Source organism: Ipomoea nil, unplaced genomic scaffold (genome assembly GCF_001879475.1).
Source record: "Ipomoea nil cultivar Tokyo-kokei standard unplaced genomic scaffold, Asagao_1.1 scaffold0117, whole genome shotgun sequence".
Lineage (NCBI taxonomy): Eukaryota > Viridiplantae > Streptophyta > Magnoliopsida > Solanales > Convolvulaceae > Ipomoea > Ipomoea nil.
Window position 1 is genome coordinate 108,426 of NW_017616545.1, and position 72,089 is coordinate 180,514.

Genomic DNA, 72,089 nt, shown 5'->3' on the forward strand with positions numbered 1-72,089 from the left:
TCTTGCTCATAATTGCCTAAGATTTCTTCTAGCCATTTAGGGGTTACCCCAGAGATTCCATTCATAATGGCTTCATTATAAGTCAGCTTTCTAGACAGTGCATCAGCAACACTATTTTAAGAATCTTTCTTGTACTGGATTGAAAAATCTAGACCCATCAATTTAGTGAGTCCTTTCTGCTGAATTGCAGTGGTTATCTTCTCTTCTAGCAAGAATTTCAAGCTTTGGTGATCAGTTCTAATGATGAAGTGTCTCCCCAACAGGTAAGATCTCCACTTATCTACTGCATTTATGATAGATAGATACTCTTTTTCATAAATTGACATTCCCAAATGTTTTTCACTAAAAGCCTTGCTAAAATAGGGTATAGCTGTAACACCCCTAGCTAATTTTTAAAATATTTAAAGCCTATGAAATAAAGGCAAATCTATCATTATTCATCCAAGCAAAGCGGAACTAACAACATAAGTATCGGGTTGCTATGCTACATCTAGGTTTGAGAACCTAGATGCACAGGCTACACTAACTAAACAAGCATAAACTATAATTAATACCCATGATACAATCCAAGGCTCACAGGCCATCTAACCAATACTAAACTATCTAAGCTAGATTCTTGTGTGCATCTAGCGCACTCTGAAACTACTGATCTGTACCTGAAAAATATGCGGTGTAACAACCGTCAGCGAATAATGCTGGTAACCCACTCCAACGCGTTAAGTACAATATAAGTAGATATAAGAAAATCATTTTGAAACTGGAATACATATATAATCCTAAGCAACTCTAGCTTTAAAACCAAGATCAAGACTCAAGACACAATCAACATGTTTAACATTACGAATCAACATAAAGAATATAACATGCATCCTACGTTTGCAAGGCATAATAAACGGGCTAGCAGACAAATGGAAATTAAAGGCAAACAACGGGGTCCAATAACAATCAATTATCAAGTAATCATCAGAACACACAATTCATCTTCTAACCTTATACCAAGTTCCAACCTTTTTACTCCTCTCCATCCTTATATCAGTTCCAACATGTACCTCCAGGTCACCCTTATTCCTCCGGAGCAACTACATGCCCCAATCCGTAACCACCAACAAGTCCACCAACAAGGTAGCACCGAAATGTCATTCGCATGGTCAGTGCCTCTAGTACCAATACCAAGGGGTCCGCGCATATAGCTCTAACATGACACCGCGGAGCTTATACCCTAACTCCAGCCTTTAGCCAGCAAGTCTAAGAGGTGGTCAGTGCCTTTAGCACGATAACCGAGCACTCGTTGTGCTTTCCGCCAACAATTCATCTCCACCAATCACAATCTCATCATCATCAGTCACATCGATCATTGCGCAATGATCACAACACTCATCATCATTCAATCAATCATGTAATCAACAATAACAACCAAGGCACATTAACAAACGACGCGCACACTACACACAAATTCCTAGAACGGTACTCAAAACATAATACAAGACTCATAAACATCAAACGGGGTACAACGGGACATGGGGAAACAAAAAATGGGGAAAAACATCCCGCCACACCACGCTATTCCAGCGGGTGGGCGGTGGGTGATGGACTACCCGACGGTGGGCGTCCGTATTCCAGCGGGTGCCCGGCGGGCAGTTGACTGCTCGCCAGCTGCCCGCTAGCTGCCCGCTAGAATCGTGCAGCATGGGCAGTGGGTAGGTGGTGGGGACTCATCCCCCCTCACACCCCCCATTGGTACGAATGTAGATTTCACGGTTCAGGGTTCGTTCGTGGAACCCAAAACTGTAACAACCCAAAATTTAATTTCATAAATCCAATTTTAAAAAATTCTGAAATAGTCATTTTTCACTCTGTAAAAATTTTTGCGATGAAATCAGTGTTGAATAAATTATTTTGAGCCACTTCCAAGTAAATTCAACACCGGGATTTATTTTAAATCTAAAATCCTAAATTTTCGGGTACTTCGCATATCAAGTTTTAAATTGAGAAATCAATCTGAGTGAGACCGGGAGAAATCTGAACCAAGTCTTTGTTTGGAAATTTTTTGGAAAAATACATTTTGACCCCAAGTTATTCAAAAATCATCTTTCTAGACTATGGTTCATGATGCAAGGTGAACCCTACAAGTTTATTTTACATTTCTACCCCCAAAACCCTAACTATAAGAGATAGCATTTTCCCTTGTGGCACTATTCACTCTAAAGAAATCAGCAGCACTCATCTCTCATCTCTCTCATGAAGCTCTCTCTCTTTGATATATTTTCCTCCTTCATCTTTGAAGCTTCATCTTACAAAAACCTAGGTCCAAGATTTGGTAAGCTTCCTCCTCTCTTCTTCCATTCCAGTCTCTAGTTTAAGTTGATAAGATGATGTATTTATGTGGGTTTGTTTGTGTGCTTGTGAGTGGAAATGATGAAGTTGTTGCTATGTTTTGGTTTGGAGAAGGAAGATGAAGGGTGAAGAAGAAGAGCTTAGTAATGGTGTTGGCTAGATCAAGGGTGCTCAAGGTATAACCCATGGATTCCCAAACTTATTATTTTGCCCTAAATACATGATTTAGTTGTTCAAGTGTGTATATTTGTATTTTGGGTGTTTAGAATGATGAAAAGTAAGCTTGTTGTTGCTGATATGCTGTGAACTTTTGTGGAGTTTGAGTATCTAATCTGTGTTGTTTAAGCGAAGGGAAGCAGAAAGTAGCAGAACCAACCAACGGACTTAGTAGCGGATCTACAAGAGATCCGCTACCAAGGCCCGCCAAGCTGCAGGGCTTAGTAACGGATCTCTACAAAATTTGTTACTAAGAGCCATTGTAACACACTGGTTAGAGAACTAATGTGCTATTTGTTATGCCTAGGATTGAATCCTAGGGTAGTAATCTTTGTGTGATTTTATTCTATGCCATGTTATACTCTAGAAAATTGTTTAAAGAGGGATTTGAACCCCTAACCTCTTGATTATTAATTAAAATTCCTTCCACTTGAGCTACTTCAACCTTTAAATAATTATCCTGAAGTATATATTATATTATTTGGAGTTGAAGGATTATTTATTTATAAAAGTATTTTCCTAAGAAAATCATAAATATGTTGAGAAGGATTTTGATCTACCAAAAGCTATGATTTGCCAAGAAAGCTCTATTTCAAGAATTATATATATGAGTATATATGTCTTGGGGAATGTTATAATTGATTTTGAGAATATATACATATATAACTATGTATGAGATATATATTTGATCACAAAGATATTTGGAACTTATTATACTATTTTCCTAAAAATACTTATTTAGTAACATCGTATATTTTGGGAAATACCATGTATCCCTATAAAGATTTTACCAAGAACTTTTGATCTATAAAGTGTATAACCCCATGGATTCCTTCTTGAAATTTGGCTCTGTGAAGCCTTAATATTGAGTAGAAATGAGTAGAAACTATGAGATTTTGTTGTGTTTATGCTTAGAAGTGATCTAGTATTTGTTTGTGAGTTGTTGAGAATATTTTGGACTTGTTTGGATTGAGATTGCAGGTGAAAATGTCATCTGGTGCACACACAGGGTGCACCAGATCAGACCAGCGGCCTTAGCCGCGACCCATCAGGAGGGTCGTCGGCTAGAGCCGTGGTTACACGGGACTAGGGCACGGCCCTAGAGGAGGGCCACCGCATAGTCCCAATGGTTTAACGGGGCTCATGGGGCGGACCATGAGGAGTCCCGCCCCAGGTCCCTGAGTTTGTTCTGAGAAGGTTTTTGTGCAGTGGCCGGGCCCTTGTGGCTCAGCTACATGTCGTTTCGGGCCGAGTGTTACAGACCCTTGTTCTGAGAAGGTTTCGGGATCGTCTCGACGCACGTTTTGGCTTTGATTTCGTTGAATTTGGATAAAAAATGAGTATGATATGAAGGAATTATTGAGGAATTACTACATAGAGTATATATTTGCTAGATTACTGTGTATGAAGAATTATTTAACTATGTGATCTGATGATGTTTTTATTGAGTATAGAAGCATGATTTTTTGAGAATATGATTTATTATGAAAGCATGATTAAATTGCGTTATTTGATAAATGAGAATAGAAGCATATTTGTTGAGTGAAATGTATAGAATTTGCTATGTTGCAAACCGAGCATGATGATATATTCTTGAGTACTTCATGATATTTTATACATGGTTTCGAAGCATGTTATAGAGCATTTTGGCATTTTACATATGTCATATTTCAAAAATGCATAAAGGGCCAACGTGAGCCCAAGTAATACTTTCAAAAATCATAAGCATGTGGTATATCATTATTTGATGCATTGAGAAGTTGATGAGTTGTTTCATGCATGAGAGATATATTTATGTATTATCTATATCGGTGAAGTTTTGGAGGATCCCGTTTGGACTATGTCCTCTCGCATGATTTTATGGACATTGCGGTCCCAGTATATGTAACGCGGCGTATTCCCACGTTACGAGGTTGGAAACTACCCGCCGGGCTTGGAATCCTGGTAGGGAGTGTGCACACTGAAAGTTCGATACCTGATTCCACAGCGCATGAACCACGAGATTGGTTCGTAGACAGTAGAAGATATTGGGTCGGACTTACGCCGTTCCCGATGGGGCAATTCACGCTACGGTGAAATCTTGAGCCGTCTACAAGGGAAATGAAAAGAAAGCGAGTCAATAGAGACTCAAGAGAAAAGAAAGCGAGTCAAGAGAGACTCAAGAGAAAGAAAGCGAGTCAAGAGAGACTCAAGAGAAAAGAAAGCGAGTCAAGAGAGACTCAAGAGAAAGAAAGCGAGTCAAGAGAGACTCAAGAGAAAAGAAAGCGAGTCAAGAGAGACTCAAGAGAAAGTAAGTGAGTCAAGAGAGACTCAAAGAAAGAAAGAAAGAGACCTCCACAGAAAGTACTCTATTTTTACAACGAGTGTACATGAGTATATATTTATAGTATTGCACGAGATTGCATATGAGTATGATTATAGTATTGCACGAGATTGCATATGAGTATGATTGTAGTATTGCACGAGATTGCATATGAGTATGATTGTAGTATTGCACGAGATTGCATATGAGTATGATTGTAGTATTGCACGAGATTGCATATGAGTATGATTGTAGTATTGCACGAGATTGCATATGAGTATGATTGTAGTATTGCACGAGATTGCATATGAGTATGATTGTAGTATTGCACGAGATTGCATATGAGTATGATTATAGTATTGCACGAGATTGCATATGAGTATGATTATAGTATTGCACGAGATTGCATATGAGTATGATGATTAATGTTGCACGAGATTGCATTTGAGTAAAACCTTGCATGAGATTACATGACAAAAATGTTGATTTAAGACTGTTAACCGAGCATGATTATTTTGTTATATTTGAAGCCTTGTATTTCAAGCTTATGTGATGAGAATGTGAGAGCATGAGAATGTCTGTTATATGGTTTATTAGCATGATCCTATCTACAAGCATGAGTTATTTGTTAAGTTAATTGAAGTGTTTATATGTTGAAGTATCTAAGTGTTCAGTCTTATATATATAAGCATGCCAGTGGATATTATAGGTTGCAAGCATCTAGAAAGTATGTTATATATTTAAAGATGATACAAGAGAAACCAAATGTTTTCAAAGTATATCTATAGTACTTTACAGGGTTGAGTGTGGTTATACTTAGCTTCGTGCTAACGGGTGTTTTCCTATTTGTCTATGTGTTGCTTGCAAAACCCCTTTCAGGTGGGCCCAGTAGTGAGAAGAGATCGAGTTAGATTAGTCTCGTAGTTTGAGATGTCTAAACTCCAGTTATTTATGACTTTGTTATGGATTTTAGACTCATGATTGATGTTATGTTTTGAGGATGATGTAGACTTTTGGGGTGACGTTATTCCCCCTTATGTTTTCAGTATTTATTATGGATGTTAGATATTTATGTTATTTCTAGTTTCACCCCTTAGCCTGTGCAATCACCACGGAGTGATGATTGTGGCGGTGGCATTCCCACTAGTTATCGTTTTAGTATTAATTCCGCTGCTTAGTTTATGTTAATGTCTAAATTAGAGTTGTGATTAAGAGATAGAAAAAGTGGGGTGTTACAAAAACCATGTCCAAACACATTCTCACACGCAACAACAATATCACGGATTCAATTAACGAAGATTAAACCACGAATCATTCCAATTACGTTTTAACACGATCCCTAAACATGCCAAGACTCGACATCAATCACATAATGGTTCAGGAGCATCCGGAACCACAAGAACATCAAGAAATCTATATGCAAAGCCCTAAAAACAAGTCCTAGACTAGAATCAACACCCGAGCATGCATAAACCCACCCAAGAATACCAAGAACATTACAACACGAGATTCACGATATAAACCCTAGGGACAAGCTCTAGACATAATTAAATACAAGATTACACATATAATCAATCACAACATCAAGGTCATCAAGATTATCAACAAACACAACATAAACCCTAGGCAAGGCTCTATCAAGACTCAATCACAGAATCACACACACAATTATCAAAGGAGCCAATAAATAAGATATAGCAAGGAAAATAGGTTTTGTAAGACATGGGTTACCTCTTAGCCTTAATTAATCCTCCCTTGGCTATTAAGGTTCTCCTCTAAGATTTCCCTCCGATTGATCTCCCTAGGCTTGGTGGTGGAGAATCTCTTGGGAATAATTTCATGTAATAAAACTATGGGTGGTAAGGGTTCTAATTGCTTTCTAATCCCCTATTTATAGAGTTAGGAATCCTAATTAGAGTCTGAATAGTACAGACCTACTTTCTATTCCTAACAGGTATATACGTCTAGGATTCCTAATTAGAATCTGAGTAGTAAAGGCCCACTTTCTTTATTCTTTATAGACTTAAAGTCCTATTATAAAAAGGTGGACCACATTAATTAATTAAGGGATCCTGACCAGATTAAATCCTTTTTAACTATTCTTTAACGTAATTAATTAAATAATTAATCTGAGATTAAAGGACGTAACACGGGGTGTTACAATAGCTCTCCCTTCTTGCATCAACATTGCCCCCATTCCCTTATAGCAAGCATTAGCTTCAACTATAAACTCTTTAGTGAAATCTGGTAATGCTAGAACTGGGGCTAAACACAGTGCTTCCTTTAGGACCTCAAAGGCTATTTCAGTTTCCTCATTCCAAGAAAATGAATTTTTCTTGAGCATATTGGTCAAAGGTTTACTAATCAGTCCATAACCCTTGATGAATCTCCTGTAGTATCCAGTGAGTCATAGAAACCCCCTCAATCCTTTTATTGTCTTTATTTGAGGCCAAGACCTAACAACTTATATCTTAGAGGGGTCGGATTGAATACCTTCTCCTAACATAATGTGCCCTAGATAATCCACTTGTTGCTTAGCAAAAGAACACATACTGGCTTTTGCATATAACTGGTTTGCTCTCATAGCCAACATATACTCCTTAACATGTTGGGTGTGACTTCCCATACATGGACTGTAAACTAGGATGTCATCAAAGAACACAAGTATTGTTTTTCTGAGAAGAGGTTGAAACACTTGGTTCATCAATGCTTGGAAGGTAGCCGGTGCATTGGTGAGCCCAAATGGCATCACCCTAAACTCGTATAGTCCTTGGTGTGTTCTAAAAGCAGTCTTGTACTCCTCCCCAACCTTCATTCTCACTTGATGATATCCAGCCCTGAGATCAATCTTAGTAAAGAAACTTTCCCTAGCTAGTTTTGAAAATAAATCCTCCACAATGGGTATGGGGAATTTATTTTTTATGGTAATGGAGTTGAGAGCCCTGTAATCCACACAAAACCTCCAGGTGGAATCCTTTTTTGGCACTAAGAGCACATGAGAGGCAAAGGGAGAGGTGTCTGGAGTTATGATTCCAGATCTCATCATTTCTGATACCATTTGCTCAATTATATTTTTCTGATCATAAGAATACCTGTAAGGGCCTGAATTCACTTGCTTAGCTTGGGGTATGAGTGGTATTTGATGGTCACAATCTCTGCTTGGGAGCAAGGACTTAGGTTCTTCAAACACATCAGAAAACTCTTGTAACATGCTCTGAAATTCCTTCATTCCTGGAAGTTCTAGCTGCTCAACAGCCTCACATCTACTTAATTCAGCATATCCCCCATCTTCCCTTTCTGTCTTGTGAATGCAATGGGCTAAAAATCCTTTAACCCCTTCTTTTGCAACGTAGAAATCTCCTTATCTCTTGCTTTTTTGAGCTTATACCTTTTGGGCAGTCCTTGCAAGGTAATTCTCTTGCCTTCCTTATGAAATGAAATAGCATGAGGTCTTGTATGTAGTTGAATTGGTGCATATTTGTCAATCTAATCCATACCAAGAACAATATCACACCCCCCAAGCCTCAACAACCTAAAGTCTTTCTCAAATAATTCCTTCTGCATTTCCCATATAAATCCTTTACACATGGTATCACATTGTAAGGTTTGCCCATTTGCTGCTGTCACTACTAGAGTTTTGACCTTCTCAGGTTCCTTCCTCAACTCACATAAGAGATTTGGATCTAAGAAACTGTGTGTGCTTCCACTGTCAACCAATACCACAATCTTTCTTTTGTTGATGATGCATTCCAACTTGATGGTGTTCATTCCTTCACCTCCCACAACTGCACACAAGGATACCTCTACATCTTCTTCCTTTCTTCTTCTACTGTTTCCCCAATATTTGGAGTTTGGAAATTATTAGGAACTTCCTGGCCCATCTCCTCAGCCTCAATTACATTCAAAACCTTAGGTTTGCACTTATGGCTTGGCTGCCAACTATCATGGCAGAAATAACACAACCTTTGTTCCCTCAGTTTGGCTCTTTCATCCTGCCTCCCATTGTTGCTCTTAATCCCTCCTTGATTATTGTTTTGCCATCTGGGTTGTTCATTAGTCTTGCCCATGGGAGGTTTGAATTGACTAGACCCCTTAGGAAAGAACTCTGGTGACTTCATACCTTGCTCAAAGTGCCTAGCTAGCCAAATTGCCTCCTCAAGTGTACTAGGCCTAGAACTTCTCACAAAACATCTAATAGCTTGTTTGAGCCTACATACATAATGATTCAAGAAATAATTCTCAGTGAGGTATGGATGTTCTTGTAATACAAATCCTTTTATTTCCTCATACTTTTCAGTAAAATCTTCTACAGCTCCAACATGTTTAAGAGCAGTAAATTCCTCTTCCACAGACACTGATTTCACCCCAAACCTCCTGTACGAAGCTTGGGTGAATTCTCTCCTTAGAAACCTATGTCTTAAGCTGTTTATGTAGCCTTCAAACCAAATTCCTACTTTCCCAGTCAAATACAAGGTCAAGTAATCCAAATAGAGTTGCTCCGGAATTTGGGAAATCATAAAGAACTTTTCACAATGCCTCACCCACAGTCTAGGATATTCATAGTCAAATTCGGGAAATTCAGCCCTTGGTCTCATTACCTGTGGCACGCATCCCGTGGTGTGTTGTGGATGGCAATTGGATTTGCAGCAGCTCCCATAGCCTAATTCATTTGCATCAGAGCAGGTTGTTGTCTTCGCTCATTACTAGTGCTGCACTCACCAACCTCAGGTATACTCATGTGTGTGGGATTTGGAGTTGCGTTACCCCCTCCATAGATGGAAGAAGCTCCGAGATTGCTCTCCAACACTGGTGGAGCTGGCTGGTTCAGTCTTAGTATGTCCAATAGCTCATTCCTTAAGTTTCCCATGGAAGCAGTAATGGGGTCTGAGAAATCCTGAACTTCTTGCCTCAGAGTTTCCAGTTGTCCTTCAATCTCGACTTGACGATCCTCCATCCGATGGGCTCTATCATCTCCCATAACCGAGCTCGACATGGCCGTGAGCTAAGGGCTCTGATACCAAATAGGGAGAAGAAGACGAAGAACCTAAAGAGAAAAGAGAGAAATTTAATAGCCAAAAGTCACGCCCCTGCCTTCTACAATCTGCTTCCTATATTACATTATTTTCCAAGCAAAATTAAAGGAAAATAAAACAATAATAAAAGTTACTGATGATGCACGATGCACGATATTCTCTCAACGGCTTCTGGAATATACTGCCAACGACCTGCTGCCAGCAGCTTCTTCATACGACACCGTTTTGGCTTGTGAGGTGGCTCCCAACTACTGCTTCAATATTTCCCTCCAATGCTTGGTCTGTGACAGAGATTCAAGAAACCGACTAGTTTTTGGATGTGTTCTATAGCACCGACGTCGCTGCCGCTCTGTCCAACAGGAAATATTCTGCATCACCTTCCACAACTACACTGTCACAGTTGCGGCGGACTTGGTGTCCAACAATCGCATCACGCGAATGTTTTTGTTTCATGAAATCACAAAATTTTAAAATTCAATTTCTTTAACCGTGACTAAGATCCGCCAACAATAGATTTATCCCCGGGCGAGATATCTTTTTCGTTTATTGCTTCTAATCGTAATACCAGTGGGCCGTGTTCGAAATAATTATTTCCTAACACTGATTTATATAATAAAGATTGTAATTCTATAAGGTACTCACAATCATGATTAGTGATGTGTAAAGGAGGAATTACTGGGTGAAATTTTCTTTCTCTCATTCTGTTAAAATTTAAGTTTATAAGAATTAAAAGATGTATAATAGAAAAAGGTTATGGGTTGGGTCAAAAGATGTATAATGGAAAAGGTTATGGGTTTCCTAAAAGAGTTTCTATTCCTAAAAGGAAGTTACACATTCCTCTTGAAAGTGGGTTTCTCATCATATAAATACCTAGGAAAACTCTAGAGATCTTAACGGTTTATATCATCAGTGATTAAGGCGATTAAGGCATACAGATCAGAGAGGTGAAACATAATTGATTTATTCAATTTAAAGATTACATATCCCACAGAACAAGTAAGTTTTGTATTTATTTTTGTTTTATTAAAAATCTATGATTCGTTGTTTAGTTGATTAATTTAATTTTCTTGTGAACCATTGTTAATTGTGCTTCCGCATTCAAGTTATAGCGCATTAACATTTATTTAATATTTGGTATCAGAGTATGCCTGTAAATTGATTAATCATTAAAATTACGGTTCAAGATATTTGGAGATTTTTAATCAATTATGAATTTGTTGGTTGAATTGATCAATTATACGAAATTATAAGGTTTCATTGATTTCGTACAGTATGTAGGTATCACGTCGCATATACATACAGTATTGTCATATGCACACAATAAACATACATATATAATTGATTCTGTATGTGCTAAATGTTTGTGTTTAATTTATTTATATAGTATATGAATGAGTTAATACCATCTGAGGTCCTTCCAATATAGTGGGTTTGTCACGTTTAGTCCTAAACTTTCTAATTGACTATCTGTGGTCCTTTGACTTTCAAATTTAACTATTTGTGGTCTAAGTTAACCACCCATGGTCTTTTAAGTTTCGAAATTTAACCAGTGGTGGTCCTGTTGAAAAATCATGGTTGGTTAAATTTTAATAGTTGAAGGACCATGGGTGGTTAACTTGGGCAACGAATGGTTAAATTTGAAAGTCGAATGACCACATATGATCAATTTGAAAATTTAAGATTAAACGTGCCAAAATCACTATACTCGAAGGACCTCAAATGGTATTAACTCTATATGAATGTTTGCATGTTTTACTGGAATCAACATATGTAACCTCGAATATATATAACTGTTGAAATTGACTCCGCCTTGAATATGCAATACAATGCTTTGCTATTTTTGTATACGTATACATGTATATGTATTTGGTTTTTATACTGTGTATATATATACTATACCTACTGGATTCAAATCCAAACCATCATACTGCTCAAATCTCGGCGACGGAGAGAGGCGGCGGACGGCAGAGCTAGGATCGGCGACGATGGTGCTACTCTGATTTACGCTCGGCTCCTCACTAATGGATGGCTTCGGTTGTGGCGAGAAAGAAGACGAAGGATGGTGGCATCGGCTGCTCCATCTGATCGCTGCAGACCTGTAGGCGACCTTATTGATGGCGATGGTCACTGGCGACGACGAACTGAGAGGGAAAGACGAGGGATGGGATGGTGGGTCTCGGGCGATGGCGGTAAGCGGCGCTGCCTCCCGCCGTCGGCTCGACCGGCATCCCTTCAGGCGACCTCTCTCTCTGCAAGTGGTTGGCGCCCCCCCCCCCCCGCCCCCCTTCCCCCCCTCTCTCGGAAAATTATGCTATAGACCCGTGTCCACCATAGACATACTGTACGTTCATAATTTCTATACTACAGATTCATAATTTTTAAATTATAAATTCATAATTTCTATACTGTAGATTTATAAAATTTATACTGTAGATTCATAATTTCTATACTGCACATTCTTAATTTCTGTACTGTATGAATTTACAGTATAGAAATTATGAATCTACAGTACAGAAATTATAAATGTGCAGTATAAAAACATGAATCTATAGTACAGAAATTATGAATGTGCAGTATAAAAATTTATAAATCTATATTATATATTTTATAAATCTACAGTATAGAAATTATGAAGATATAGTGTGTTAACTATGCACATGATGAACATGGGTCCAGAGCATAACGCTCCTTCTCTCTCTCCCTTGCGTTTGCTGCTGGTGTAGATGGCTGCAAGGGCTCATGGAGAACGTGATTAAAGGGAAAAAGCATGGGCCGGGTCTGGCTGAAAACAATTGGGTCTATTAGTGTTGTTGGGTTCAAATAATATAACAAAGTCATGGATTATTTAATTGGGCCCTTCTTGACCCAATTTGACCAACTAAATTAATTTGATCCTATTTGATTTATTTAAGGCATTAAGAACTTGCTTTAAATTATAGGCTTATTTAGGATCAATTATTGTTGGAGGTTATATCCACTATTAATTTATATGTATGTTTATAAATGAATTATTAGCATAAAGGGAGTGTGTTAGTCGTCAAAACAGTCCAATCAAGGTAATAGCTAAATAATCATTTATGATTATGTTTACAACATATATATATATATATATATATATATATATATATATATATATATATATATATATATATATATATATATATATATATATATATATCAGTGTTGCAAAAATCGCGCCTAGGAACCAATTAATTGGCGCCTAGGCGCTAGGCGGTGGGAGGCCGCCGCGAGGAATGGCCTCGGCGGCCTCCTCCGCGGCCGGCCGGTTCGGGATTTTTTTTTTTTTTTTTGAAAATGTGTGAAAAGTTTTGGAAAACATAACTTTTGACTCGGTTGTCCGATTTGGACAAATTTTGTTTTCAAAAAAATGCTTCTTTAGCTCTTAATTTTAGTTTTTTATGTATTTAGATGATTTAAACAATCTTTTGAACAATTTTACAACCAATTTCGTAAATAATTTCTAAGAAATAACTATGGAAACCTTATGTTTTATTACTAAATTTTCAAAATTTTTAATTTTTAATTTTATTTTTAATTAAAAAAAAAAATCGACGCCTAGGAGCCGATTAATCGGTGCCCTAGGCGCCCCCTTGGCGCCTAACGTTTTTTGCAACATTGATATAAATTATGGTTTACTTACATAAACGATTTATTAGCATAAGACGAGTGTGTTAGTCGCCAAAGCGGCCCGCTCATGGTAATAGCTAAATAATCATTGATGTTTATGTTTACAACATAAATTGAAGTTTATTCACATAAATAAATTATTAGCATATGGCAAGTGTGTTAGTCACCAAAGTGGCCCACTCAAGGAAATAGCTAAATAATTATTTATGTTTACAAATGTTTATCGTACATAGGTATTTTGCATCATTGAATGACACTAAAGGATTGATAAACATTTGTGATCATTATCACATGGTTCTAGTGGTTGCCCAAAGGTAGATAAAACATGTGATTAATGAAAATTTAGGATATGATTCTGGTTTTGTTAATATGTAGTGCATGTCCAAAGTGGCCTATATATTAAATTGAAACTTGATGAATAGTCTCATTCAAGTATGTGTAAATGGCCAAGCACCTTGTGCTCAGATGGCATGTAGTGGCCTCTCCCATGTGGGAAGTCATGAGATCGAGCCTAAGTGGAGGCGTTGTTGACTCTTTGTGCTTTATTAGGTTGAGAAAGTATATTTGAACAGATACTACAATGTAATAGAGTCAGTAGCATTCAAAAAAAGGGGGTGAATAGACTTTTTAAATTTTTTCACAATAAATAACACTTTGGTAATTTCAACTTCAAGTAATAAATAAATAACAAGATATTCAACTTGGGTGCACAGCGGAATGATTCAACAGTAATGTGTTACTTAAAACATAGAGATATATATCACATGCAATACGATGAATATGCTTGAAATAGTTCAAGTGATATATATGCACAATTTAACTTCGCATGCGAAAGTGGAAAGTACTAAACCCAGATGATTGATTTAGCATAAAGTGGGGTTTTAAACAATCATGCAAGAATAATGGATATTATATAAGAAATAGACTTCCATGGATACATACGAAAATGATTAGTACAATAAATTATGCCAAATTAAATACAATGTTATGCATGCATATTTTACATATGGAAATGCTAACTAGATAATATATATTTTAATAGTTAACTTTAGCATAAACTTGTAGGAAATAATAAATGCAAATAAAAGAGATTATATTAGATATGAAGTATAATGTATGAATACGTAGAAGTACTAAACCCAGATAGTGAATAGCAAATATAAGAATGGGTTAGTTCACAATAATATATGAGCGGTAAATAAATGAGAGCTGTAAGTAAAATGCACGAGGAAATTTATAGTGGTTCGGAGGTGGCGTAATCCTCCTAGTCCACTCTTCTCTTTTCACTCCAAGGAGGAAATTCACTATCTCGTTCACCCAGATACAAATAGTGAATCAAGCGCTACACAAGCACTTCCCCGACTGTCTTGCACACAGCTACACTCAACCCCGAGTACTTTGCACACAGTTGTACTCATACGCCAACTAAGTGTCTTGCACACAGCTACACTTAGCAACTCTGAGTGTCTCGCACACAGCTACACTCAACAGGGTAGTATTTTGCACACAGCTACACTCAACCCTATTTCTACACACTATAGAAAATTGTTTTATAGAGAAAACAAATTTCTCTTCTGGACTTGAAGATTTCTACGTGAAAAGCTCAAATGAATGCACTGGATATTTCACAAATATTGCTCTTTGATTGTATTTCCTCTGCTTCAAGTCTTCAATCCTTGCCCATATTTATAGTTGAGAATTTTTAAAGTTGCCCATGGGAGATAGATAATTTCAAATTTTGAAATCTTGTACTAAGAGTTTGCCTTGCAAAGATGTTCAAAATAATTTCAACTTTTATCAAATGTCAGAATGATTTTTGACTTTGTGAGATTTTCCTGATCTTGCAAGTAATCTCCATACTTTGTGATTAAAGTTCTGTCAGAAATTTGTCTTGATCTTCCTTGGCCCCTTCTTCTAAAAATATGACCGTAGCTCATCTTTCTTCTAAAAATCTGCCATTGTTATTGCTTTTTGTTCTTGTTAATCTCAACAAACTGATACCAATTTGTTGAGATTAACAAAAACAAGAAAAATAATAATGGCTGAAAGTAAAGAAGACAAGATTTATGTGGTTCGGCAATGTGCCTACATCCACGGGAGTGAAAGTATTCTTATATTCATAGTGATGGTGATAGTGGTGACACAACCCCTTAGGGATAAAACCAATATATTTATAGGCATCTAATCCCTGTACAAAGGGTCTATCCGTTTCACTCCTATTTAGGATCATAGCTCATCCATTTAATAAATATACCTTAGCTCATCCTTCTTCTAAAAATCTGACCGGATACAACCAATATATTTATAGGCATCTAATCCCTGTACAAAGGGTCTATCCGTTTCACTCCTATTTAGGATCATAGCTCATCCATTTAATAAATAGACCTTAGCTCATTCTTCTTCTAAAAATCTAACCGTAGCTCATCTCCATGAATTAATTTAGGACTGTAGCTCTTTTTTAATAAATTAGAGCGTGGCTCATTCTTTAGAAAATAAAGATCATAGCTCACCGTAGCTGACATGCATTTATTGTAGCCAATCTTCACTTCCACGTGGTAAGCATAAAGCAGCATGCATACACCAAAAATTACTTAAGGTGAGTGTTAAACCCAAATCCATTCACAATATCACCCTCACCTTTCACCAATGCTCCATTACAACTTCTTAGTTATGTAGTGATCTGAAATTCTTATCAACCAAGATTACCAGAAGTAGCCTGTAGTTCTCGCACTTCAAGTCTTCAACCTTCCGCTCCAAGCGAAATAGTTACTAGGGATTCGAACACAACTTCTCTACCAAGTAAAACAATGCCTTGTCCATTGACTTACTAAGACCTTTTGACATAGATTCTCCAAACATATCTTAAGTACCAATATTCTGAGAGGACTTCTTTTTCCTTTGAACCGTGTAGAATATTTGGTTCAAGTCTATTTTGAAGTTGGTACGCTAGACTCAAAATAAAATGTGGGGAATTCTAAAAATACAATTTTGGCTCATCAAAACTATATTACAATTATTCCTAACAACATTGTATTTAAATTTGAGCCAAAGGCAGATTTAAATGCGAATTTAAGGTCTATAAATTATAGTCTGAATAAAGGTTTGTTACTCAAAGCAATTGATATATGAGATAAATGTTTGTAGTGAACACTATCGTATCGCGCTATAATAGTGACAGTTCTGATGTCAGTAGTAATAACAGCAAGTCTAAAAGTAAAAAGAAGGCCAAGCACCTATAAAGGTGCAAGGTGCTGATCAGAAAGTGCATAAATGCTATTTTTGTTACAAACCTGGGCACAAAAATGTTGAATGCCTGAAGAGGATAGCTTGGACGGAAACGAAAGGTATACATTTAGTTTTCGTATGCTTTGAATCCAATCTTATTAAGGTTCCTTCTAATACTTGGTGGTTAGACACTAGTGCTAAAACACATGTTTCTAACATTATGCAAGGTTTCTGATGTTTCAATCTCAAAGTGAGAATAAAAAATTTCTTTTCATGGGAAATGATGGGGTATGGACCCCAGTGGGTTAGAGGCCCAAAGGAAAAGTAAATGAGGAAGTTGTGCTTCAAGAATTGGGACAAAAATAAAGATCCATTAATTCAGAGAAGGAACGGGCTAGGTCGAGGACTCGGCTTGGAGATGGCCGAGTCTAGACAGTCGGCCTCAATAGGAGTCGGCAGGTCTTAGTGATCATTGCCTCCTTAAAAGCGCATCATAAATGTTAGTCAACCTTACTGTTGGAGAGAATGAGTAACGAGGAGGACAAAGGCTATTCAGCATTAATTCTCATTCACTAGCATTGATTACACATTTAGAGCCTTTGTAAGCTCAACACCTATAAATAGGACTCCAAAGACATTTGGAGGACATTCAAGATTCTAAATATACAAGAACATCATTTCTTGAGCACTCTTAACATTTTTCTTCTAAACATTGTATTTTCTTCTCGTTTTCTACTTTATTTTTCGGTGAATCCACCAACTTATTGGTTGTGTTGGACCCCCGCGGGCTTTCCAAAAGTCCTAAAACCAATACTAACGCCGTCTGTGGGAACGTGACAAAAGGTTGTGTCTTGTGTTTTTCCACGAGTGATTCAGAGGTATCAGGCTAAAGGTAAATGGCTCACAGGGGGAATATAGTGAGAAAATGGTAGGAGGAGAACGAAACCGTGCCTCTAGAAGTAGCAACACCTGGAATACAAACAGAGACCTACGCGAGCAGTTGAGTCGGCCAAACTCAGAAGAGCATGGAGGTGGCCCGTCGTCGCAAGAGGCACGGCTACCACCGCCTACGGTGCCTACCGAGGTCCCTTTGGTCGCGTTCACACCCGCCTTAGTTGAGGTAATTGCTCAAGCTGTGGAGGATCGTGCACGAAAACAAAGGGCCCGCCAACACCCTATGCACCCTGGAATAATCGAGCCCGGCCCTCTGGGCAAGAAGCATGAAACTGGGTCAGTCGAAGTTAAGGGAGTCAGCGGACTCAATCCATACACTCGAGATTGGGCCCTGAAGCCACTCGGCGTTCTGTGCGAGAACGGTTGGGTGAAAAGGCCCCTGGCCAAGTCCCGCCCGCTCCGCAAGATGTGGGAGTCGGGGAAGAAAACGTCTCCGCACGACCGGCTAAAACTCAGATTCGACGAAAGAGGAAGAAGGAGGTGACCAAAAAACGTAGGGCTGAGTCTTAGAGGGAAGAAAGCACCGAGTCCACAGGGAATCAAGTCGGAAATTCAGATGAAGTGGCCAATCTGGCGCGTGAGATATGGAGTTTGAGGGATTGGATGGAGGAAAAGTCTAAGTCTCCCGGTCGAGCTTTGCTCACCGCTCTACCGTTCTCGACTGAAATTATGACATTCAAAATACCAGGGGATTTCAAGTTCCCGGAGCAAGCCACTTTTGACGGGACAGGCGACCCACGAGAACACCTCATGAGCTATCAGGCAAAAATGCAGGTATTGGGGGTCAAGGACCCGGTCATGTGTCGTGCCTTTTTGCCGACCTTGAAGGGGCCCGCCCAGAGGTGGCTCGTCTCTCTGCCACCTAGATCGTTTCGCAATTTCGAAGACTTCGCCGACCGATTCATGAGTCATTATGCGGCAAACGTTAAACCTTAGAGGGATCTAGTGCACCTCTTAGACATTCATCAAGAAGAGGGCGAGTTACTCAAAGTCTACCTCGTACGATGACAGAAGGAGGTTCAGGTCATAGAAGGAGTCAAGGAGCAAACCGCGCTCACATTCTTCATTGAGTCGCTACAATCTGGAAAACTTTACACTGATCTTTGTGACAACCAGCCGGCAACCTATGCGAAAGCCATAAATATGGCCAGTAAACGAGCCAATACGGAGGAGGCGGTCAAGTACAAAAGGCAACGTGAAGCGGGCAGCCCCTCTGACTCCAAGCGAACGAAGAATGAGGTAAGAGAAAAATATCCCAATGACCGACCTAGTCGCACGGAAGGGTAGCGGACTTTTGAGAGATCGCATATCCCCTCTTACCAACCGACCCCTACTCAAAAGGGTATGCCGAGAGCCCATTACTTTTACTGACAAAGATTTGCCATCCGGTCAAACACCGCATCGCGACACACGTGACACACTCATCTACTAACCATAATTATTTTTCCATCCACCTTTATATCATTAAATAAGAATTTGTAGTCAAGTTATCTTCTGCTTTTTCCTTGTTCTTTGGCCGAAAATCATCATCAGAATATTCTTCTTACCTCCGTTTTCTTCATTCGACTTCAGTATTTAGAAAAAAAAAATTCTTCTCCTATTCGTTTCAAGAGTTGAAACAATCAATTCAAGCCTAGTAAGTCTTATTTCGATTATTTATTTTTATTTTACGGGTAGAATAGAAATAAGGTTATAATTATTCACTTTTATGTGCTTATGTGGATTTTGTTGTGTTGTTGTTGATGATGGTTGGTGATAAAGAAGAGGATTTGAATATTGAGGCCTAGAAAAAGTATTGGAAGGAAATTTACACGTAAGTGGTTGTTCTTCCTTTTACTTTGCCCAAATTATTTTCCAAAGTGATGGATATTGTTAGGAATAAAGTGTAATAGTTTTGATATGCCAAATATGTATTTGTAGAACCCCCAATTTTATTTTTATAGGTTTAGTAGAGTCTTAGACCATGATCGGGAAATTATTTAATTTGCAAAAGAGAAAAACATAGGAAGATGCATGAAAATAGAATAAGAAGATATCAAGCCGAAAATCAAGAATTTGTTTGGAGAAAATGACAAATTGAAGAAGAAGATGAATAATATGAAATTCACGTCAATGCTACTAAAAAGGAATTCCTAGGAGAATTTTCTTTGAAGTAAATTAAGATTGGAAGATTGCATGAATTTGACTTGGAGATCAATCATCTATGGAAAGAAAGGAGTACACCAAAGAAGATTGGAGATGTAACTAATAAATCGTACGGATAAGTTGGAAGGTGCCTGATGCATTATGCGAAATGGCTCAAGTTCAAATCTCACCATTTATTTGAGAAGGCAAAATTAATTAAGCCTGATAGAGTTGATGGTGCCAATTACAATGGAGAAGTATAAAGCCAGTTTGAAGAGTGGTGTCAATTACAAAGCAGATGAAGTTCTACAAAGTATAAAGCCAGTTTGAAGAGTGGTGTCAATTACAAAGCAGATGAAGTTCTACAAACGGCTATATTATCTTTTCTGACATGCCAGCCAGAAGATAAGATAAGATCCCTGACAAAAAGATACAAGAATTCAAAAATGAGATCGTCTCTTGCCGGATGAAGATATGAAGACGAGACGGATGAAGATATGAAGACTTGAAGACAGAGCACAAGAGAAAACGAACTCACAAAAAAAAGAGCAAGAATACAAAGAGGAAAAGTTTCAATTGGTACAGAGCATACCAAAAAAAAAAAAATCTTCAAGTGAGAAAAGAAAAAGAACTCAGAGAGCTTCAAAGAACTCAGAGAGCTTCAAAAGAAATATTCTGAGAGCTCTATAAGGATGAAGATATGAAGACTTGAAGACAGAGCACAAGAGAAAACGAACTCACAAAAAAAAGAGCAAGAATACAAAGAGGAAAAGTTTCAATTGGTACAGAGCATACCAAAAAAAAAAAAATCTTCAAGTGAGAAAAGAAAAAGAACTCAGAGAGCTTCAAAAGAAATATTCTGAGAGCTCTAAAAGTAGAGCTAAACAAAGCATAAAAATCAAGTGATTTACATGATACATTCAAAGAGAGAAAAACACTCAGAGATACAGAGCTTTCACGAGAAATCACTCAAGAGTGTTCAATCTTCATCAACAAGAGACCTGCATCATATTGAAGATCATCTACAGAGTCTCAGAAGTTGGAAGCAAGAAGAAAACTTGTCCCTGAACAAGTGATATTCCTACGAGAGTGTAGGAAGGGAGGAAAGTAGCACGGAGCTGTGAAATCCTGGATTGTCACACAGAGCTGTGAGATCTGAAGCAGTAGTGTTGGAGACACTGGGCGTGATTAGTGCGGGCTTTGTGATCAAAGCACTAGATCACGGGATACGTTTCTACCGGAGTGTGGAAGACGGGGGGAAAGTAACGCGGAGTCGTGAAATCCTGGGATCGTAGCGCGACGACGTGAAACCCGAAGCAGCAGTGTGGTGTCACTGGGCGTGATTAGTGCGGGCTTGGTGATCAAAGCACTAGATCACGGAATTCATTGTATCTTGGAACCAAGAAGTGGTGTATATAGTGAATTGCTCTTGGAGATAAGAGCAAGTGGAGTAGGAGGATTACACCACCTCCGAACCACTATAATTGTCTTGTGTTCTTTGCTGTTTTCTTTACTTATTGCTCTTTACTTGCTTCTCATGAGATATACTTGACACAATCTCACACACACTTATCTTAATTTATTTACGCTACGTATCATACTCTAACAATCTAGTTAAGAGTTTTGGTTTCTATGTGCATTAGCAATTGTTGTGCTGTGCGAAAAAGTTTAAATGACTTAATTGTCTATTGAATGTTTTGGCTTATGAAATGACTTAATTGATTACTTATAAACATTTCTATACTTGAAATTTTGTTTTGTATAATGTAGTGACTAAATTTAATTATGATTTGGCGTAGAAATGAAAATTTTGAAATTATAAATATATACATATTCTTCTTGTATACATATTAATAAAAAAAAGAAATTCTTTTATTTATGAATGAATTGTACGGTTAGTATGTTTTGCTTAAAAAAATTATTATTATTGATTTCATTATGGCTTCCTACTATCCTACTATCCAACTATATAATAAAGCCATAAGAATTTGGCCAATCAAATAACTCCATTTTCCCGCCTACTTAAAGCTACGACGTTTCGTGGTATACAATTTTTTTTTTTCGATTAAATACATCCAGATTAGCTTTTGTAATAAATGAGTTTGTATTTCAATCAATTACTATGAACCTAAACTGTATACCATCAGCCACCTTTTGGGTTTCCCAAAATTGTGGGAATTTATTACCATACGCATAATAACACTTTAATACCCAAAATTGTCCTTGACTATAGTGGTTTTTCTCAATTTCGTCCTAAACGACTTTGGTGACCTAATACCGTCCCAGACTTTTGTGTTTCGCTCAATTTAGTCCTCCATTTGTTATTCCGTCAAATTGGTGTTAAATAAATGGACAATTCAGTATGTCAATATTGATCTCTCTTTACTTTCAACTTGTGAAGTGCGAAATTCCTCTTTCTTGTACGAATTACACCCAGAATTACTCCCGGACCTGCAAATCAAATTTTATATTCGCAGTTTTAGGAGTAATTCTGGGAGTAATTCGTAAAAAAAAAAAAAGATTTCGCAGTTCACATGTATGAGTAAAGAGATGTCAATATTAAAATTACTGAATTGTCTATTTATTTAACACTAAATGGACAGAATAACAAATGAAGGACTAAATTGAGCAAAAACACAAAAGTCTGGGACTAAATTGAGCGAAACACAAAAGTCTGGGACGATATTAGGTCACCAAAGTCGTTTAGGACGAAATTGAGAAAAACCACTATAGTCGAGGACGATTTTGGGTATTAACTCAAAAAAGTAAATTTAAAGTTAAATTCAAAAATTAAGTAGTTGCAGCCTTTGGTTTGCTTTTGCCGTTTCACTATCCAGTGCATCATCATTAATGTTTGAGGCTTTTTAGAACTCTAAATGCTGCATACTTCTTCTATAAAATTGTTTACAACCCAGCAGCTCCAGTATTTAACTGTGGAGAATGGAGGAAAATGGTGAAGCTGCATTTGGCCTGTTGGGAAAGCATTCACGAGGAAGAGGACAATTGCTACAAGATTAAGATTAACCTTTGTATCCACTTTCAACTTTCTTTTGAAAACAAATATGGTTTCAATGTTTATCTTTGCAGGTCCTTTGAAATATACCCGAGCGCAAAGGAAGCGATGCACTCAAGAGCAAGGAGATTGTCTTTCACGATTCTGAGGTAATTTAGAAAAAAAAAAAAAGAATTACCATTCAGTAAGCACCATCTCGTATAGAAGCATCATTACTGATTTAAATTACATGCATATGCAGAGAACCTTAGTCTAATTTTGACATCTATTTTTTTTTTTTTTATATATTTATGTATACAAACATATAGCAGGTAATCAGGTATACAGTTCTCTGCATATGTTGAATCTAATTGCATTTTTTTTTTTTGGCTTTGGGCAGCTAAATGCGGCAGTTTGTTCACATGAATAGCATTTTGGATGTAAGTACATGGGTTTATTTGTACTGTTGTATTATAGATTTGGGAGTTCATTAGTCATTACAGATAAAAAAACTACAGAAACACTGTGAACTTATTTGGTGTCTATTTTTATTAGTTTCCCTTTTGCATATTAATATAGTACATACCTTGATGAATACATTGTTGAATTGTAGCGCCTAGGGTATGTTTTAAACCCTGAAGGGATGGAGTTCTAGAGAGGTGTTGGAGAAAAAAGATGACAGGAAAGTTCTAGACAAAGAGGCAGAGCACCACTGTGGCCATCTAAAGGATATTTGATATTGATGGTGAAGTCTAAAGGAACTACAGCCACAGTAGGCAAGAGGAAGCATCACAGGGTTTGAATAAAGGATATTTGATACATGTTCAAGTCTCAAAAAGTAAGATTTATTAAATTTCCTGTGCATCACAGTGTTTGAATATTGTTTTTACACGGAAGCATTACAGGGGCATGAATGGAGTATTTAGTTTGAAAAAAGTAAGAGATGTATTAAATTTTCTGTGCATATTTAAAATGTATTATTTCTTATACCTTTTTATCTAAAATTTTATTATGGGATAGGGAGGTTTCTGAGTTAGTTGGAGTCCCAGCAAGCACTTTGTATAACAAATACAATAAGGTATCCTAATATTCTATACTTATTGGTTTATTTATCTAAAAATCTACCTATGTTTTACTAACACTATTTTTAAGGGCACTGTTTATATATGATATCCCCCCAGAACTGGAAAAAATGATTCATGGCTATGATATTCAATATTGGATTTAAGAAAGACCAACAAAGGGGTCCTACCTCAGGTTTTACTATGATGACACTTAGATGAACTATTAGATGAACTATTAGATGAACTATTAGTGGATACCTACTGTTCTATGCTCAAGGAACACCAAGAATACCTATTGTAACAAATACATTCTAATATGTATCTGCATACTTTCTAAATAGTAAAGTCCCAAATACATTCATATTTACAGCCATCATTAGGAAAACACTTCATATTTTGAAAAAAGAAAACATCATTTCACCAAAAATCTATGTTGATTAAATCATTGTTACAATTTGTTAAGGCAAAATATTGTAGTGAAATACACCCCGTTGCTAGAGGATGGCATTATAAGGATTCACATATTTGGAGGAGAATGGTGGAAATAATGGACAAAGTGGAACCTGAAATACAGTGGGAGATTAAGGAAGGGAAATTAAATGTGTGTTGGGATAATTAGACAGGAAAGGAGCAATGGCAACACTGCTGAATCTGAGAGGAAAAAGGAAAGCTAAGGAAAAGTTGAAAGATGGGGTTGTGAATGGAGTTTTTGATTTGAGAGGGGACAAACAGGCCTGTCTGGAAGCTTTCTAAATCTGATTTTACATTCAAAACTGCAAAAAGGCTGATGAGACAACAAGGGCTTATCAACACTGGAGGATTATGGTGTAAGAAAATTTGGAACAAAGGGATTACATGGAAAATGTCATTCTTAGCTTGGGGGGTGTTCAAAAGGAAATTGCATGTAGATGATGATCTAAGAAGAATGGGATACCAAACAGTCTCCTAGTGTCCATGTTGCATTAGGCCTGGCTGTGATACATTGCAGCACATATTTGGAACTGGGGAAACTGATACTTCAAAGAGTAGCTGAGGGGAGGTGAGCTGAGGTCATAAGTCCAAGAGGGACTGTCTTATCCCAATAAAGGGTTACTGAGGGTATACAGATTAACCTTGGCCTTTGGAAAAGAAAGAGTGGTAGTTGAGAGGGTTATAAGGGAGGTGTAAGCTTGAGAAAGAATGTCTTTTTTTAAGGCATCAAAATGATATTATGTTCAGAATGATATTATGTTCATCATCTGCATGCCATTGATTTTAAAAATTTAGCCACATATATGATGCAATCAGAAATTTGATTTCAGCAAATCAATACTTTTTAAATAAGTAATCTGCAAATGACAGATTGAAAGTTCAATCTCTCTATTTGCTGAAATTTTGCACTTCACCGTACTGAAAAGGGGATATTAGGCAAATTTTTAAATACTTTTAAAATTACTTGAATAAATAAACTATATTGCAAGCAATAAATAAGTGAAATCATCCACTGCAGATTGACTACCAAAAAGTATTTTAGATGACAATCATATTAGGACAAAAAACGTTTTCGAAACTGTATAAAAAATTGTGTGTTTCATCAGTCTCTGAATTTTTAAAACAGAAACAACAAAATCTAACTTCATGTTTTTAAAAAAAAAACTATATGAGACATTGAGGGCATAAGAATATATTTTTCATAATCTGGTCTGAATTGAAAATAAAGCCTTTTAAGTTATATAAAAAAAAGGTAATATACTTTAAGAAAACTCATAAAGTAATTAGGTTTTAACTTGGAAAATGCTGTAAACATTGTTCCATTATAATTGAATATTTAAATTGGAATATTACCTGATGTTGTCTTCTTCTATTAAGTTCTTATATGCCTCTTGCAATGATAGCCTTTTTAATCTTCCTGCTCTGTAATGAAAAAATTGAATAAATAACTTCGATTAAACTATGTTTTGTCATTTGCATGTTCAAGTCAAAAATAATTTCTGAGCATATAAACTATCTGTGAGCATAATAAATAATTTCACCTCCAAAATCCTTCATAAATAGTGATGTAAATACAGACTAAACTTCAGAGAAAGTTTTAAAAAATTTACTTTAAGTTTTAGTAAAACCCTAATTCAAATACAGAAATAAAACGATAATAATTTCTTAATCTAACAAACACAAAAAGATATAGAAAAATATATAATAAAATAAAGAGTAAACGGACTGTAGCAAGTAAAGGGATAGGCTAACTTAGCTCAGTGAGGGTTTTCGACTGCTTCCTCAAACCGACGGTGCGGTTAAACTTCAATTTTATGAACTGAAGATGAAGATCACTAGGCCAAAATTCCATAACTCATCTAAGTCACAAAATTAGGAACAGCGAACTACGTAACCTCGAGTTGATGTTGAGACCAAATCAGAATCTAAGAAGCAAAACATAAACAATAACTGTAGAAGTTAGGGTTGAAGGTAGATTTTCGGACAGAGGTAGAGAATTGGGAGTGAGGCGAGAGAATTTCGGACAGTTATAGTTTGGTGTTTTATAATATTTAATATGCTTCTATAATACATTTATACATATCATATTATATATAAGATCACAAAAATGTTATTCAAATTTTACTAATAAAAAATATTTAAGGTTTTATATTTCTTCATACTTTAATATTTATTATACATCTATACATGTTCATTATATATTTGTTATAAATGTTAAGATGGTGAAAATAGTATGTAATTTTATTTAGTCTAAGTTTTAGTACCATAATAAATAAAGATTGTGCAATAAATTCATTTCGTATATAATATTAATATTATATTATCAATCTTCTTTATTGTGAAATAAAAAGATCATTTGGTGGATTTATTCTTCCAAAAGGCTGAACCCCAACCTTAAGGACCCCCCACACCCCGGCCCGACAGAGAATGGAGACAATGCATCATTAACAAATATTGCAAATGAACTCCCACAATATGGTAATTCTAACATTTCTAGAATATACTCGGTTAGAGGATGTTCTACATAAGCAATTTTCTCTGATGCTCTCTTATACCAGGAAAATAAATAAAAGCCAAGGGCAAAAACTCTCAAAAGTGAGGTTGTTTTTGAAAAGGCCTATTTTTAACCATGGTCAATTGTCCGTAGCAATCTTTAGAGTTAGTAATCTTAGGGGTTTAAAATTTTAATTTGTGGTGAAAATGTACCATTTCTAATTACGACTAAAAATATTATGTACAAAGAAGTTTTCAATAACGTGTAATAAAATTGCAATGTTTATTATTTCAAAATGATTTAATTTTAATATATTATATTCTCTTCTTATTATATTATACCGTATATTTTATATACTATATATATGGCCGTGCATCGCACGGGTACAAATACTAGTTATAGAAATAAGTGTACAACTATATATATACTATATATTTGTTTTAAAAAAAGAATATATTACACACACACACACACATACATACACACACACACATATATATATGTGTGTGTGTGTATAATTGTTTATTTACGTACATATGTGTATATCTCTACAAAAAATTATTATTATTATTATTATTATTATTATTATTATTATTATTATTATTATTATTATTATTATTATTATATAAAATATATTTTATCTTTATTTTTTTTGGTATAATATATTTTATCATTATAAATATGTATTATTAAAAATAAAAATAAACATATGTGTTTATGATTTTGTAGTGCACGAAATTCCTAGTTTATATATATATATATATATATATATATATATATATATATATATATATATATATATATATATATATATAGAAGAGCGCTCATATGCGGCGGGGTCTTACGGTGCGGCGGTGCGGTCAAATTCCAGAATACACCAACAATGTTAACAATATGCACCAACAGTGTGATAAAAACACACCCCAATGAAATGTAATAAAACATCACAAAATACACCACAGACTCAAAAAAACACACCATATAACTCACCACCCCCAATGGTGTATTTCCGAACAGTGTATGGTGTTTTTACTCACACCTAATGGTGTGTGATTGGTGATGCAGGGCTCTGTTTACTCTGTTTTGTGTGGTGTATTTCCTAACGTTGATGGTGCATATTTGGTGAACTATTGGTGTTGCCGCACCGTAAGAAATAACCGCACCGTAAGACACTGCCGCACCTAAACCCGCCTCTATATATATATATATATATATATATATATATATATATATATATATATATATATATATATATATATCTACATTGCCGTATAAAGAAAGAAGAAAATAATAATAAATATATGTGTATAAAACGTAATTTACGTGTGTGTATATATACTAGTTTTTTACGCGCATTGCGCGATTGGGATAATGCCCAATGTTTTTTTTTTTTTTTTTTTTTTTTTAAATAAGTACTTTAAAGTATATCAAGACAAGATTATATTGGAATTGTTAATGCATAGATAATTGAATGTTAAATTGCGTATTTAAATAGGCGATTCTAAGATTACAAATGCAAGATAATATAGTCAAGATTGATTATAATTGTCAATAAAATAATTGTATAGGTATTGTTGAAACCAAATACGGGACATAAGGGAGGGCAAATAAAAATTAGGGCATAAAATATTAAATAAACACTAATATTGAAGAGCTAATTGATGATTGCCAAACAATGACATTGCGAGATAGTTTTCCACTTCAATTTGTTGTGTGATTTGAATACTCTTGTTGTCAATAAATCTCCCAAGTAGTTAATATGATTGACTTAATTATATATTTTTTAAAACAATTATTATTATTATTATTATTATTATTATTATTATTATTATTATTATTACATTATTATTATTATTATTATTATTATTATTATTATTATTATTATTATTATTATTATTATTATTATTATTATTATTATTATTATTATTATTATTATTATTATTATTATTATTATTATTATTATTATTATTATTATTATTATTATTATTATTATTATTATTATTATTATTATACCCTTAGCTCATTTTACATGTTAATCTAAACAACTAATTTTTTCAAATATATTTTTACCAACCATTGATATAATTCGCTGGTCAAATTCACTAATATAATCCGCTAACGCTAACCGCTAACTGCTGATTGTCAAACAAGGACATTGCGAGGTAGTTCTCACTTCAATTTGTTGTGTGATTTGAATACTTTCTTTGTCAACAAATTTCTCAAAGTAGTTAATATGATTGACTTTATTAATTATATTTTTTTTTAATTTTTTCATGGTATTAATAAAATACTTGGTAAATAAATATATAACATTATTTTGTATTATAACTTTGATCTTTAATTAAAAAATAGTGCACAACAAAGATAATAGACAATGTATAGTAGTGAATATAATCAATTTGATGAATTTGAATGTAAGAATTTTTACATTGGAGAAATATAAAGACAAAATAACTAATAAAATTATTTCTCTTAATTAATTTATTGATAATGAATAATTTTTTTTTTAAATAAAGCATTGTAGGGGCAATGTAGCGAATATAATCAATTGATGAATTTGAATGTAAAGATTTTTTATATTGGAGAAAAATAAATACAATATAACTAATGAAATTATTTCTGTTATTTAATTTATAGATAATGAATAATTTTTTTTGAATAAAGACATTGTAGACACATAATTCTAAATTAAAGAATGCATATGTATTATTTTTTGTTGTAGCTACTAAATTATTACGGAGTATTTATTAATATAATTTAATAAGAGTAAAATAGAGTACTAATTATGTCAACTTTGATTGGGATGAGGTTCGAACCTAAGACCTTTCTTATTGAAATCAATGAGTAAGTTAACGGAGAACTAACAGAAATTATATAATATTTAACGGAAAAGTTAACGGAAAATCATATTCATTAAGGATAAATTAGGAAATCTTAAGGAAAAATTAAAATCTGATCAATCTGAGCCATTCATTTGATTAAAAAATTTAACCGCCATTTTTTCTACCCATTATAGGCCTAACTCTCTTGGTCTCTTATTAGTATATATAGTAGATTATTAGTATAGTAGATATATATATATATATATATATATATATATATATATATATATATATATTAGTTTTGTAAAATAAAAAGAATTTGATTAAAGTGGTGTGTTAACTTGATTAAATTTTTGGGTGTTGTATAATTATGATTTTTTGGTGATTTTTGAATTAAAGAAAATCTGGGAGAAATTTTGAAGTGGTACTATGTATTTGAATTTTTGAGATTTCAAATAAAATGGTTTCAGTTTGAAATTTGTACTTGAATTTCCCGTTGAGAATTTTTAAAATTCAAAGGCCTAAAATTTAATTATGAAATGAATTGTTGCTGTAACACCTTAGATTTTCGAAACTTTTAAAACTTATATAATAAAGGTAATCTCTTATTAAATCCCAAAACAGAGCATTACTAAACATAAGTGTTTGGGGTGTTATGCCACATCTGAGCTGGAGAACTCTGATGCACAGGCTATACTATTTAAAAATCCTCAAAACAGTGTCATTACATCATCGTGGCACGCAGGCCGATAAGGAAACTAAATATCTAAGCCTCGGGTCCTCTAGCGCGCTCCGGAGCTACTCATCTGTGCCTGAAAGCCAAATATATCTCTTCAGCGAATAATGTTGGTAACCCACTCAAACGCGTTAAAATACAATATAGGTATATATATATATATATATATATATATATATATATATATATATATATATATATATATATATATATATATGAAAACCATTTTGAACGAAGTCGGAAGATATATACTTAGGAGACTCTAGCTTTAAAAACTGAGAATAGATTTGACAAGTAGGGACAAGCACATATAACAGTTATAATCATGCATATAAAGATACTAGCATATATCCTAAGGGGCAGCAGGTAGGTGGCGGGTTCCCCTACCCCCACCAACCCCCCACTGACTCTTTTTCAATACTTGGGTCCTGGGATCTTTTGTGGAACCCGAAACCATGTTTAGACACTTTTAAACGCAAACGACGACACCACGTTCGTAGTCAAATAACGGATCAAAACCAAGAATCACATTGAACACATCCTAACATGACTTCTAAACATAATCAACACCGGAACATGCGAGTTCCCGCCCAAATATACCAAGACTATCACAATACGAAATTCACGATTCAACCTAGGGCTCTAATCATATTTAAATCACAAAATCATACTTTATCTTTAAAATCAAGAACATTAAGATTTATCAAGATTCAACACAATTATCAAGATCCTCATATAATCGTCAAGATTATCAAGATCAACACATACGATCATCTCATCAACATCAAGATCATATCATAATCATCATAAAAGATTTATCAAGACACAAGCATAGAGAAGGAGCCAAAGAAGAAGATTATAGCAAGGAAAATAGGTTTTGTTGAGACATGGGTTACCTCTTAGCCTTAATTAATCCTCCCTTGGCTATTAAGGTTCTTCTATAAGATTTCCATCCGATTGATCTCCCTAGGCTTGGTGGTGGTGAATCTCCCGGGAATATTTTCGTGTAATATAACTATGGGTGGTAAGGATTCTAATTGCTTTCTAATCCCCTATTTATAGAATCAGGAATCCTAATCCTAATCTGAATAGTAAATGCCTACTTTCTTTATTCCTAATAGATATATAGGTCTAGGATTCCTAATTAGAATCTGACTAGTAAAAGGTTTACTCTCTTTATTCCTAATAGGCTTAAGACTCTAGTTTAGGCAAGGGTCCACGATCCATGGTGGACCACATTAGTTAATTAAAGGGAATCCTAATCAAATTAAAACCTTTTTAATTATTATTAATGGAATTAATTAAATAATTAATCCGGGATTGAAGGCCGTAACATGAGGTGTTACACCCTCCCCCCCCTTACAAGAAGCTTCGTCCCCGAAGCTTTGAAATCATTACGGGGATAACGAGTCAAAACTAGTACGATGGTTATATAGAGAAAGTATTCTACGGGGAAAAATATATAATTATATATCTATGTATACTGGGTTTTTGGGAACGATTGGGTTAAAAGGATGAAGAGAATGGATGGCTCGGGTTTCAAACTTGAGGACAAGGTGAATTTAGGAATCAGGATCAAAGTTTTCAAAGTTGCAACTTAGGAAGTGAGGTTGCTACCTTGTATGGAATCGTTAAAATGAGGAATCAAGAATGAGGTTTGAAGGGTAGAAAGGGTTTTGCAATAAGACATGGTTCGATTGTCAAAGGGAAGGAATGGAATTCGGCTAGGATGGGTTAAGGATTCTCGACGTCGAGTGATTATTCCCATTTGAAGCCCGATTATGATGTCAAGACGAACTAACGATCCTTTTTCTTTAGTTTTTGGCTCCGCTTGGCTCTAAGATTTCCATTGATATTTTCTTCCCATGCTAAGGTCTCATCCATCTTTACCGCTTTTGAAGGAATTTTTGTGATGAATTTCGTGCATACTCTCCCAAAATGTCCAAAAGTCTTGACCTAGTAGGTTAGCAAAGCCAATCCTTAGGTCTCAACTCCCGATTCTTGTTGGGGTTCCATGAGGATCAAGGGACTTTGGGTTGGTTTCCTCGTTTTATTGAATTTCATCTCTTCCTTGGTAGGTGAATCCTTAGCATGACTTGACGTCCTTCCCGAACTTTAGCTTGTTGCGCCCTTTTGGTGATGCTTCTAGTAGTGAAAGCTTCTTAGCACGCTTCCTTCCTTCTTGGAATGCAGTCGGTTTATTGATTCTTGTTGCGAAATGACTTGGCGGTCCTTACGAGTTGTTTTACTTCCTTGTTTGGCCCTTAAAGTAATTGAGGTCTTGATACCAAAGTGTTCCCTACACTTCCCTTGAACGTACGACCCTAGAATGGGTGCACAAAATCTTATGATACGACATGTCCTTATACTCTAGTCGTCTTATTCTGTTCTTCTTGGGCGGAAGGGATGTCTCCTTTATTCTTCACGGATTCGGGGATTTTTGGTAAGGTAAACAAAGGGCTAAGGACTGGAACGGGTTTGTACCATAGTTTTCGGCATTCTGGCTCTATACGGAAAGATCTTGAAGGAGTCTTTTGGATACTCGAATGATAGCCATGGTTGTAAGAAACTAGGTCCACCCTTAGAGCTTGACTCGAGGCCTTTGTAAATCCGTAACTCGACCTCTTGGTTTGCACGTTTCTTTTTGTCAATCATTGCTAGTTGGCTGGATTGTAGGGTTCAACTGTAACTTCACAACTAACGCTATCGATAGCACCTCTTGAAAACGAGACGTGGGCCTAATTCGTTTAACACCTTGAGATGATCCATGGCTCTTTACTCCAAGGACTCACGTGGTCCTTGCTACTTGTCCAATCGGCCGGGTCTCGTTTACAGTTAACAATCTTGAAATCTTCATAAGGTGGCTGACTGTAATCCAACTTTTGTCTTCTCCTTGTCTTGGTTAACAACAAGCCCTCTTTGGTCTTTTCTTGAGGTTTGGCCTGTCGTCCGGGTCCCATTTAATCCTTTAGCGATCAATTGTTTAGTGATGCCTTTCTCTTCCTTGGAGTGCATTTGGTTAACTGCTCTCGTTGTCACGTGACGTTTTGGTGATTCTGTGTGTCGCATGTATTTCTTACGGTGTCTTAAAACCATCAAGGTCCTCATTCCCAAGTAAGGTTTATTTATTGCAGTAGAGCTTAGTGCACGACGTTTTCTACGCGCCCGCCGCCTCTGCTTAACACGCCGAGTCCTTTTTAACAACTATCCTAACACCAACCTAATAAGTGTCAACCCTTGCGCCATTTAGAAAGCAAGGGGTTTACACCACTTGTAGGGTCTTAGCAAGGGTTCGAAAGAGAGGGATACAAAACTAGAGCAATGGCAATGATTCCAAGCTCATAACGATTTAGGGTTTCCAGGGATAAATTAGATACAGCAAGGAGTAGGTAAAGACACAACGGGTGTTTGGTTGTTTTCAAGGATAACCAGGGATTCGAGGCAAGGGTTTCAACAATTAGGAATATCGAGAGGCTTGGATTCAAGGGCGAATGATATTTCAAGCTGAGGCAAAGGCTTCACGAGTCAACATGATATACTTACCTCGCACTAAAGATTAAGCAGAGGTGTTGTCCATGCGTTACTTCACTTCCTTGTATTTAATTGGCGTCCTAGTTCTCTTTACAAGTGGTCCCCCACCTTCGTTACTCATTTTCCAGATCTGTTCCTGAACTCCCCGTTGTAGTAGTTGGATTTGATAGCGATTGGCGGCGCTGGTGTAGGCTTCGTTAAGGGTTCGGGGGTCCTTGACTGACGTCTTGTTGGTGCCATGCTGATGGTCTACAGGACCAATATTTATTGTAATGGTAAGTTAGTGGGTTGCACCCTTACCTTGATGCGGTAAGCGTGGGGGGATTCTTTAAATTAAGTGCAGATTAGAGTGAGGGGAAAGTTAGGCATGTAGTGATAGGTAAACCCACAATCTCACTCGCGCGTCCTAAGTTTCCTGAATCCTATGTACCTAAATACCTAGAGTTCAAGCTTAATGTCCTAAAGTATTGTCTTAAGAGTCTTATCCTAGGGTCAAACTTAGACTCTGATACCATCTGTAACACCCCAAATTTTCGAAAATTTTAAAACATATATAATAAAGGTAATCTCTTATTAAATCCCAAAACAGAGCATTACTAAACATAAGTGAGAACTCAGATGCACAGGCTATACTTTCTAAAAATCATCAAAACAGTGTCATTACATCATCATGGCACGCAGGCCGATAAGGAAACTAAATATCTAAGCCTCGGGTCCTCTAGCGCGCTAGACCGCGCTCCGGAGCTACTCATCTGTGCCTGAAAGCCAAATATATCTGTTCAGCGAATAATGCTGGTAACCCACTCCAACGCGTTAAAATACAATATAGTTATATAATATATATATATATATATATATATATATATATATATATATATATATATATATATATATATATATATATATATATATATATATATATATATATATATATATATATATATATATATATATATATATATATAGATATGGGAAAACAATTTTGAAGCCGGAAGATATATACTTAGAAGACTCTAGCTTTAAAAACTGAGAATAGACTCGACAAGTAGGGACAAACACATATAACAGTTATAATCATGCATATAAAGATACTAGCATATATCCTAAGGTCACAAGATTATTTCACGTCATTCATATCATTATTCAATCATTATCTCAATCACATAAACACACTTTGGTGTTGCCGCAGGACCCTTCACGCGCCCATACATGAAGCACCAGTGAATATAGCTCTGGCATGGCCCCGAAGCACCCTGCCTGTACCGCAGCACAAGGGGTCGATCGCAACCGACCGATGAACCGCAACTCATCATAATGTTTGATCGCAACCAAACAGTGGACTGCATCCCAAAAGTGTATTTCTGATCGCAACCAAATTATGAATCGCAGCTCATGTAAAACATTTGATCGCAACTAAACGGTGGACCGCAGCCCTATATAATATTTATATACCTGACCGATCGCAACCGGCTTGGTTAACGGTTGGTATGGTTCTCAACCCATCCAACTGCCCGTATAGCCAATTTGATTGCAACCAAATTGGGGTATCATGCACACATAACACATAGAAAGCACATGCAATCCACAGTAGCACATTGGGAAAGGGGAGAGAAAGCGTATAATAAACATATGCGTGGTCATCCACATACTAGGAATAGTCCTAAGGGGTTCATACTCCTTTCACCTAGGCCAATGGGCTACCGATTCAACTAGCATGCAATACATAAGAATCTTTTATCCTACGAATGGAACCCGAAACATCAAACTAGACTCATGCACGATAAACGGAGTCTATTGGGACACCACGAGGGTCGGGGAAACATCAAACGGGGAAACCACCATCCCACATTGGGATTTTCCAGCGGGTGGAGGACCACCCACCGGCTACCCGCCGGCGGTGTGACTACTTGGCAGCGGGTGCTCGGCGGGCTGTCGCCTGCCCGCTGCCGGCGGCGCCCTTAGAGGCAGCGGGTAGGTGGCGAGTTCCCCTACCCCCACCAACCCCCCACTGACTCCTTTTCAATACTTGGGTCCCGGGATCTTTTGTGGAACCCGAACCCATGTTTAGACACTTTTAAACGCAAACGGCGACACCACGTAGTCAAATAACGGATCAAAACCAAAAATCACATTGAACACATCCTAACATGACTTCTAAACATAATCAACACCCGAACCTGCGAATTCCCGCCCAAATATACCAAGACTATCACAATACGAAATTCACGATTCAACCTAGGGCTCTAATCATATTTAAATCACAAAATCATACTTTATCTTTAAAAATCAAGAACATCAAGATTTATCAAGATTCAACACACAATTATCAAGATCCTCTTATAATCGTCAAGATTATCAAGATCAACACATAAGATCATCTCATCAACATCAAGATCATATCATAATCATCATAAAAGATTTATCAAGACACAAGCATAGAGAAGGAGCCAAAGCAAAAGATTATAGCAAGGAAAATAGGTTTTGTTGAGACATGGGTTACCTCTTAGCCTTAATTAATCCTCCCTTGGCTATTAAGGTTCTTCTATAAGATTTCCATCCGATTGATCTCCCTAGGCTTGGTGGTGGTGAATTTCCCGGGAATATTTTCGTGTAATATAACTATGGGTGGTAAGGGTTTTAATTTCTTTCTAATTCCCTATTTATAGAATCAGGAATCCTAATCCTAATCTGAATAGTAAAGGCCTACTTTCTTTACTCCTAATAGATATATAGGTCTAGGATTCCTAATTTGAATCTGACTAGTAAAAGGTTTACTCTCTTTATTCCTAATAGGCTTAAGACTCTAGTTTAGGCAAGAGTCCACGATCCATGGTGGACCACATTAGTTAATTAAAGGGAATCCAAACCAAATTAAACCCTTTTTAATTATTATTAATGGAATTAATTTATTACTTAATCCGGGATTGAAGGCCGTAACACGGGGTGTTACAGTTGCATTATGGAATATTTGAGTAAATGAGATGGAGTATTTAGTTGAATGATAAATACTAGGGTTTTGTCTTGTTATGGAGTGGTTAGGGTGATCCTACCACTAGGGTTGATACCCTGTATTGTGGAATACTCGGTAGGAACATATTCCGTGTTCTAGGATATTGCCTGTTGGATGAGGAGTGGTTAGGAAATTCCTACCACTAGGGTCTAAAAACCCTGTATTACGGAGTAGCCAGTAGAAACGTATCCCGGCTACTTGGACTTAGATCTTCTCGATGAGGCTTGGAATCCTCATTCAGGGGTGTGCACACTTAAGGTTTAGGTCCAGATTCCACTGGAAAAGGAATTTTGAGGAGTGTTCAACGTGATGTTGTTCACTAGGGCCTAAGTATAAAGGACCCTGCCAATTTATGTGATTGGATATGGGATTTTGTGGAAAGTTTAGCGTGATGCTGTTCACTAGGGCCAAAGTGTAAACGACCCTGCCCATTTATGTGATTGGTGATCTTCCATAAAAAAATTTGTATTATGTTGGAAAGAGAAATTAAATGTTTTTAAAGGTACATCTTAACATGCGGATTTACTTTTAAAGAAGTGAGCAAATGTTTGTAAGTAGCCTTGTGGCTAATTATTATTGTGGTGATGTTCTTCCAAAATGATTATTTGTATGTGGAAAAGTAATTAAATATTTAAAGGTACGTTTTAATATGGTGATTGGTTGTTGAAGAAGTGAAGACAATTTTCTAAGTGATTTTGAAAGAAAGGTTATTTTTTGAAAGTAATGTACCTTATATCATTTTAAAATTTGTTTTTGGGCAAAGTAACCCTTACTTAGCATGTTTTGCTAATCCCCACTGTTTGTTATGTGTTTCTTAAAAAAAAGAAATATTTAACGGGGATTGGTGAACGTATGAAGTGATGAGAGCGCTGCAAAGAGATGTTAGCTAGATAAGAATATGTCATAAGACATTTGGGACTTTAGTATATTTTTGAATTATGTTTTGATAGTGGACTATTTCAAGTTATTATTGATGGATTGAGAATTAATTTTAAATGTATTGAGATTTAAGATTAATTGTATTGGTGGTTTAGCCTTAACACTTGTTATGTGAGGACTAGTGTGGAGGTTTCACCTCATTAAGAGACTTTGATATTAAATTTATTGGATTGTTGTACTCATTTGGCATTAATTCTCAATTATGAAAAAAAAAATTAAGGAAAATTTGTTTTTGAAAAATGGGGGTGTTACAATCTTTCCCTTCTATCTTCTGTCGGAGCTCCTAGATGGCGGCCGCCAGATCGGCCATTCTCGGGATAGGTTGTTCGTGGAGCATGAGTTACTCTCCAGTACCTTCAACGGCCTCCTGCCTACGCCTTGCAGCGATCCTTCTCTGAATGACGGCCCGCGGTGGCTCTTCCTCAAGTCGCTCTCTTCCCCTCCTAACTGACTGAGCGGGGGAGCGTTGACCGGCTCGACTGCAGGACCGGTCCAAAACCGACTGAGTGGGAGTTGCGGAGCCAAGCCGCGTGTGCACGGAATGGGCCGCTCGAGGATGACCCGGCGAGCACCCATCTAACGGCGTCTAGGTTTGCCGCATGAACTGACCGCGCAGGTCGGGGATGAGAGTCGTTGGGTGCTTGATCAACTGCACGCATATATGCATCAAAAACCTGCACCAACAACTCCGTGAAGGTGGGTTGGGCCTGAGCGACAGGCGGTGGAGGGTTACCCTGCGGTGTCTCGTGGGTTGGTTTGATAGTACGTTCGGTACGTGCAGCCGACCTTTCACCAGAAGCACTGCGGCTTAACTGCTCCTTCGGTCTCCTATGGAGGTGCGGCTACCTGCGGGTTGCACCCCTGCATTCGCGATGACGGTGATATGCCCGTTGGCTGCCGGGGCAGTAGCGTTTCGCCTACTGCATCGCTTATGAGCCATTAGCAAAGCTTACAGATGGGACCTTTAGTTTAGATCCCACAGATGACGCCAAAGTTGGTTTTACGGCCTGGGGTAGCTGTTCAGCGGCCCAACACTACCGTAAAATACTAGGGTATAGGATATGTCGAAAGAGAGACAGAATAACTAGATCTTATTCAGGAATTCGACCCTTTACATGGTGACCCCGAGTGGGGGGGGGGGGGTATTTATACAAGGAGATTGATCATCTATAAGGTAAGTATGACAAAAGAATAATTATGTTAGCTTAGGAATCTACCATAACAAGGAAAGCAATCTCCACAGAATCCGCCATTAACCGCCTTTGGAACGCGCAGTCGGTCGGGGACGCACCGACCACCTAGCTGGGTAGCCCGTCTAGGGATGCTATGGCACCCCAGTAAGTACACTCCGACTTTTGAGCCTGGTCGCCCATCCGAACCCGGCCGAGGCCTCGGTCGGGGACACGCCAACTATAGTGCCTGGTCGCCCACCTGAACCAGCCGAAAACCCTAACAAGGTGCATACCTGCTTGGCGGCCTGGTCTCCCATGTGCTTGCGCCGCTTGATGTTTGCTAGTTTAGTGGGATAGAATGTAGGAAAGTGTAAACGCGGATATGGAACCCCCGAGTTTCGAACTCAAGGATAGAAAATCGGAGCAAGAAAAGTGCAAGACAATCCTTTGTCACAATGCATCAACAAGGGCAAACTAGGTGCATGGGAAGGGTAGGTGGTAGCATGGGTGTAAACATGGAAAACAAAGAAATAAAAGCAAACAAGCAAATATGTAAAACGTGAATTTGGATGGAAAGGATTCGTGATCATGCATTCATTGGTCTCACGGTTGACAAGGCATGGTGCAAGGCAAGACTAACCTTAGGGAGTACTATGGCACCATACTAAATCACGTAGAACTTAGTTTCTCAATTCCTAAGTCGGATGAGGCATTCTAGCGAACACTTGGTGTGCGGTCTACCTTCTTCTCTTTGGGCCTAGCCCTCTCGGATTGTAGGCCGTGGATTGCAAGGCTAAGGAAAGTGCAATCTCTTTCCACTTCCCCACTCTCACACTCCTCTCTCATTGGGATCCTACAATGAAGAGAGGATCTATATGCACACCTCTACAACATAGACTTTCAAGGTCAAGCCATACATCAAATCGCATCATCTAATCTATACGAATCATGAATGCACAATCATAAATCAATTCCAATCCAAATCCTAGAAGTCTTGCAACTCATCATCATTAATAGATTGAAAACACAATGAAAGAGATTCAAGATAACACAATAAAATATAGAATTGAAAGCTTAAGGAAGTAGGGTTACCCAATCTCTAATCCAATTGGGATTCAATCTTCAATAGTTGTTGAACAATGAGTGTAGATCAAAGAAGGAATGTAAATCTAACCTAAAACCCTAACTAAGAACTCTAACATTTGATTTCTAAAGAAGGAAAATGATTGATGATGAAATAGTCTGGCAACAAGTCATTTAAAAAGGCTAAAACTGTAATTTCCGCGTTGTGCCCAACCAACGCACCCGTCCAGCGCGCGTTGGACGGTGCGTTGAACTTTCTACCCCCGATCAACGCATGTCCGAACGCGCGTGGGATCGCAAGTGTGGGAATTTGCCTTTTTTGTCCTCAGCAAAGTTGTAGACCATGAAGTTGCCGAACCATAGCCACTTGAATCACCTCATTTGGACACTCATAGCTCAAGATATGCTCCAATTACCGAACTGTCGCCGGAATGCCTTGTAATTTGATAATGTTTTGCTAATTCCTACAAAGGCAATCACCATTAGTACTTGCTCCTAACTTCTATCAAAGTAAGCTATTCTAAACTTGTAATAGGCTCAAAGGACTCCAATTATAGCACACAATATGCTTCCTAAATACCCTACCAAATGTAGCATTTTTGGCACTTATCACAGTTTGCACACTTTATTCTTGCTCGTCCTCAAGCAAGGTTTCAATTCAAATCAAGGAAAGATAAGTGACAAAGATACTTAATGCAAATTCAATCAATCAAATGGTCAATCAAGAAGGGTTTGTGAAACAACGGAGGGGGTGAAATCCCTCATGCTATCAAGCAAGTGTGTTAATCATGTGCCATACTTTGCAACTCAAGGAATATACAAAGGAGCAAAAACCCCTATGAAACGTATGAAATTAAGCTCAAGGGAACACACTCTCCACACCAATTCAAGCATGCAAAAATTTTGAATTCACCTCCTATTTTACAAGGGCTTTCAAGCCGAGCCCACTAGTGGGAACGATGTTCACACCCCAACCAACGTCCAACCTTATACCACCAAAGCCCATAAGCATAAAATAAGTGAGGGTGTGGCATGGACCTCTCCCCACCAATTGGCTTAGACGGGCTCCCTTTTCTTCCCAACACCCTAGAATCGTTACCGAGCGACCCGACTTCACATGGAGCTCCATGCTTTTTCTAAGATCGGTGCTATGGGTGCCTGGTTTCTAGCGGGGTGGCTCACCTCCACTCTCTCATCTCGTCTCTTAAGATAACGTCATTTGCACAACCGACTTCACGTAGAGCTCTACGCCTTTTCGAAGACAGTGCAATGGATTTGCCCCAAATCCTAGCGAGATGGCTCACCTCGTTTCTTCTCTCAAGGAGTGGCCATTATTTTTTGTCTTTGCCTTTTTCTATTTCTTCATTTCACACTTCAATCCCTCATGCCTTTTTCTCGGAGTTTGGGATTTACTCACAATACTCACCAAAGGCCCACCTTTTGCCACATGCCTTACCAAGATTTTGTTCATTTTTGGGCTTTGCTTACAATTATATTTCTAAAGTTGAGGGGTACACACTCCCACTTTGAGAGATCCTTGACTAAGGTCCAAGTAAAATAAGAGGTGAATAACATGCAAGCATACAAAAGATATAAACATATTTGGCTCTATGCAATTCCTCACTTGGTGTAAAGAGGTAACTTCCTAAGGATATTTCCCAAATTAAACATTTTTGGAACATCACTAACACACTTCCAAGATAGTATGAACAATGACACACTCTCCATCAAAACACACAATCATCAATCATGAAGCTTTCAATCAATTGAATTTACAAACAACCAAGCACAAAGTGCATCATTTCCACACTTTAAAATAAACATCGTCCTCGATGTTACTTTGAGGACTAGGTGGAAAAAGCAGCACAGATCGACACATACTAAGATAAAAGTCTCTTTCCACATTTTAGGATTGTTTCCACACTTTAGAAGTGTTTCCGGGACTTGGGGAGTGCAACAAAAGACAAAGTGAATGAGATATGCTAGCAAATGTTTGCAAACCCCTTTTCCACACTTTAGGAATAAAGACCGGGGCATAAATAAAGAGTAAGGGATATAGGAATAAACCAATGTGTAGAGCATCCCTGTTTGCAATGTAGCATCCAATTCTCTTTACCCGATCAAATTCGGTTCAAACTGCAAAACATTGTTAGTGGCAAATGTGCAACACATAATAATAGAAGTGCAAGAGGAGTAATGGGACTACTCCAATGGGAATGATAGTGCAAAACAAAAATCAAAATCCTACAAGACTAAAAACATAAAAGCAGTAGAATGTAAAATCACACAAAATAAAAAAAACGAAATGAAAAAGAGTCTAACAACAGGGTAAAGTCACAAGGATAAAGCAAAGTAAGGCCAGGCCATCTCAAGTCAACGCCACTCTGGGGGTGGATGCGGATGAATTCTTCAAAGTTGCTCCCGGAGCTCTCCAATTTGTATCCGTTGTGCTTCAATTTCTCGTCCAGTGCATTCTTCCGATCGTATATGTCCCTCATCCATCCCAATTTGCCTTTCTTCCATTCTTTGTTGACGAACACTTGAATTCATGTAGAGTTAATATAAGAAACCTTGCAAGTGTTGCAAAGTGGTGGTCTTCTTGTTTCACATTTGCCTCTACACCTCTTCTTGCCCCTTGGGCACTAGATTCCCCTTGATCTTTTCCTTTCGTTGATTTGGTAGCCCTAGTTCTCTTCATTCCCTACACAAAGAAATTTTCAAACATAACACAAAAGAACAACATTCTCGGGTCCCCTTTGGTAGTAAAAAAAAAAAATCAAGCGTATACATATCAACATTATTCCAAATGGTAAGAGGTAGGCAAATATGGAATACATAAATCTCACAATTATTACACAAGAGGATTCAAGTAATCACACCACTTGTCATCAACAAACAAGCATAGAGAACATGTAACAATGCAACTCTACCAACAAATCCTCATCAACAAAGAGACATTAACAACCCATTCAAGAATCACAAATTAGAAAATTAGGGTTCATATAAGAATTTTCAAATCAATGAAGGAAAATTTCAATCCCAATGATGTCCTTTCATGCAAAACTAGTCATCATTCTCAAATTTCAAACAACAATATAAGCAAAACAATGTAGACTAGCATTCATGAGATTAGAGTGAAAAAGCTTGAAGAATATATCAATGTAGATTTGAAAGTTGAAGCTTTTACCTCTTGGATGGAGATTCCTACAAAAGATTGATCCTTTGAATCTTCTCAAAGATGGAAGAAAATAGCAAGCTAGAGTATACCTTTTGTGGGAATGGAGCTTTTAAGTGGGGGGTGGGGCTGAATAGTGGGGAAGAGGACTTAATATAGAAAAATATTCCCGCGTACGGTTTCTGTACGTCCATCGCATCGTCCAACGCACGTTGGACGTCGCGTTGAAGTTTCTGTTTTGCGCCAACGCCTCTCCTAACGCGCGTTGGAGACATGCGTTGAAGTTTCTGTTTCATCTCAACGTCTTTCCCAACGTGCGTTTAAGCGGCCACTGCTTGCGTTGATCTTTCTAGAATCCTCCAACGCAACTCCAATGTGCGTTGAAGGGTTGCGTTGGAGTTTGTTGTGGCTCAATTGATGCTCCATTAGCTCACCTGCAATGTTAGCTCAAAAAGTACCAAACAAAACAACTACAAACATAAACGAAAGTACACAATAAAAGAAAAAGACTTATTACTTGGGTTGCCTCCCAAGAAGCGCCACGTTTACCGTTTAGGCTAGACGAAACGTGGGTTACACATTGAAACACACACGAAGGGGAACCGGACCATGTGTCCTGTTCACTTTAAATTTGAGAAATGCCCCTAAGTGTCGGGCATTCTCGAATACAGCTAAGCTCAAATGGTGTACAATACCTTCAAAGATGTGTCTAACCTTTGGCTCAAAACATATGACACCAAAACTCTCGTCCTTCCCTTCTTTTTGTTTTTGCATCTCAATTTTCTTACTCTCGTCTTTTGATGTGGCCTCCCTTATTCCTTCCTCATAAACTCCATTCACGCTCCTCTCATCACCACAACTCACAATTTTCCCTACATCCCCCTTAGCAAATGACTCAATACAATTACAAATAGAATCATCAATACCTTCACAATCGTCATGCAAATCCTCACAAAAATAAAAAGACATACTATCAATGGAATCATCCTCCCAAGAGTTAAGACAAACATTATCACAAACATTTGTAAGATCATTGCACGGTTCACGAAAGTCATCTCTACTAGCATGCAAAGAAATATTTCCATAACACAATTTAGCACAAGGATTTGCAAACATCATTACCTAAATAGGGTTAGAAATGTTACCACAAATAGTGTCATCATTAGGCCGTTCATCCTCCCACACCACCTCGATGTCTTCATCACTCTCCTCTTCATTTTCCAACCCTCTTTGATTTTCCAATTCGTGAATTGGGACTTCCTCAAGCACCAGGGCTTCATCTAGCATGGGATTCTCTTCGACCCTCTTTGGTTCCGGGCATGTATCAATGCTCCTCAAAGTATTAGCTTGGGCCTCCATCTCCATGTTCTTAATGAGTTCTCTCATCATAAGGTTAAGGTTTTCCTCTACCCTTGTTTGTGATTGGGTGAATTTTTCCTCCATTTTTCTTTTTAGAAGGCCCTTGAGAGTAGGTGTGGGTAGGTATTGAGTGTAGGAATGTGGAGAGTATACTTGGTTTGTGTAAGAGGTATAGGATTGAGAATTATTTTGGCCTCTTGGTGGGAAGTATTCATCATTTATCTCAAAATGGTTTGAAGGATAGGATTGAGAATTGAAGGAGTAGGCATTTTGAGAGTATGGTTCTTGTGGTGATGGAGTGTAATAATGATTTTGGGGGTGGGGATTGTAGGAATAGGTATATGGTTGGGGTGGTGGTGGGGTATGTGCCTTGTGGAGATAATAGTAAGCTTAGTAATTGAAGGGTTCAAAAGATTCATCATGGAAATCATAGCATTGAGAGTCCATTTTCCAAAGATTAATCTAGCATTAAAGCACAAGACAAGAAAAAAAAATTTGCAACTAAAAGTAATTGCAAGTTAGCTCAATATGCAATTTCAATTTCAAAGTTCAAGAAGAGAATAAATAAAGCACACAATGTGCAAATGAAATAAAAAAAAATATGGAATCACAAGGCAAAACAATGGAATGATGAGAAAAACAACAATATGGATTCACAAGATAGAACAAATGAGCACAATGGATAACAAGGAAACTAAAACAGGTAACCTAGAACTCCTATTAATACACTCCTTGATTGTAATAGTGAACATACTCTACTTAGCACCTACTGCCATCCCCAGCAATGATGCCATTTTGATGTTTGCTAGTTTAGTGGGATGGAATGTAGGAAAATGTAAACAAGGATATGGAACCCCGAGTATCAAACTCAAGGATGGCAAATCGGAGCAAGCAAAGTGCAAGACAATCCTTTGTCTTAATGCATCAACAAGGATGAACTAGGTGCAGGGGAAGAGTAGGTGGTAGCAAGGGTGTAAACATGGAAAACAAAGAAATAAAGGAAAACAAGAAAATATGTAAAACAGGAATTTGGATGGAAAGGATTCGTGATCATGCATTCATTGGTCTCAAGGTTAACAAGGGATGGTGCAAGGCATGACTAACCTAAGGGAGAACTATGGCACCAATACTAAATCACGTAGGACTTAGTCTCTCAATTCTAAGTCAGGTGAGGCATTCTAGCGAACACTTGGTGGGCAGTCTACCTTCTCCTTCCCGAGCCCAGCCCTCTCGCATCGTAGGACGGGGATTGCAAGGGCAAGACTAAGGAAAGTGCAATCTCTTGCTACTTCCCCACTCTCACACTCCTCTCTCATTGGGATCCTACAATGAAGAGAGGATCTATATCCACACCTCTACAACATAGACATTCAAGGTCAAACCATACATCAAATCTCATCATCAAGCATGAATACACAATCATAAATCAATTCCAATCCAAATCCTAGAAGTCTAGCAACTCATCATCATTAATAGATTGAAAACACAATGAAAGAGATTCAAGATAACACAATAAAATATAAAATTGAAAGCTTAAGGAAGTAGGGGGTTACCCAATCTCCAATCCAATTGTGATTCAATCTTCAAGAGTTGTTGAACAATGAGTCTAGATCTAAGAGGGAATGTAAATCTAACCTAAAACCCTAACTAAGAACTCTAAAATCTTATACGTAAAGAGGGAAAATGATTCATGATGAAATAGTCCTGCAACAAGTCTTTTAAAATGGCTAAAACTGTCATTTCCACGTTGTGCCCGTCCAATGCACCCGTCGAACGCGCGTTGGACGGTGCTTTGAACTTTTTGCTCCCGATCAACGCATGTTCCAATGCGCGTGGGAGCGCGTACGTGGGAAATTTCCCTTCTTGTTTTCGGCAAAGTAGTAGCCCTTGAAGTTGCCGAACCATAGCCACTTTGGACACTCCTAGCTCAAGATATGCTCTAATTACCGAACTGTCACCGGAATGCCCTGTAATTTGACAATGTTTTGCTCTTTCCTACAAAGGCAATCACAATTAGTCTTTGCTTCTAACTTCTATCAATGTAAGCTATTATAAAGATGTAATAGGCTCAAAGTACTCCAATTATAGTATAATATTTCTCCTAAATACCCTACCAATTGTAGCATCTTTGGCACTTATCAGGACGCTAAGGCACCCAAGTAAGTACACTCTGATTTCTAAGCCTGGTCTCTCGTCCGAACCCTGCTGAGGGCTCGGTTGGGGACACGCCGACTATAGTGCATGGAGGCCCACTTGAGCCAGCCGAAAACCCTGATAAGGTGCATACCCGCTTGGCGGCCTGGTCTCCCGGGTGCTTACGCCGCTAGGGCTGTAACACCCCAGATTTTCAAGACTTTTAAAACATATATAATAAAGATAGAATCTCATTAAATCCCAAAATACGATACAAAGAGTACGGTGCTATGCCACACCTAAGCTAGAGAACTCAGGTGCACAGGCTAACTAACTAATATCCTTAATAATGTAAACGCATAGACATGGCACGCAGGCCGAAAGGGAAACTATCTACTTCTACGCTCCAAGTTCTAGCGCGCTCCAGTGACTTACTCTTCTGTGCCTGAAAGCCAAATATATCTGTTCAGCGAGAAATGCTGGTAACCCACTCCAACGCGTTGAAATACAATACGTATAGATATATATATAGATATACGAAAACCATTTTGAACATGAAGATATATTCTACGAACTCTAGCTTTTAAAACAGGGATAGACTTAACAGATAGGGCTAAGCACAGATAGCAGTTTATACCAAGCATATACAGTTCACAATAGGCAAGACAGACAACATAAGCACAATTAATAATCATATCATAACCTAACATATACGATTCCCAATATGAATCCCATAGTCACATCCCCAAGGCACTCATAACAACAACTCCTCCATATCTCATCACATAGCACACTTTGTTGGCGCCACAGGACCAATCGCATGCCCATACATGAGGGTCAGCGCATATAGCTCTGACACGGCCCCGCAGCACCCTGCCCCGTATCGCAACACGGAGGGGTCGATCGCAACCGACCAATGAACCGCAGCTCATCATAGTTTAATCGCAACCAAACAGTGGACCGCAGCCCAAGAGTATGTCATCTGACCGCAGCCAGGAAATATGAACCGCAGCTCATGTAGAAACGTTTGATCGCAACCAAACGGTGGACCGCAGCCCAAGAGTGTAAATCTGACCGCAGCCAGCTTCTGAACCGCAGCTCAGGAATAACCAATCCGATCGCAACCGAATTGGGGTATCATGCACACATAACACATAGCAAGCACATGCAACCCACATTAACACATTGGGAAGGGGGAGAAAACGTATAACAAAACCTATGCGTGGTTCTTCACATACTAAGAATAATCCTAAGGGGTTCATACTTCTTTCACCTAGGTCAACGGGATACCAATTCAACTAGCATGCAATATATAAGACTCATACAACCTACGAACGGTACCCGAAATAACAAACTAGACATAGGCACGATAGACGGAGTCCGTTGGGACACCACGGGGGTCGGGGGAACATCAAACGGGGAAGCCAAAATCCCAAAGTGGGGTCCAAACCATCGGGTAGCCGGTGGGTGAGGGATCACCCGCCGGCTGCCCGCCGGCGGTAGCTAATCCGGGCAGCGGGTGCCCGGCGGGCAGCTGCCCGCCCGCCGGCTGCCCGCTGCCGGCGTTGCCCAAGAAAGCCGCAGGTAGGTGGCGGGTCCCCTACCCCCACCTACCCCCCACTGACTCTTTTTCACCAAAAACGCCCCGGGAACCTTTGTGGAACCCGAAACCATGCTTAGACACTTTCAAACGCAATTGATAACACACGTAGACAATTAACGGGTCAAAGATCGAGAAACATATGGCACATAACCTATCATGCTTTTCTAAACATAATCAACACCCAATCATGTGAATTCCCACCCAATATACCAAGAATAATTCCATACGATACAACCTAGGGTTCTAATCATTTTTAGATCAACAAGGACACAATTCATCTTCCAATATCAAGATTCGGTAAGAATATCATATAAACATCAAGAACATCCTACAATCATCAAGAACATCATATAATCATCAAGAACATCATATAATCATCAAGAACATCATATAATCATTAAGAACACCATAATTATCAAGAACCTTTAATCATCAAGATCACCCATGGAATTATCCCATCAATCATCAATAATAATATCACGAATCATCAATACACAATAATATGGGGAAATCCTACGGGGGAAATCATAGCTATGAAATAGGTTTTGTTGAGACATGGGTTACCTCTTAGCCTTAATTAATTCCTTGGCTATGAAGGGTCTTTCTTGAAGCTTTCTTGCTTTCTTGATTTCTCCTAGGGGAATTCTTGGAACTTCTTGTGTGGTGAGGGATTATTGTGGTGGGGATTCTAGGTGCCTCCTTATGTTCCCTATTTATATATTTAGGAGTCCTATTTAGGAACTAATATTATATGCTTGCTAATTCTATTCCTTTTGGGACTAAGGATTGGGTTTAGGGATAAGGGCCCATGGACTATGGTGGGCCTTTCCTAATTAATTATTGTGATTTAATTCTTTCTTTTGGGTAATTTGGTTAAATAATTAATTGGTTTTAGGGATCGTAACACGGGGTGTTACAAGGGCTACGAGAGAGGCACTTTCTCACGAATTGCTAAGTGCTCTACCGTGCTCGGCTCTGATTGCTCTTTATGCTACCCAGGCTGAGTGCCCGATTTAAGGTATCTATCATCATACAGCACCTTTCCTAAAGGTATATAGCGTATCAAAGAAGCATTAAGTGCGTGACTCACATTTTAAACCGGGCACTAGACTCGGTCCTCCTCTCGGATAAGCACAGAACTAACAGCTCTCTAGGAGGCATCCAAATAGAGGTGGGGTAAGTAAATACCTCTTCAACTCCTCGAACTACTGTTGGCATTCCTCTAACCATTTGAAACTTTCTCTCTTCCTCATACCCTCAAAGAACGGTAAGGCCTTATCCCCCGATTTAGACAGGAAGCGACTCAAAAAAGCCAGTCGACTCGTTAGCCTTTGTAAATCCTTTAGAGACCCAGGTGGTTTCATATCCCGGATGGCTTTCACCTTTTTAGGGTTCGGCTTAATCACCCTCCTCGTGACAATGTAACCGAGAAACTTTCCTCCCCTCACCCCGAAGGCACACATTTTCGGATTCAACCGGAGATTGTTTTTCTACATCACTTGGAAGCTTGTGGCCAAGTTCGATGCGTGATCTGACTCCTCTTTGCTCTTCACCAGCATATCGTCAACATATGCCGCCATTGACTTTCCCAACAGATCATGAAATTGAGACACCATCTGAGTGTATGTAGCACCCGCATTCTTTAGCCCCAAGGGCATCACACGATAACAGTACACCCCATCGGGGGTGATGAAGGCAGTCTTCTCCTCATCCGAGTGATGTATATAGATATGATGGTAACCTCGAAAGGCGTCCATAAAGCTCAACAGAGCGCACCCATCAGTCTCATTAATCAACTGGTCGATCCGAGGGAGCGGGAAGGGATCTTTTGGACAGGCCTTATTCAGGTATGTACAATCCACACACATCCGTCAAGCTGGCGACTTTGGTACCAGTACAACGTTAGCGAGCCAGTTCGGATATTTTACCTCCCAGATGTGCCCGACTGCTAGTATAGTCTCTACTTCCTTCTTCATGAATTATCGACGGTCATTAGCAGATATCGCTTCTTTTGGATAAGAGGTTTGTGATTTGGGTCGACCGCCAACTGATGTGAGATGATAGACCTATCTACCCCTGGCATATCCTCGGGTCCCCAGGCAAAGACCACCCGATTTTCACGTAGCACTCGGATTACCTCCCGCCTGACTTCTTCAGCCAGGCTGACTCTAATCCTCACCCGTCTCTCAGGGTGCAGGGGGTCAATCTCTATTTCTTCTAACTCCACGGCCAGCTCTGGGCACTGGATCACCTCTCCCTTCTTGATTGGTTCAGAAATTTCATGTACCCGCATCTCGTTTCTCCCAATCTGGCAGCAAGCCTGAAGATAACAATCACGAGCGGCCCTTTGATCGCAGCGAACGACTCCGATTCCGTTCGTCATCCTAAATTTTAAGGAAAGGTGCTCAACGGAGATCAAGGCTCCCAAATCTTCAAAGCCGGGTCGTCCTAGGATCATATTGTGGGAACAAGTCAGGTCTACCACCACAAACTTCATATCCAACTTTATGACGTTGGGATAAGTTCCTAGCTCAACCGAAAGTGTGATGGACCCTTCCACCTCAACTGAAACTTCTATAAAAACAAGCCAAGGGAGTCCGAACGGGTGTAAGCTTTTCCTTGGACAATCCTAACTTGCTGAAAGTTTCAAAATATAAGATATTGATGTTGCTGCCAGTATCAACAAGAATCCTTCGGACGACTACACCGCTTACATCCATTGCAATCTTAAGTAGTGAAAATGATTGGCTCTCGACAAACTTTCTTCGGACTGTCATCCCGGCTGTAGATAACTCCAACATACAACTGGCGAGCCCACACCTTACGAGAACCCGAGGAGTCCCCCCTATCCGGGCCACCTACGATCATGTTAATGACTGGTTTGTGCTTCCAATTAGCCTCCTCATCTTTAGAGGCAGGCTTCTTTCCTCGATCCTGACTACTGGAGGATGGTCGGTCTGTTCCTTGATTTTGCCAAGGTAGCGATTGCCTCTTCCATTGTTTTGGCGAGAGCGGGGCTCCCTTCTGAATTAGCGCTTCAATCCCCTTTTTCAGATACACACACTATACTCTTCTGTAGTGTAAGAGCCCGACCTATGGTAGGGACAATATCGCTACGGCAATATACTCGGATCCGAAATTTCTGGCTAGTCACCCAACTTAAGAGGTGGCAGAGGCAGTAGACTCTCTTTGACCTCAAGAACTGGTTGGGCCAAGGTAGGACTCGACTCCATCTTACTGGGTCTGTCATTATCATACTTTCCTCTCGAATTATTCTCTGGCTTTTTCGAGCTGGATCCCCGGTCTCGCGGTATCTTTTGTATTTGAGAGCCTCCTTAGTGTCAGCCCTTTTATTTGCCCTATGCATGGCCTTAGCATAAGTCTTTGGCCAATCATCATGGAAATCCCCATATAGCTTGCCAGACCGTAGCGACTCGATGAAGAATGTGAGAACCGTCTAGTCATCCACTCCCTCGACAGCTTGCATCTCCTTTTGCCATCTAGCCAAATAAGTTCTCAAGGAGTCTCCCTAATCTTGGTTGATGTTGTACAGATGGGTCAAGTCTCGCTTAGGCTTAACATTCGCGGCACAGTTGGTTAGAAATCTCTCGGCCAACTCCTGAAAACTTCTTATTGAATGCGATGGGAGCGACAAGAACATATTTTGGCAGATCCCTTCAGGGTTGGCTGAAAGACCGGCATAAGAACGGATCCTCGACTTCTAGCGATTGCATTTTCGCCTGATAGTGCACTAGGTGCTCCCTAGGATCGCTTGCTCTGGAAATTTGTACTCAACCGATGCCTTATAAACCAATATTTCAGGCGTGAAGGGCAATGCGGTGAGTAGAGTGCGCACAGGTGTATTAGATTTTTCGCCCAGGCGTTCCCTCAAATCTCGTAGTTCTTGAGCCAAAACGGCTACCTCATCTCATAGTGTTTTGTTTTTTAAATTTGAGGAAGTGTTACAGAAAGTTTTATTTATTTGTTATTTATTACTTTTCGCGACATTTTTTGAGAGAAAGTGTCGTGGAGAGTAGAGGCATTTTTTAAGAAATCGCGACACTTTTTAAACTAAAGTGTCTCGTTTTCTTATGTATTTATTTACGATTTTGTCACTGCAATTTTTTAAAGTACACACTACACTTTTGTTAAAAAGTGTAGTAGAAAGTCAAATTTCTATCTTCATTTTTGTATTAGTGACCACCACCACCACCACCACTACTACCAACCCCACCACCACGACCACCACAACCACCACCATCTCCACTAGCTACCACCACAACACCACCACTACCACAACCACCACATGACGATGGTCGTGTTGTCCACACAACGTGTCAAAGATTTGAGATGAGCCCTGAGTTTTATCGTTCTCTAGGGATGACAAATTTGAAGAGTCAAAAGGCATTAAGTTGGGAAAGGTTATTGCTAATCATGTACCTCGTCACAAATATGTACATGATGAAATCAAATTGTATCATGAAAAAAGTACAAACAATTAACGAATTCAAATGTAAAGAAGCTAGGATAGGATTGCTCATCCCTCTCATGATGCATATAGGATCATTAAACATAGTTTAGGATATTGCAAGACTAGAATCATGTGAAGTTATGCTAAGTCCGTTCACCTCTCGGTCTACTAGGATTCCTCTTGGCCTAGAAATCTTTAAGGTGACTAAGTACCAAAGAGACATTTCATCAAACACCTTGCCTACACTTCATTCCTAGCTTAGGTATCTCGGATCTTAAAGCTGGGAAATGCCAAAGAATTAGAGCGTCAAGTGATCTAGTAATCTCTTGCCTAGACCACTTGCTTAGATCAACTCAAGGAGTTGACCAGACTCCACAAGAAGCATACAAGACATTCAATGGCAACACAACTCACAAACAATTGCAATATCTAAACCCACTTATGAATTGTATCTCACAATAGCATCATGATTAAGATTCACAATCCTAATCCTACCAAAAGCCTAGCCACATATAGCTAGATGAAATAACATTGCAAAATCAATTGAAATAGAAATCAAAATGGGAAAGCAATTAAATTTGACTTTGGGTTGACTAGTCAATTACTAGTCCCCGACTATTGAATTTTCAGGAATTTAAAGAATTAAATTACCAATTGGTTTAGGATTAATTACTTAATTAATCCATTAATTGAATTTGGATTACGGGGTGTCACAGGTTACCTCTTAGCTAGTAACGTTCTTCCCTAAAATTTCCATCCGATTGATCTCCCTAGGCTTGGTGGTGGGGAACCTCTTGGGAATACTTTTGTGTAATATAACTATGGTGGTAAGGGTTCTAATGCTTTCTAATCCACTATTTATAGCATCAGGAATCCTAATCATAATCTGAATAGTAAAGACCTACTTTCTTCATTCCAAATAGATAAATAGGTTTAGGATTCCTAATTAGAATCTGACTAGTAAAAGGTTTACTCTCTTTTATTCCTAATAGGCTTAAGACTGTATTTTAGGCAAGGGTCCACGATTCATGGTGGACCACATTAATTAATTAAAGGGAATCATAACTGTGACACCCCGCATTTTCCTAAAAATAAATTATAGTCCCGATATTAAATATTTTAATAAAAATATTTATATAGCTATTTATTTTGAAATGGGCACGGGTCTATCCAGTATGGTGAACCGATCTTTTTGTACCCAAATGTTTTAAGCCCAGAAATGTATTTATTTATTATATGTTATGTAAGCTTTGAACCCAAACTAGTCAAGCCCATATGTTGTATAAAAATATCTGTTATATTTATATATGTGACATAGTGTAAGCCCAAAATGTCAAGCCTAATGTATAAACCATCTCCATCAAAATTCAAGTGTTAAGCCTAAGGTGTACCATTGTTCTTTAACCCAACCATTTGACCCAACCCACGAATCCTAACCTTGTCCAACCCACTAGTAACTCATGGCAACCTATCTAGGCTATAATGTGTATGTACATACGCATGATAACAAGGAGCCGCATCTCCATCTTCTTCGCCCTCTTCACCTCGGCTTCTTCCATCTCTCTCTCGACGCAGCTAAAACCTTGAACCCAGAAGCCTTCTTCTTCGACCAAGCAGACGTGAGCCACCATCTCCGCCCTTCCTTTCCTCTCGGCTTCAAGAGCAGTCAAGCTGGACTGCGTAGCTCTTTGGCTGGAACGGTGGTGGTAGACACGGGAGGCTACGGCATCAACGTAGAGCAATGACGACAGCAAGCTCCTTCCTTTGTGCGAAGTTGGCGTTTGGTAGTGTTGGATCGACGGGTCAAGCAAGCAACAGCTCCAGCGAAAACTCCAGACAGAGCATCAACGGTGGTCTCGGCCTTCTTCAAGTGAAGCAAGCAGGGGCGTGGTGTTTTTCGTCCCGGCGGGTTCGACGGAGCTCTGTAGTGGTTGCCGTCCCTTCTACGGCAGGTGTATGCTTGGTGGTAGGAGGCACGCCGGCGGGTGGTGGAGGTGCCCGTGTTCCACCCGCTGCCTACGCATGGCATGAGGAAGACGAAGAAGATCGGGGTGAGCAGCTTTAGCTTTGGTGCTTGTTGTTGCTTAGTGTTTAAATAGGTTTTATGTTGGTTAAGTGACCAAGTGGTTTGCTAGCTTAGTGGTTTAGTATGTGGTTATTAGAATGAAAGGCTAGGGTTTGAATCTTAGCTTTGTTTAATTAGTTAAGTTGTTTAGTTTTAATTATTAGTTCTATCCCTTAAGCTTGGTTAATAGTTAATTACTAGTGCTTTAATGTGTGATTAAGTTAACAAAAGTATGTCTAGCTTAGTTGGTTGAGTTTGTGGGTAATTATAGAAGGATTTAGGGTTCAATTCCCCTTATGAGTATAATAAGTTTTCTATAATACTCTTGTTAATTAGTTGGAGATCCGGTTTGATTCACAGGTTCCCGTTTGGCTTATGAGTTGAGCCTAGCCTAAGTTGGATGAGGTAACCCATGCTCTACAAAATCTATTTTGCTTACCTATATGAATATTTTTTGGATTCTACATGTGTTTTGCTATGAAATGTGAGTGTTTATGCATTGTCTTGTGAAAATGCATATCTAGAGCTTGTGTTTAGGATTCTTGTATGCCATTGCTTGGCTATTCCTTTGATTCAAGTCATTTTGTTGTATTTGGTGAGATTTGGCATGTTTTGGACTTGAATTTGAGTTTGGAGATGAAAATCCCCGAATGGATTATTTTGTACAGGGTTACGTACCCGCGGGCGGAACGGCGGGCAGGGGGCCTACCCGCCGCCTACCCGCGGGGTACAAGGGCTTCGTGGGTTGGTACCCGCGAGCGGAACCGCGGGTAGGGGCCTACCCGTGGGTCCACCCGGGGGTACAGTGTATGGATGTTGGGGGATTTGTTCCCCGTGATTCTTTTGACTCGGTATTTGGTCTTTTGACTTCCCGATGTTCTTTTGTGGAACTATTTGAGTGTCTTCTTGATGTTTCGTATGTCTAGAACTATATGGTAGGAATCCCTGTAGGTTTTGGTGTCATGAATCGTGCTAAGTGTTCAACATTGTGTTTCGTTGAACCATGATGAATCTTGTGTGTTCTTTGGACCTACTTTTGGTTTACCCGTTTGATAAGCATGATAGTTCGGTGTTTAAATGCTAGCGTGTGTGTTGTTTGTACCTTCTTAATGGTTGATGATAACTTGTGTTATTCATCGTTGTTGTTGTTGGACTGTGATCCATTCCTTGATAGAGTATGGTTTCATATCTTCGTTGTGATCCGTTGATTGATTCCTGTTGTGGTGTGACGTGTGTGTGGCTTTACCTGGATTGCACGATTAGTGGTATGGGACACTAGTCACCAAGGTATTGCAGTGGTCCTCGTGGTGGCCATGACGCGATTATGGACTTTGTGACCTGAGTGATGGGTTCACGTATTTATTGGGTGGCATGTGTTGCCGTGTGTGTGATCGGTACCCTCATGTACTATGAAATTGGTGGTCTTGTTGGTGGTTAGTTGGTGGGGGACGACGGTCCCAGGAGGGAAAAGGTTGGACTAAGAAGTACAGGGGTCCTGGAGGTAACGGTTGGAACTAGATATAAGGTTGGGGGTAGCCATAAGGTCGGAACCAGGCATAAGGAAGGCATATCAACTCGTGATGGGTGATGTCACGAGGGCTTGTGTAGCCGTTATGTGAGTTCTCTTCTTGTGAAGTGTGTAGTCACAAAGGCATGTGTTGCCTTGGCATGTGTTGCCGTTTGGTATGTCTTTATTCCGTGAGTTATGTATGTCGGGTATTAATCTATTGTGTGAAGATAGATTATACCTTGGGACTTCTTGTGAGTCGTTGTTGTTCTCTGTAGTCTTGGGATGTGTTCCCGTGTTCTTGTTGAGAGTGTTGAGTCTTGTATTGACTATTACTCTTGGTTTTGAACTTATATATAAATGTATTCCGTTTCGAAAATGGCTTTACAAACTTATATCTTACCTATGTATGATATTTCACTTGTATTGGTGGGTTACCAGCATTATTCGCTGACCGGGCGTCGTCCCATTTCTATTTGTTGCTTTACAGGTTGGGTAGCTTTGGAGAGCGCACTAGTGGCCTGTAGATAGATTGATCTCTTCCTTTAGTAGTTGTCGAGGCCTGTGAGCCCATGTAGTTGATTTGTTAGACTGCTGTAGTTGTAGTATCTGCCTGTGCACCTATGTTTGTTTTAGGTGTGGCATAGCACCTTCCGGTTTGTTTAGTTAGCTTCCGCCTTGTTTAATCTTAATGTGTAGACTTTATCTCTTCTCTAAGCTTTAAATTGGTTTTAAAAGTTTTTGAAAATCGGGTGTGTTACAGTTGGTATCAGAGCCTAGGTTTGAGCCTAGGATGTTAAGTGTTAGACCTTAAGAACCTAAGTTGAGCTTAGGTTAGTGCTCTAAGTTGAGACCTTAAGTTGTTTAGTGAAGCCTCTAAGTGTTTAAGTACCTAAGTATAGGATTCTTAGGACACGCGGTGAGGTTGTGTGTTACCATTTGTTATCTGTGTAGTTCTTTTATATTGTTCTGTTGTTAGCTCTAGTAGTTGTAGCTGTTGTTCTTGGTTGGTGTGAACCTTCTCGGTAAGTCGCCTCGATCTGGGTTCGTTGAAGTTTTGACGAAGACTGCGGCTAAGGAGTAAGAAGACCGAAGATCTGCCGACACAAGTTAGTCAAGTCGTGGTGGTTGCAGCTGGGCACATGGTCAACGCAAAGAGGATGGACTACTCTACACGCAACCGGGAGTTAGCTACACCAATCCTCGTTCAAGAAAGTGGCACCGTTCCTCGTACGACATCGTCATCAATTCTACACTAATCCTAGAGTTGAAGTATCACTCTCACGCAGCTGAAGTCCGATAAGAAGCAAGACATCGATTAGAGTTTGAAGATCAAGTCTTGAAGACCCTCACTCGCGAGGGGGAGTCAAGAGTGGTCGCAGACGCTTTAAGAAGATGTCAACACACGCCAAGAGGTCATTCGTTGATCAACGTGTTTGAAGCCTCCCAGAGTTAAAGAACTACAAGTCAATCTTGGACCTTTCTAAAGCACGAAGAGTTGAAGTGTAAGATCGAAGTGTTCAACATAGAAGTAGTCCTACCTACCTTCGGAGAAACCAAGATCGGGAAAGTTCGAAGCAACGAACTTGGAAGTAATAAAGATCAAGATGGCCATACATGAAAAGCTTGGACCTCTAAGGTACATAGAAGAGAAGAGCATCGTCGTTGACAAGTCGCCTGATCCTGTGGAACGTGAAGAGGTTGAGTAGTAGTTGGTGAATGAGGGTAGCATTTATCCTTTTCGGCACACCTGGAAAGTTATGGGTCACATGAAGTCTTTTGGTAAGGAGGTTCGACAACAAAGAAGAAATGAAGCCGTAACCGAGTTACAATCAAACGTTGGGGGCAGTCAGAAGACTCAAACCGACAAGAGCAAAGGAAGGACGGATTTGATCACCAAATATTCCTAAGTTCTAAGTGAGATTCTGTGCGGATAATTCCTAGTAAGAAGATCTACCTAAAAACCAGGAAGGAACGAGAAGTAGCTAATCTTGTATGGGAAGTTTGAACGGTAAAAGGAAGGACAGTCAGAGATCAACCTAAAGACTGATTCTACCGTTGGACCTTCATAAGTAGGACATGTTTGTGCGGCAAAAAAGTTTTTAGAGAAGACCTACCGTTACCGTATGAAGGCATATCAACTCGTGATGGGTGATGTCACGAGGGCTTGTGTAGCCGTTTTTATGAGTTCTCTTCTTGTGACGTGTGTAGTCACAAACGCATGTGTTGCCGTTTGGTATGTCTTTATTCTGCGAGTTATGCATGTCGGGTATTAATCTATTGTGTGACGATAGATTATACCTTGGGACTTCTTGTGAGTCGTTGTTGTTCTCTGTAGTCTTGGGATGTGTTCCTGGTTCTTGTCGAGAGTGTTGAGTCTTGTGTTGACTATTACTCTTGATTTTGAACTTATATATAAATGTATTCCGTTTCGAAAATGGCTTTACAAACTTATATTTTACCTATGTATGATATTTCACATGTATTGGTGGGTTACCAGCATTATTCACTGACCGGGCGTCGTCCCATTTCTATTTGTTGCTTTACAGGTTGGGTAGCTTTGGAGAGCGCACTAGTGGCCTGTAGATAGATTGATCTCTTCCTTTAGTAGTTGTCGAGGCCTGTGAGCCCATGTAGTTGATTTGTTAGACTGCTGTAGTTGTAGTATCTGCCTGTGCACCTATGTTTGTTTTAGGTGTGGCATAGCACCTTCTGGTTTGTTTAGTTAGCTTCCGCCTTGTTTAATCTTAATGTGTAGACTTTATCTCTTCTCTAAGCTTTAAATTGGTTTTAAAAGTTGTTGAAAATCGGGGGTGTTACACTAACCAAATTAAATCATTTTTAATTATTATTAACGGTAATTAATTAAATAATTAATCCGGGATTGAAGGCCGTAACACGGGGTGTTACACCCTCCCCCCTTACAAGACGCTTCGTCCCCGAAGCTTAGAAATCATTTTGGGGTAAAGAGCCCGAATTAGTATAGTAGTACATAAGGAAAATATTATAGGGGAGATATATACATATACACATATAAATTTACTGGATTTAAGCCTAACTATTGTGCTAGCAAAATGCATCAAATAACAAGATTATGAATATGCAACTCACATTATGTTAATTTTATGGATGAATGATAACATAACATAGAAGTCTTACACACGACATGTTCATTGTGTAATTAATTTATAATGATTTAACATATAGGATCACAAGTTGCACTGATCCTATAATTATTTATGTACCTAATTAAGAGGCAAATACCACGTAGGTGTAGCTTCGGATAGCCACATAGTTATTATAAAGCACATATGCGCGTATATCACACAGGCGAACCACATTTACGAATGGATGCAAACATTTAATATGTAGTGTAGCATGTCGTGAGCCAAAACGCTATTTATATATATAGGATCCCTACCTAATTATTGTGCTAAACAGGCTATACCCAATGCTCACAGTTGCAAAGTAACAAGCCTAACACGTACGATAATTAACTATTATGTTATATGTGGGACTTGTAAGTTGGCATGCCTATATGTATACAGTCGTAATTATGCTAAATATGCAATTTCTTAAGTCTATAGGCATAGAGTATGAAGGCATGTGAACATATTTCAAGTTTTAAATAATAGCTAGTCCTATGGAAATCATAAAACACATGTATGTATTATTCAACATGTTAAACTAGTGCATGATTAACAATTAAATTCATGTACCCAACGCCGTGACATAACCAAACAATTGTCATATAAATTCAGGAAGGTCATAAATCATGTAACAATTATTCAAATAGCGAAAATCAGATTTTGAGGAAAAGATTGTAAGTAGTTTAGGAGGAAGGCTCTTGCTTCTTATGCGGTAAATAAATTCTGGGGAGACAATAGAATTATGATCTTTATTTTGCATACCATGGATAATGGTGGGTAATCACATAACAAGTATTGACACTTATATGCATATTGCTTGTAATTAATAATATTGCATATATGCATAGTGGGATGCCTTATAACATACAGTTTTGTCTAACATGCTTTGTATATATACATGAATGCGTGTAAGTGTGTGTTTTGACATAAACATGCGAGCTATGTGCATTACATATGAAAATTTAATTTCCACCTATAATTGGAACATGCAATTCGTATACAAATATTCTTTAATAATTACGAGAAAAATAGCATAGGTTCTCAGATACTAAAAGATTTATTTTGAGAAATCTTGACAGGATTTGATCACACAAGCACTTAGGAAAATTAGTTTTATCTTGGTGGTAAATAAATTTTAGGTAGGCATAAATCTTACATCTAGAAGCCCAGAATACCTAAACAACTTAGAATTGAAGACCCTTGATTGCTAATTCCTAAATCAATTGATGACCTAACGATGAGGCTAAAGTTTTTAATTATTTAGGGAAGGTAGGAGTGGTAACAGGGAGGTCATGCGAGGGGGAAAAGTAGAATTAGGGCTATCTCAGGGTATGTGTGAGTAGTGTAATTTGTACGGAATGATATTTCAGGGTTATGATATGCTAAGTGCAAACTCATAGATGCATATAAGATTATCATAGCTAGGGTACATGTATATGGTTTGGGGCTAGGGATATTATTGTATATAATATGACTGTAACAATTTATATGAATACGTATGAATAAGGGAGAATGTTCTATAGGCTCACAAGTACATATATATATATATATATATATATATATATATATATATATATATATATATATAAAATAGAAATTTAGGGGAATATATTTAGAGTAGTAGTTATATACCTAGAAGTTTATGGTGGCGCCACAGGACCAATCGCATGGCCATACATGAGGGTTAGCGCATATAGCGACCCCGCAGCACCCTGCCTCATACCGCAGCATGAAGGGGTTGACCGCAGCCAACCGATGAACCGTAGCTCATTAGACCGTTGACGAGCTAAAACGGCGGACCACGGCCCTACACACCGTTGACGAGCTCAATCGGTGGACCGTGGCCCTCTTTGTGGACTGCGGCCCTACACATCGTTGACGAGCTCAATCGGTGGACTGCAGCCCTACACACCGTTGACGAGCTCAATCGGTGGACTGCAGCCCACGTAAAACCAATTTGACCGCAGCCAATATTGGGGAGTCATGAACATATAACACGTAGCAAGCACATGCAATTCATATTAACACATTGGGAAGGGGAGAAGACGTATAATGAAACCTATGCGTGGTCATCCACATACTAGGAATAATCCTAAGGGGTTCATGCATCTTTCACCTTGGTCAACGGGGTACCAATTCAACTAGCATACAATACACAAGACTCTTTTATCCTACGAACGGTACCCGAAACATCAAACTAAACTTAGGCATGATAAACGGAGTCCGATGGGATACCACGAGGGTCGGGGAACATCAAACGGGGAAGCCAACATCCCGAGGTGGGGAAAAATCCAGCGGGTGGAGGGCCACCCGCCGCCGGCAAGTCTCAGCAGGTGCTCGGCGGGCAGGAGTCTGCCCGCCGGCTGCCCGCTGCCGGTGACGCTAATTTGGACAGCGGGTAGGTGGCGGGTCCCCCTACCCCCACCTATCCCCCACTGGCTCTTTTTCAATATATTGGTTCCATGATCTTTCGTGGAACCTGAAACCATGGTTAGACACTTTTAAACATAAACAACAACACCACGTAGTCAAATAATGGATCAAAACCAAGAATCATATTGAACATATCCTAACATGGCTTCTAAACATAATTAACACGCGAACATGCGAAGTCTCACCCAAATATATCAAGAATGTCACAATACAAAATTCCCAATTTTAACCTAGGGCTCTAATCATATTCAAATCATCAAAATCATAGTTTATCTTTAAAATCAAGAACATCAAGATTTATCAAGAACATCACACAATTATCAAGATCCTCTTATAATCATCAAGATTATCAAGATCAACACATAAGATCATCTCATCAATCATCAAGATCATATCATCATCATCATAAAAGATTTATCAAGACACAAGCATAGAGAAGAAGCCAAAGAAGAAGATTATAGCAAAGAAAATAGGTTTTGTCGAGACATGGGTTACCTCTTAGCCTTAATTAATCCTCCCTTGGCTATTAAGGTTCTTCCCTAAAATTTCCATCCGATTGATCTCCCTAGGCTTGGTGGTGGGGAACCTCTTGGGAATACTTTTGTGTAATATAACTATGATGGTAAGGGTTCTAATGCTTTCTAATCCCCTATTTATAGCATCAGGAATCCTAATCATAATCTGAATAGTAAAGACCTACTTTCTTCATTCCTAATAGATAAATAGGTCTAGGATTCCTAATTAGAATCTGACTAGTAAAAGGTTTACTCTCTTTTATTCCTAATAGGCTTAAGACTCTAGTTTAGGTAAGGGTCCATGATTCATGGTGGACCACATTAATTAATTAAAGGGAATCCTAACCAAATTAAATCCTTTTTAATTATTATTAATGCTAATTAATTAAATAATAAATCTGAGATTGAAGGCCGTAACACTGGGTGTTACACTTTTAAACATAAACGTCGACACCATGTAGTCAAATAATGGATCAAAACCAAGAATCATATTGAACATATCCTAACATGACTTCTAAACATAATTAACACCCGAACATGCGAAGTCCCATCCAAATATATCAAGAATATCACAATACGAAATTCCCAATTTTAACCTAGGGCTCTAATCATATTCAAATCATCAAAATCATAGTTTATCTTTAAAATCAAGAACATCAAGATTTATCAAGAACATCGCACAATTATCAAGATCCTCTTATAATCATCAAGATTATCAAGATCAACACATAAGATCATCCCATCAATCATCAAGATCATATCATCATCATCATAAAAGATTTATCAAGACACAAGCATAGAGAAGGAGCCAAAGAAGGAGATTATAGCAAGGAAAATAGGTTTTGTTGAGACATGGGTTACCTCTTAGCCTTAATTAGATTCCTTGGCTATTAAGGTTCTTTCTCTAAGATCTCTTCTTCTTGATTTCTCCTACGTTGGTGATAGGGGAATTCTTGGAAATTCTTGTGTGGTGATATCTATTGTGGTGTGACTTCTAGGTGTCTCCTATGACCTTATTTATATATCTAAGAGTCCTAATTAGGGTGTGAATGGTATGGGTTTGCTAATTCTATTTCTTACAGGACTAAGGGATTGGTTTAGGGATAAGGGTCCATGGTTTATGGTGGACCCTTCCCAATTAATTAATGGATTTTAATTCTCTTTTTAGGGTAAGTAATTAAATAATCAATTTGGGTTAGAGGCCGTAACACGTGGTGTTATATTGCCCATTGAGGATGAACAATCAACTCCCCGACTTCATCACAGAAACCGAACGACTCAAGAATATGCATGTCAAGGTGTTTTCCTCTATAAACCTTGAGTTGCTTCAACCTTTCCACTTTGACCAATTGCTCAGTGCTCAACTTTAGTTTCCTAGCTCCTGCTAGGGCATCTTGCTCCTCTTCCTCATCCTCCGCTAAATCCATTTCATCCTCCTCTTCCTCGGGTTCTTGACTCGTGCTTGGAATGTGAGCCTACTCTTCTTTGCACATTCTTTGTATCTCGTCATGATTCCTACAAATCCTCAAATAAAGAATGTAATTTTCCATACTTGCTCACTTAAAACAAACTGGTATACTATATTCTCAAACAAAGCTCATGCAACCACATATCCCCCACATGTTTTTTTTTTTTTTTGACTTTTCAAAGAATTTTCAAAATTTTGGCACGGTTTCCCCTAAATTTTGAACAATTCCCTCCAAAAATCTTTACAAATTAGACCAACATTATAACAAATTCATCAAGTCAACACAATGCAAGTTCTAGACTAAAAGTCAACTTCATCTTCTTCAACTCAACAATCGAGGTTCAACATGTGGGTGTGTGCAATATCATGACATAAGCGTGGCATACAAAGAATTTCATCATAAAACATCATGTAGCACAAGTAACATTTCAATCCCATCATCAATTTTGCATTATCAAAGAGAATTTTAACAAACCCATTCAAAATTCCCAAATTGAAAACTAGGATTCATGCAAGAAATTCATACTCTCAAATCAATGCTTTAATCCACAAATTTCCACAAACATAATGTTCTCTCATGCTAATCTAGTCATTATTCATCAATTTCAAGCATCAATATGTATAGAACAATGTAGATTAGAATTCAATATTTAGGAGAGAGAAAGCTTGAAAAACACATTCATGAAGTATTGTAGTTTGGAGTATTTACCTCTTTGATGATGAGTCTTGGAAGAGATTTTGATGTTGGAAGCTCTCAGAAATAGAAAGATAGAGTGTACCTTTTTGTGAGAGAGGAAGATTTCGCGTGGGTGGGGCTGAATAGTGGAGAAGGGGGCTTAAATAGCGAAAGGTTCCCGTGTAGGGTTTTTGAGCGTCCCACGTATCGCCCCACGCACGTGGGTGGATGCGTGGATTTTTCTACCTGCGATCCATGCATCGTCCCACGTGTGTGGGTGATTGCATGGATTTTTCTGTTTTCTTCCCAGGGACTGCCCCTCGCACGTGGGTTGTTGCGTGAATTTTTCTGTTTTTGATCCACGAACTACCCCACGTGCGTTGGTTGCTCCCCTGTTGTATGGAATTCACTGGTTCCAATCCACACATAGCTCCACGCACGTGGATGGGTGCGTGGATTGGAGGCAGTGAGCTGCCAATTTTTTCTCAACTCTTTTGTGTTATCTCCTTCATCCCTTAACGTATTTGGTCGTTTTCTCACACGCATGGCTTCTCAACAACAATACCTGAAAGATTTTCTCCCAAAGTACCAAACAAAAATACACGGAATAGATCACACTAAACCATGCAATTATTCAATCAACAATCAAAATAAAAACAAGCAAAAATAAAACTTGAGTTGCCTCCCAAGAAGCGCCACGTTTAACTTCCTTGGCTAGACCAACCTTCCTCCTTTCAAGATCCTTCAAAAACCTTTGCTTTTACGGATTTTGGAGCCCAAGCCAACTTCCTAACTTCCCAACAAGGTATGGTCTTGGCTTTCGCCTTGACCTTCTTCTTCTTTGCAACACAAACATTCTAACTTTGTGCCTTAACCATTTTTGTCTTGTCCTCTTCATCATCAAACCTTAAAGTTAACTTACATGTGCTAACATCAATGACAGCACGACAAGTAGCTAAGAAAGGTCTTCCTAAAATCAAAGGCACATCATCATCTTTCCCAACATCCATAACAACAAAATCTACCGACACAATGTGATCATCAACCTTCACTAATACGTCATCGACTATCCCTCTTGGATCGATGCCTTAAAGAGCTATCAGCTAGACGTATAGTGAGATGGGTTGAAAAAATATATGGCAATTTAAGCCGGTCGAAAGTGCAAGAGGGCATCACATTAATAGAGGCTCCTAGATCGGCTAAGGCATTTTCAAAATCACACTCATTAATAGGGCATGAAACAACAAAAGCACCGGGGTCCCTCTTTTTGCTAGGGAACCCCTTATGAATCAAAGTCGATGCCACTTCACCCAAATAGGTTTGAGGTACACCATTCTCCTCCACATTCTTTAAAACATGTCTTAATTGATAAGCACAATGAAACTTTCAAAGAAAAGTGTTGACCATACCTCTTTTATCCCAAGTTTGCATTCGAATCATTTTCGTTGGGGTTGACTTTGGTGATTGAGGATTTGGTGGAGTGGTTTCCTTCTTTTGGTTCTTGAGGGCACAAGAGGTGTCCTCTTTCTCTCTTTTTTTCTTAGCTACACCACAAGAGGTGGTCTCATCCTTCTTGCTTTCTTTGCTACAAGTGTCTTTTTCACATATCTTCTTCATCACATCCCTTCTATCTCCCTCCTTGCTTACTGTCATAGTGGCATTCACCCTCTCTTTCGAATTGTTCTCCATTGTGCTTGGTAAAGTTCCCCGTGGTCGTTCCGACATCATACGGAACATTTGAGCCACTTGTGCTTCGATATTGTTCATAGACATAGCATAATCTTGCTTCACCACGGCAATTTCTTGCCTTCTCTCTTGGGTGATCTCTTGTTTGAGAAATCCTTGGTCTCTCTTTATATCATTGATCACTTTGGTTAGCCTTTCTTCAACTTCCTTTACTTCGTTCCTTGGCACAAGCACATCACTAAGGGTGATTGCAGTATATTTTTAAACAAATAAACTTTGAGTAACGAGTTGTCGATCCACAGGGAAGTGGGGTATTAAGCACTAGCTACTAATTTATTCACGAGAAGCTAATCCTAACGAAAGACATGGATGATTGCATTAAATAAATAAAATAAAGCAATGATTCAGGGTAATGAAAACAATAGAGAGAGATTGAGATTCCTTGGATTTAAGTGTTTAATCCCCTAGTGCATAACCTAATACAATATTAAATCTGGGTTTAAACGAGTGTGAGGATGCAAAGTGGTATAGAGCTACTCCCGTAGTCACTAACACTAATGAATATCCACTCTCGTGGTATAAACACCCAATAAGAACAAGAACAAGCATTCATAATAATCCATAACCACTACCATCTCCCGATGCGCAATAATGAAGAATTAAACTCCGATCCCTAACATATATGCGATTTCCCAAGGTGCAAAAGTTAAGTGCAATTATGTGAACTCTCAATTATGCCTAACTCCTATTATGACATAAACAAAGCAATGATAAAAGTAATCCAGGCCCTGAACTACTCGCAACGACAATAATAAACACAATTGCGACACAAATTTAAAACCCAAATAATAATAAATTAAAGAATCTGAGAGCACAGGCATATAGGTTCATAAACACTTTTTTCTCAAGAATCTCTAATGGAATTTAGTCGCACATGGCTAAATTATACATAGCAAATATAATAAAGGAATTACAAATCATCAAAGAGAGTGTAAGATTGAACCAGACAATTTTCCCAAATCTCTCTAGTTTTCTTCTTGCTCCAAAGACAACTCGTAACTCTTGATTTCTCTCTTTCTTGTCTCCAAAGATCTCTGAATGAATATTAGGGTTGAGAAAGGTGTCCTTTTATAGCGGGAATCAAAGCGGGGCGAAATTGTAATTCCCTTATTTAATTTTAGTAAATTACCACCCTTAATATCTCGAAAATTTGCTATCTTTGACTTTGGAGAATGAATCCCTATTTTTGCTTTGGAAATCAGCGCATGTTATTATGGAATTTAGTGCTGTCCCTTATGATTTCGAGAATAATGCACTTAAACACCGCTCAATGCTTTTAATTGCAAAACAGCGCGCGACTTCGACGCGTCGAGCCTTGTGCTGACTTCTAGGAACGCCTACTGGAAATTTTAGACGCGTCGAGCCTTGGTTCGACACGTCGAACTTGCTATGTAAGCGCCCTTTAGTCTACTTTGACTCCAAATATATCCTAGAACTTCCCTTGCTCATAGAATTGACCTACAATGGTTCAAAAACACTAACAAACACCGTAAAACATTCAAAACAAGTGTGAACCATAACTAAATGATAAAAAAAAAAAGGATTGTGCAATTAAATTACTAAAATTATGAACTCAAACCTATCAAATATAATTAAATCAATACTAGAAATATGCACAATTGGACTCACATCAAGGGGAAACATGTGGTGGTTGGTAGAGAGCGTTATTCGGTTCTTGACTAAAATGTGGGACATATGCAATTCGGCCTCTATCTCCTCCTGATCCATAGGTGGGTTTGCCACCTTGATTCATTTGTGGTCTCCCTTGGTAGTTTGCTTATTGCCATCCGCTACCTTGCTTCCAATTCGAATTTTCACCTCCCCATCCATTTCCTCGTGGGACTTGTTGAAATCCCACAGCTTCTACCTCTTCAATGTTAATGGAGGATTTACATTCATTTGTGTCATGAGGTCCTCCACATATATTATTGCAATAAAGAGCTAATGCCATACACGGTTGAGACTTAGCTTCAAGCTTCTCTATCTTGGATTGAAGTCTCTTAATCTCATGCATCATTGCTTGTACCTTGGCATCGTGGGCTACATTCTCTTTCACCTTGTACATCCCGGCCTTAGAATCTCTCTTATTATACCAAAAGGAAGTGTTGGATGAAATTCTTTCAATAAGTGCCTCGGCATCCCCTAGTGATGAGGAAATAAATGCACCATTAGATGAGGAGTCTAGTAGCATCTTGCCCTCATCCGTTAAACCTCCATAAAACGAACTTATCACATATTCAGATCCCACGGATGGAGTAGATCCCGGGGACATTGCCTCTTTAAAGACTTGAACCTTCTCCGCGCCTCTCCAAGACTTTCCAACGGCCCTTGCTTGAATTCTTATACTTGCTTACGTATTTTAATAGTCTTGGTCAACGGGAAGAATTCGTTCATGAATTCTTTGTGCAATTGCACCCACGATCTAAAATGATGGTCATCTTGGGAATCTAACCACCTCGTAGCTTCACCGATCAACGAGAACGGGAATAACTTCAATCTCACAATCTCATCCGACATTCCTTCTTGCCGGAACATGTCACATGAACTTATAAACCTTATAATGTGCGTATCCGGGTCCTCCGATGGTGAACCTCCAAAGGGGCTATTTTGCACCAAGTTAAGCACCCACCTGGTGGATATGAAAATTAACATTCTCCATAGCCAACACCCGTATTGAGTTGTGCATGGAGAAATCAGGAGTCATGTACTCCTCTATAGACCTCTGTCTTTGCTCATTTGGGGCATCATAGAATTTTTCACCTCGGTTAGGATCCGGTTGTCCTTGGCCTTCGATATTGTGATTTTCCTCATGATTTGGTTCGTGAGGAATTTGAACTCCTCCAAAGACACGTCCTCCTTGATTAATGGGTGGGGGTGTATGTAAAGACTCCATCTTCCAATTGACGTTCCTTGATTTTGAGCACTTGAAGATGTCATTTCTTCACATAGAGTTGGATTGCGAATAGTTCTTCTTCTTGTAGCTTTAGTAATCTCTTGATTCAAAGGCAATAATCTGTGATTCCTTTGGCTCTTGTTTTCATTCACCTAAGAATGAGAAACAACAAAGCTTTCCTCCCCCAACTAAAAGTACTTGAATGGAGTGTAAGTGCAAACAATTTTGTAACAAACAAAGAAACAAAAAGAAAACAAAACAAATGTATCAAGTCAATAAACCTAAATCAACTCATACTTCTAACTACTACCGTTTGCCATCCCCGGCAACGACGCCATTTTGACGATGTGTCAAAGATTTGGGATGAACCCCGAGTTTTATTGTTCTCTAGGGATGACAAATTTGAAGAGTCAAAAGGCATTGAGTTGGGAAAGGTTATTGCCAATCATGTACCCCGTCACAAATATGTACACGATGAAATCAAATTGTAGCATGAAAAGAGTACAAACAATTAACGAAATCAAATGTAAAGAAGCTATGATAAGATTGTTCATCCCTATCATGATGCATATAGGATCATTAAAGATAGGTTAGGATATTGCAAGAGTAGAATCATGTGAAGTTATGCTAAGTCCGTTCACATCTCGGTATACAAGGATTCCTCTTGGCTTATAAAACTTTTAGGTGACTAAGTACCAAAGAGACATTTCATCAAACACGTTGCCTACACTTCATTCCTAGCTTAAGCGTCTCGGATCTTAAAGCTATGAAATGTCAAAGAATTTGAGCTTCAAGTGGTCTAGCAATCTCTTGCCTAGATCACTTGCTTAGATCAACTCAAGGAGTTGGCCGGACGCTACAAGAAGCATACAAGAAATTCAATGGCAACACAACTCACAAACAATTGCAATATCTAAACCTAAATATGAATTGTATCTCACATTAGCATCATGATTAAGATTCACAATCCTAATCCTACCAAAAGCCTAGTGTAACACCCCCCCCCCCCCCCAATTTTCAACATAATTTAAAACATTTAAAGCTTACGAATTAAGGATGCATCTATCATTAATATCCCAAACAGGCGCAAGCTAAACACAAGTGTTAGGGTGGTATGCCACATCTAGGGTTGAGAACCTAGATGCACGGCTAAAACTAATTAAACAAAGTATGTATAAACCATAATCATTATCCAAATACAAACATGGCTCACCGGCCGTCAAACTAAAGCTACTACCATCTAACTAGGAACCGCAACTCCGACTAGCGCGCTCACGATCCAACGAATCAGTACCAGAAAAACATGCGGTGTAGCAACCGTTAGCGAATAATGCTAAGTAACCCACTCCCACCCGTTGAGTACCATAAGCATATAAATATAGGAAAACCATTTTGAGACTTGGGAATACATAAATATAGACCTAAACAACTATAACTTTAAAACCAGAGATAAGACTCAAGACACACCAACAGACTTGACACGACACGGCACATAAAGACACAAGCATGCAAGCTATGACCACAAGACAAGACGAAAATAAGACTCAATCAGTAACAACAAGACCACATAACAAGACATGTCCATGTTCCAACCTTATACCAAGTTCCAACCTTTACGCCTCTCCAACGTCATATCAGTTCCAACATGTACCTCCAGGCCACCTACACACCACATCCTTATCCCTCCGGAGCAACGCATGCTCCCCGCCTACATAATCGCCAACAAGACCACCGATCTCTTAGCATCTGCGTTGCCATTAAATCACACACAAGTACCGCAGTACCATCCCACACAAGCACGCATAATGCATCGAACCGCCAACATACCTTTTCCGCCAATCTCATATCATTTCTCATCATGGACAACACACAATAAGCAAGACTCGACAACGACTTCATAAGGGGATAATCAGGGTAAGGGCACATCATGCATATTGACTCTCAACAACGAGTGACCTCAAGGTGACCACAAGACTCATAAAGACCACTATAGACCATACTCTGACACCACACGATACAAGTATGGACCACATGCAAGGACACGACTCACAATTCACATTACGGTACTCAAGACATCGTACAAGACTCACAAACATTAAACGGGGTACATCGGGGCACGGGGAAACGACCAACGGAGACCCACGACACAACCCACCGCCCGTACCAGCGGGTGGTACGGCAGGAGGATATCCTCCCGCCGACGGGCTGCCCGGTTCCAGCGGGCACTCCGGCGGGTGGCCGTCCACCCGGTCACTTGCTGGAACAGTGGCCAGTCCCGGCGGGTGGTCGGGTTGGGGTTCGCTCCCCCACCGACTACCCGCTGGAACATATGTTTCTTTGCATTTTTCCCATCCGGGAATTCCCCAATTTTACCCAAAATCAAGTGCAAACACGCCCAAACACATATCGATAACAATAGGGACTTGAACACATTCAATAAGCGAAGAAACAACACAATTGAACCCTAAACGCAAACTCTAAACATGCCAAGACTCAAGGGTAAACACATAATGGTTCAAGAACATCAAGAACCTCAAGAACATCAAGAAATCATCACATAAAACCCTAAAGACAAGCTCTAAACATAATTAAATACAAGGACATGCAAACCACCACACCATAACATCAAGAACATCCAGAATACCAAGAATCCATAACATAAATCCTAAAGACAAGCTCTATCAAGGCGTAATTACATGATCACACATACAAACATTCAAAGGAGCCAATAAATAAAAGATAGCAA

At 38.7% G+C, this 72,089-nt stretch overlaps 1 long non-coding RNA gene across 1 annotated transcript; it reads left to right on the top strand.

Annotated features, from left to right (window-relative positions):
* Positions 1 to 22,729: 22,729 nt before the first annotated feature.
* On the top strand, positions 22,730 to 23,732 carry LOC109164990. The gene is made up of 3 exons (XR_002051466.1): positions 22,730 to 22,998; positions 23,229 to 23,268; positions 23,442 to 23,732. It is a non-coding gene; the product is annotated as an uncharacterized LOC109164990 (long non-coding RNA).
* The last annotated feature ends 48,357 nt before the right edge of the window (positions 23,733 to 72,089 follow it).